Genomic DNA, 68,446 nt, shown 5'->3' on the forward strand with positions numbered 1-68,446 from the left:
ACTTGTGTCTTTAGAATACAAAATAAATAAATCTTTTTTTAAATAACCTAAATCTTAACTGAAGTAATTGAATTAAAGAATTTTTTAAGTCTTTAAGATAATATTAGAAAAATAAAAATATTATTTATAAATTAAAATTAGTTATTATTTATAATTTATAATATATATATAATTTAATTTATTTTTAATGTATATTTTATTTTTTAATATATATTTTATATTAATAACTAATTTTAGTATAGAGTTAATTCGATAGTAGTATCTAATGAGTAACTAATAACAAGCATTGTTCATCCCCCCTCCCCCTCTTCTTTCTGTTCATTCCCTCCTCCTTTCTCTTGTGTGGATATGAAGCATATATTCAACCTATTAGAAACAATCTAGTTCTTTATTCTTGTACCTTCGTTGCAAATAATTTTAGCAGATATTTACGTTAACTTACCATCCCCATCTATCTATAACTCCAATTTATTATTCCTATACGAAATCATTATTATTCATTTATTTGTATTAAAAAATATAGCAATTTCTTTAATTATCATAATTTACAACAGGGTGCATTAGCTATTAAAAGCTGAGGTAAACACTGTTGACATTTGACATTGTTGTTCCTCCTTTTAATCTTGGTCTTATTATAGTCTTTATCATCACCATCAATTATTTATAATAACTCTCTTAAGAAATAATAACCAAATTAAAAAAAAAAAACTCCCAAGAAAAATTATATCACTTACATAAGAATTGAAATGTGCATCATATATCATCTAGAAGGCTATGTTCCAAAATTTAAAAGATAAATTTCACAAATTAAAGTACTAATTGGCTGTGTATAAAAAAATTCACTATACCCTTAGAAGTTCACAGGAGGTTTTAGCCTTTTAGGTTTTGTAACCTTTTTTTTTCCCAATATTTAAACCCAAAATATTTAGTTTAGCTAATAAACAAACAAATTTTGCTAGAGAGACAATTAACTATTTGTACAATGTATATAATGAGCTATTGAGTTACAAAATAAATATCCTTCATACTAATGAAAAAATGTAACACTAATGATTATATCTCTAATACTTCCTAAACCTCCATTATATATATTGTACAACTATTCCATTGGCTCCTCGTACTTTTCCTAAACAAAAATATACCTACATAACTTGGTGTCTAGATCATAAGGTATTACTGCACGTCTGCACCCACTTGCTGGCAATGAATTGTTCCCTTCTTTTCTATAAAACATTTTCGAGAATTTATCAAGGATGAACAAGTGGACGGTGGCATTATCATTATTTATCTATCTATTTATTTAATTTATAGTTATTACCACAATAGAACCTGTGTTTGTGACAGGTGAGAAAGAAAAAATTAAAATCCACACTATATTTCACTATCCCAATTGCATATATATAAATATGTAGTACTAAAATTAACAGAAAGAAACAAACCAACCAACCAATCTCTTCCTCCTTCTTTCAATTTTCCTTTGCAATAAGAAAAATCCACCCTCCCTCCACCGTGCAACCCTCGCAAGGTTTGTCATTTTAATTTTTTTTTTCTCTTGCGATGGTGATGGTGACGGGTTGGAGATACAGGGCTGGGTTGTTCCTCATTGGCACTGTTGTTATTATATGGGTTACCTCCGCAGAAGTTACCCAGGTAACATGCATCTTCCTCTTGTTGCTTCTCTTTCACGCAATCAATGTGTTTGTTAAATCTCAATGGCTTTTTTCTTTCAATTGTTGTATGTGCCTTCCTTGTGTTTGTTAATTTGCTTAGTACTTGTTGCATGGGGTTCAATTTTTTTTGTTTTTACCATAGGAACTCATGTTATTAATCATGTGTAATCCAAAATAGGATGCTGTTAATGACAGAGGAAGCTAATAAAGCTATTATTTTTAATTTAAAAAAAAAAATATGAGTTGATTGATGCCAAAGCTTCCTATATCTCAGGAAGTAGGAAGTAACATTTTTTTTTTACTTTTCTGTTTACAAATGAAGTTGAGTGAAGGAGAACCTTGGAGCAATGGTTGAGTTGTCTTTGTGTGATTTTAAGGTTATGGTTCAAGCTGATGTATCATTCACTGATGCAATTATCATGTTAGGCGGCTTACATTACAATTTTGCATCCATTTGTTCATAATCTATTAGGTTCCCTTGAAATATGGCATTTCATTTTGATTTTGTAGTAATAAAACTACTGAATCCTTATCTGCATACTGGGAGCCAATATTTTCTTGAAAACCCTGATTATGTTTTTTAAATCTTGATTAAGGGAGAAATTTTTAATGTTATCGTCAGCATATTAGTCTCCATGCATTACACCTGGAGCTTTTCTGATTAAATTTTTTTAAACAGGATATTTTTGAAGATTATAAGCAACCGTTTGCAGTGACATATCTTGGAGCTTCTCTTATGGTAGTTTACCTCCCAGTATCATACTTTAAGGACTGGTTTTGTGAATATCTTAAACGACGGTCTTCTAAAAGTGGTAAAAATGCAGAAAGTGTAGATAAATTTTTTATCAGGATTGGCCCTCCAGTCAAAGGCAGTGGAATGGAGAAAAACTTTGAACTGGAATTCGGAAGTGTGATTCGGAAAGATAGCAAATTAGGCGTTTCGACTCTTGCCGAAGTCAAGCCATTGATGGCCAAGTATAATGATAATACTCATGTGATAAAATCAGAGAAGCAACTTACCGGCAAGCAAATTGCTACTTATGGATTTTACATTGCACCTATCTGGTTTCTGACTGAGGTAAGCAACTACAGAATGTGATCATCATTTGATTTTTATTGTTAAGGACAAAAGCATGCCTTACAAGAGATATATGTTGTTAAATCCATTTTATAAAATATGACATTTGTGTTCTAAAGTTTTACAAATATGTACCTTAAATTTCAGATCAATTTTTTTATATTCTTGTGAAGAATATACATCAGTTAAAATTGTTAATTGATAATTGCCATGAGAACTAGTTTCTTATTGAATGTTCTTAGCTGTAATGATTAATTGTGTTTCCTTAAGTGGTTAAACACTTAAACATGCCATTCATTGTGGCTGTAGTTTCATTTTATAAACATGGCATACTCATACCACTATGTTATGTTTCCAAGCTTCTCATACTTGAACTTGTGATTGATACTATAAGATCATTTCTGCATTCTTATATTCTCTGTTTCTTGAATTGTGGCGCTTAACGTTGACGCTTAGTGTGGTTCTTATGTAATTCTCTTGTGTTGGTTTCAGTACTTCTCAAATGCTGCTCTTGCACGAACAAGTGTCGCAAGTTCGACAGTATTATCATCCACATCCGGGCTTTTCACTCTTTTTATTGGTGCAATTTTGGGTCAAGACTCTCTAAATGTACCAAAAGTGGTTGCTGTTTTTGTCAGCATGGCTGGGGTTCTTATGACAACTCTGGGGAAAACTTGGGCTGCAGATGATGATTTAATATCAATGTAAGGCTTTTATCTTTTTTGGTCGAATCCGTGTATTCTGGTTTTGACTAACCAACACCGGATAGAATCATAGAATTTATGCTAAATGTAGTAGGAGGTATGTCTGATTTGAAGGTGAAAATGTGATGGAAATTTTCATGGATGAACTGCATGTGTAATTTTACACAACAAACTTGTCCATGAAAATTTTCACGCGACTTTTTCCCCATCCAAACATGCCATAGGTGGAGTTTGTTGGTTACATCATGCCATTATTATATTGTAGACTACATCCATATATATGCCATTTAAATTCAAGTCAATGTTGATGGATATTGACAATTGATGTCTGTGTCCAGCAATGAAGAGCGCTCTTTCGTTGGAGATCTTTTCAGCATTCTCTCGGCCGTGTCGTATGGCCTATTTACAGGTTAAGCAACACCTTAGCCGTTTGTTCTACTTTTAATCAGATAAAAAAAATGAATCTTAACCACAACTGTTGCTACTGCTGCAGTTCTTCTTAAAAAGTTTTGTGGCGAAGAGGGAGAAAGAGTTGATGTGCAGAAGCTGTTTGGGTATATCGGACTCTTTACATTAGTCGCGCTTTGGTGGCTTAGTAAGTTTTTACTCGCATCAAGCTTCTTATCTTTCTATTACATTTGAGAATATGTTCTTTTTGGGATATATTTCTAGAATGATAGTAAGTCAAGGATGAAAAATTTAAACATTTATGTAATAAAATCATTGCTAATTATGATTTATATTGGTCTCAGTCTGGCCATTGATGGCCATGGGACTTGAGCCCAAGTTTGCTGTTCCTCAATCTGCTAAAATGGATGAAATGGTTCTTGCCAATGGATTCATCGGAAGTGTGGTTTCAGATTACTTCTGGTATGTGACAGTAACCTTATTAGTATCATATACTATTAGTACATTGGTAAAGGAATTAGAAACAGGAAATTTTTATTGAATGGAGTGAAATTTAAAGAACTTCCTAATCCTGATTCCTTACCAGGGTACCAAATAGCTAAACTCTTAAGACTATTCACACTTGCACAATCACTCAATATCTGGTGTGAGTTGTTTTTGTTTCATGTATCCAGGGCACTTTGTGTTGTATGGACAACTCCCCTTGTGGCCACTTTAGGCATGTCGCTCACCATTCCGCTTGCTATGGTGGCTGACATGATGATCCATGGTCGGCAATATTCTGTAGTGTACATTCTTGGCTCAGTTCAGGTATTGTTTAATTGTTACCTCTGGTAACTGCTTCAGTTTAATTCTTGCTCAAATTTGGCTAAGCAGAAATTTTACATAAAAATTCCTTTTTGCAACTTGGTCTTAGGGAGTTCATAAATCTAGTGTGCATCGTTCTTGCTTTAGTAGAATAAATTCTAGATAAAATGAATTTTATCAGAGTTTGTAAAAATTGATTTTAGATTATGGTCATGTGTGTCTAGTAGTTCTTAAGAGTGATTTTGATGAAGTGTTTCACTTCCCCTTGTTGGGTTACTGGAATTGACGGGACAAAATATCACAATTTGTTTACATCAGGTGATTTGTTGCAATTTCTTCTTTGACTAACTCATAGATTGCAACTAGATAAGTTATCTAATTTTGACCAAGTCAAAAATTACAACCAGCTAGCTTATCCAAATCACCTCTACAACGCTTAAATTTTTTTTATTAGAAAATCTTCTTTGTGCTTATCAAATTGTGTGTTTGGCAATCTTATTTTCTTGCACTTGTTACTACCTATAGCCACAATTTTTTACTTCAAAAACCAAAAGAAGAATCTTGCTTCTTCTCTTCACACTCCTTTTGATAGAATGGAAACTAAACTACATAAAAATAGGCACAATAAATTATGATCCAACTTACTAAAATCCAAACACACACCATGGATACCACAAATCACAATTGCCAAATCATTTTTAAATTTTGTTGACATATACTAATTGTTGGAATTGGTGTTTGGTATTGGTATTGTTTTTGTGTTGCAGGTATTTGCTGGCTTTGTATTAGCTAACCTTTCAGATTGGTTGTCAAAGAAGTGGAAATCATTCAAATTTTAGGATATAGTTTTCTAGATTAATTTTTTTGGCAAAGTATTCTTTTCATGTTAGCCATTTTCTTGTGTATACCATGGCACAATAAAAAGTTCTATTTAGCCAAGGCAAGTATCCAAGTTTTGGGTGTTTTGTTAATGAAGGCACAAAGAACATAAAAATGTATTCTTTTGTATATAGGTTTTGTAATCTTTATATATATCAGGTTGAGCAATTAGCTAGCCATATTGCACCATGAGAATAATAAAGCCTCTTTACACATTCTTCAATTTGTTTTAATTTTCTTGCAATTGTAATTCTAGTTATTTTTTCCCAGTAAATTCGTTTTTGTAATGATTAGGTTCTCACTCCACTATTAACTATTATTTTTCTCCTCCTCCCTTTAAATAACTGTGTGTTTGATTTTTTTTTTTCCCTTTATTTTCTTACTAAACTATATTTTTTGTGTTCTTTCATTTAAACATCTAATTTTTTTCTTGTATTGGACCATTAATTTTTACTTCACCTAATACTATTTATCATTTATACCAACATTTGTTTATATAAAGGATATCGCTACATGTATATTAAAGGTACATTTTAAAAATATTATAAAAAAAATATTTTATTAAAAATTATTAACACATAAAAATATTAAATATTTAAAAAAATAAAAATATTTAAAATTTAAACTCAATAAAAACATATTTTTAATGAATTTTATACTTATTTAATTTAATAATTTATTATAATATTGACTGAAATTAATGGTAATAATATTACTGTTTTAGTATTAGTGTTATTTGTTACTTCACTTATATTTAAGATTTTTTTTAAAAATAAAATTAAAAAATTATTATTTTCTAAAACCCTATTTTTCAACCTTAATTTTTTAAATATGATTTTTTTTTATTCAAAGCAAGTTCGCCGCATCCTTGGCGAACTCTATAATTTTTTATAGAGTTGTATAAATTTTATAGGGTTCGCCTAATCCCGGCAAACTCCACTTCAAATTCTAAAAAAAATTACTAACTCAAATTCTTAACCTTCACCAGCAACTATTATCATCGTCTCCAGAGTACATGAAATAATGTTTTTTTTTATTTATAATGAAAAAATCCTTGTTAAATATGACTATGTATATGTATTTCTGGAGACGATGATAATAGTTGTCATTGCCATCAGTAATGTTGAAAAACTCATGCTTGTTGTCCGTGTATTTTGTGTACTCCTATATACTCTTGGATACAATGACAATGACTTAAAAATTTGAGTTTAATAGAATTTAAAAAAAAATTGAAGTGAATTTCATTGAGAATTAAAGGCTCAGTTATTTGTATATTAGAAACCAACGTGTGTTATTCAATGATATTTGGAGAGCATTGTGTATTACTCTACTATGGGCCTGCTTTAAATTTTTGAAAGAAACAAAACGTTGAAGACGTTTTGTGGCAGAGTGATTTTTCTTTTATAATAAACTAGGCAAAACGGCATCGACGAGTTGATTAAATTTCTTTTAAAATTTTGTAGGAAGAAAACGTCAGCGACGTAATGTGTAAACTTTTTTTTTTTAATTTTATTTTAAGCAAAACGTCAACGATGTGTTGTATATTAATTTTTTTTTTAAATGAAAACGTCAGTGACGTTTTATTAGAATATATATTTTTAAATTATTTTTTGGTGAAAACGTCGTTGACGTATTGCAAAAAAGTAAAAACGTTAGTAACGTTTTGTGAAAACGTCAGTGACGTTTTGTGCTGGAGGAAATAAAAAAATATAAAAATAACTATAAAAGAAGTTCTGGATTGTGTTAAAACGCAAAAATAGAGTATGAGAGTAAAGTTTAAGTGAAGTAATGAGAGCTTTGTTCTACAAAATGTGGTCAGTTTGAGAATGAAAAAAATTTGTGAGTGAGTGTGATGAGTGTATGAAATGGAGGGTTATATTAGTTTAAAAATATATTATAATAGTCAGATTTTATCTCATACACATGAAGGTGTGAGTTTTTTATGTGAGAATCCATGTGTTATTGTTGTTCCTCTGTCAATAACATATGAAGGACTTAAGAGTATACTTTCTCAAAGTGTAGATCATCAAGTGCAAAAAAGAGTCATAAATATTCTATATAGGCAGCCTGTGCTAGTATTTGGTGGTTTTGGCCAATTTCAAATAATGCATGTGACTGATGAAGATAGTATGCAAAGAATGTTTTTTACCCATCATCAAACTAGAGCACAGACCTCACTTATCGAGTTGTATGTTGAGTTCGAAGAAATCGATGATGTTGACTTTCCAGAACCCAACATAGACTGGGTGGGTTATAATACTGAAAGCGATGAAGAGTTTGAAGGTAATTATGAAGTTGTTGGTCCAACTGAAGATGTAGAGGAAGATGAGGTAATGGTTGAAAGAGATGTGGCTGATGTTGCAAATGCACTAACCGGACAACATCCATATGGAGAGCCATCTTTTATGCATGCTTTGAATCTGGATGCCATGCATGCACCAGAATTTCCTGAGTACGTCAATACAGGTAATTTTGTTGTTGTTGTTGTTATTTACTTTTTTAATATTAGTAATATTATTATTTGTTTTGCTTTTATGTTAGTATTATTTTTAATTTTTAGATTGTTATTACTATTTATTGTTCTCATTATTATTAATAATAATAGAATATTATTTAGATTTATTTTTGTTTTATTATTGGTACAGCTCCAGCTGTTGTAGCTACCGGTGAATTTGCTGTTGGAATGGAATTTAACTCTAGAGAGGCTGTTACTACATTAGTTAAAGAGTATACCATTCGAAGAGGAGTTGATTATAGGGTATATGAATCAGAACCAACAACATTCTATGCTAAATGTGTACAGTATGGAATAAGTTGTGATTGACTTATCAGAGTTAGTCTTATGAAAAGACAGTATTGTTGGGTGATAAGGAGGTACAATGGTAGTCACACGTGCACCAGAAGTACCATATCTCAGGATCATGCTAAACTGGACTCTGAAACAATTGCAGAAGCAATAAAGCCATTAGTTGAGGCTGACCCGTCCATAAAGGTAAAATCTGTCATTGCTGAAGTACAATCGAAGTTCAACTACACAATAAGTTATCGCAAAGCATGGTTGGCCAAGCAAAATGCAGTGGAAAAATTATTTGGTGGGTGGGAATCTTCATATGAAGCTTTGCCCACATGGTTTGAAGCAATGGTTGCAAAAGAACCATCAGCAGCTGTTGAGTATGAAACTGCATATGGCTATCGAGGGGATGAGTTAGTTGAAGATCTCCGGATTCTGACACAAGTCTTCTGGGCTTTCTACCCATGCATTAAAGCATTCAGAAGTTGCAAGCCAGTGGTTCAGATTGACGGCACACATTTGTATGGAAAGTATAAAGGAGCTCTTTTAGTTGCAGTATCACAAGATGGCAATGGAAATATCGTGCCGCTTGCATTTTCCATAGTCGAAGGTGAGATTGCTGATGCCTGGCACTTTTTTCTTAGCCATTTGCGAACACATGTAGTTAATCGGGATGGTGTTGCCCTTATCTCTGATCGACACGAGTCAATCATCTCAGCTGTGGGTCGTAGTAATGGAGCATGAGAATATCCGAGAGCTATTCATATGTTTTGCATCCGACATATAGCATCCAACTTTTTGAGGAGTTTCAAGGCACCACACCTGCAGAGGCTAATTGTCAACATTGGCTATTCTAGAACAATGCGTGAATTTGATACGCGTTACCAGAGATTATGTGAGCGGGGGGAGGCTTACAAGCAGTGGTTAGACCGGATCCCTCGACAGCAGTATGCCTTGGCGTATGATGGTGGACATCGTTGGGGCCATATGACAACTAACCTAGTGGAGTGCATTAATGGAGTATTGAAAGGGGCACGCAATCTTCCGGTCACAGCCCTTGTTAAGGCAACTTTTTACAGGCTAAATGCATTGTTCACAAGGAAGAGAGCTGAGGCTGAGGCTCGTATAAGTGTAGGACAACTATTCTCTGAATATGCAACTCAGAAAATTCTGTCAAATCAGCGCTCAGCGGGGAACATTCAAGTTAACCTATTTGATAGGCAGAACGAGGTATTTGAAGTGCGCGAGATGCCAAGTGGGTTGGAGTTTGCAGTAAACTTGCGCCTTCAACATTGTGATTGTGGTGAGTTTCAGGTGGATCGAATTCCATGTCGCCATGTATTTGCCTGCTGTGCAAACCAGCGCCTGGATTGGAAACAGTATGTGCACGAGGTTTATACGATGGGTGAGATCCGAAAGGTATACAAGACCCGATTCAGGCCACTAGGAAACCCAACAACATGGCCTGTGCATCAAGGACCAAGACTCGTACCCAATCCCCACCTCAAGCGAGTGGCCAAAGGTCGTCCTAAGAAAACTCGCTTCTTGAATGAGATGGATATTCGTGATCTACGTGGTCCTAGGCGTTGTAGGCTTTGTGGCGGTGAGGGTCATAGTCGAAGCAGATGCCCGCGCCGTGGTGAAACCAGTGCTAGTGGATCGGCTCCAAACTCGTAGTCTGTGACCTTAGTTGTTTCCAACATCTTAGTATGATATTCAGTTGTAGTTTGGGATCTTAGTGATTTCTGTCATTATTTGTAGTATTATGTTCAATTATAGTTTGTCATTTGGCGGTGCATCCAACACTTTATCTAGCCTTATGTTTGTATTGAGTCATGTGACACTTACTTTGCGTAAGTTAATTTACAAGTTTGCTTTGACTAGAGAATTAAATAAAACAACACAATGGGTACATAATTAAAAAAATAACATAAAATTACATTCCCTGACCCTAAACCATAAACAACCGAGCTAACTCATTTAAATATACTTTTCTTAACGGTTTTGGCCACCTTAGAGCATCCCTTTTTTACCCTCTTCTTGATCAATGACGGGCTCCATCTAGATCGACTCTTACGGGCCGGATCAATCCTAAGGTTGTAACCTTTACTTTGACCTTGGACATCTGTAGGATAACACAAATATAGTCATGCTCAACGTCAGCCACTGGCACCTGTATAGGGTCTTGGATAGAGTATAAATCATTAACCCACTGAGATGACTCAGGACCCTGTACCCAATCAATAATGTGTCTATATTGATCCTCATCCTGTGCCACTGCGCCTAGTAACTGTGTCAATGAACCTTGCGGTACCTGTGTCGGCATGTATGCCTCACAAATGGTAGATGGCTGACCATATGGTGGATGGGTGAAAGGTTGTGTATATTCTTGTGTGTATGGTGGGGGTGGATAATGTGGATATGGTTGTGAGTATGGTGGTTGTATGAAAGGTTGGGTGAAAGGGTTTGCATATTCCTGTAAATACTGTGGGTGTGGATGTTGTGGTGGGTATGGATATGGCTGTTGATATGGTAGGTATGGGTATGGTGGTCCTTATTGTTGAGGTGGTCCTTGTTGTTGAGGTGGTTGTTCTTGCTGAGTTTGTTGTTCTTGCTGATGTGGTTGCTCTTGTTGACCTTCTTCCTCATGCTCAGCAAGCTCGGATACCCGCAAGTGATCACCAAATTTACCAATATACCAGTCTATGTACTGGTCAGATGGTTGATAGTTGTCCACATGTTCACCTGTTAAGACACACATAGAACTATTTAACCATTGTGAGATCCATACTGCATGTTCTATGCCCCAGTTCTTATTCTTTGGACATGTTAGAACTATGTTATGGGACGCTCCAAGTTTCATAGCTTCGACTGGGGGGTCTTGATGAAAGCCAAACTGTCTTCTAATCCTGTCAGTCGGATGCCACTCCACAGCCTCAAAACATATCAAAGGTACAATTGCACTCCAAAAATTTGCACCGTTGTTAATGTCAAATGGAATAACTTGAAGCGCAACCCGATTAGGACTGTATGCGTCCCACACAAACTGAAAAAACAGATCAAATAGCAGAGGTATAAGTGCACCAATAATCAATTTAATTCAACATAATGAAAGGTCTTTGCAACAAAACACTTACCCCATCCAGAGGAAGATCATCCAACCTTCTCCTGACGTCAGAGGTTGTCCAATTTTTATAATGCTCAGTGGTGGGTTGATAATCATTCCACCTGCCATATCATGTTCATATTAGACCCTAATTAATACAGAAAAAAAAAAACCAAAATCGACAACTTAGTTAAATATTACCTGCGAGCGAGTGGAAAGCTGGTATCCACCGGCAGAGGCCCTATTGTCGGCATTCGTATCCAAGCCCACACAAGGAGTAACGCCAAAGGACCATCCATGTCCTTGCAATCATATCTCAATGCCCGACATAATGATCGATACATGTGCGCAAGGCAAGCAGAACCCCAACTAAACTTATGAATTTGAGAAAAGTCACGAAGCAACGGCAAATACTTCCAGTGCACAGAGATTCCAGACTTGTCACTAAATAACGTCGTACCAAATAGACACATTATGTGACATTTCACATAAATTTCCTTACTTACTTGATCAGTCAAATGTTGGCGCCGCTTTAGGGTGCGGAACCATGCCAGCTTGATTCCACTTCCTTTGTGGTCGTTCGGCCCAAGAGCAACACCAAATTAGGCCAAGCACTCGTTTTCTAATCCACTTGTACTATGATCAGTTGATCCAGTCACTGGCAAACCATCAGTTCGGAGTCCAAGAATCATTGCGACGTCCTCCAAAGTGATCGTGCACTCACCATACGGAAGATGAAACGTGTGCGTTTCCGGACGCCACCTTTCAACTAGTGCGTCTACAGTCGGCCTATGAGACACGATCCTCCCAATTTGAGAAACATAATAGAACCCGCTTGCCTTCAGTTGTTCTTCCACTCTATTATCATGAGTCTATTTGGTGTAAGTGTCTCATGTGCAAATTTCTTGAACCCTGAAAACAAAATTTAATCATTAATAGTAAATTACTATAACCAGTTCATGACTACTATTATATTCAACACTTACTAAATCACTACATATTCTAATAATTGATTATTACTAAATAAACTACTAATTATTAACTACTACAGTAAACATAAAAATTACTTACATATACAGGATGTCGAAGATATTTTACAATATGATCTTCAGCACGTATGATGTCACGTTTTCCCATTTTCCTCTTTTTTAAACTCTGGATTAGAAAGGACATATTTAAATAATTAAAATATTTTTTTAAAATATATTTGAAATATATGAAAATTTATTATTAATATATCTTTAATAATTCTATTTTTTTATTAAAAACACATTCCAAAATTAATAGTAATAAAAGTAACATAACTATATAATTAATTTTATTTTTTAATAATAATTCAAATTTAACTAAAGAATATTTCAACCAAAACTAAACTAAACTAACATCACTAAAAGCATGAATTAATAATAACTGAAACTAATGTTTTATGTAAATTAAAAAAATTAAAATAATTTTTAAATTATTCTACTTTAAATACTTTTTTATAATAATTCAGAATTAATTAAATATTTCAACCAAAACTAAAATATAAATTAATAATTACTGAAACTAATATTTTACGTAAGTTAAAAAAAATTCTGAAAATTATTAACTAATTCTTTTTTAATTCTGTTTTTTAAATTAACAAAGTTATAAATCAATTATAAAGTAAAAAAATTTCTTAGATAATTCTGTTTTTCAAAACAGCTATTTCAAATTTTAAATAACAATAACCTAAATTAAAGCTAACAGCCTAACAGTAACTAAGTCACTAACTAACAATAATTAATTTACTAAAACTAATCCTAACACTAACTAACACCTATAATGCTATACTAACGCCGATAATACTACTACTAAGTACTAATAATTAATTAACTTACTATTAATTAATAGTAAAATAATCTAAAAAAATTACAAAGTCTTAGTCTATAGTTCAAAAAAATTTTGTTCATAGTTTCAGTTCAAAAAAAAAAAAAAAGCAATCACTAAATCATTTACCTGAATGGAAGAATTTGGTTTAGTTGTGGTGAATGGTCCCCAGTATAAAAGCTGCCGTTTTACTCTGTGGGTTTCTTTATTTTTGGTGGGGTAAGATTGATAAGGATGGAAGGAGACGTTTTGTGGTAGAATTGAAGAGAAGATGAAGAAATGAAAAAGAGAAGGAGTTAAAAATCTTCACGCCGGTGTGAAGGAGATATTTTCTCCCACGTGTTAACCATGCGGCGACGTTTTGTACAAAACGTGTTGAAGAATGAAACTGACGTCGCTGAGAAAATGGCAACGACGTTTTCCTGTATTCCCACAACGGCGTTAAATACGTATTTTTGGCCATTTCAGTGAATAACACTAACATAGGCCCAAATTCTATAAAAACAATAGAGTTCGGGAGACTCAGCCCTAAATCCAAAAAGAAAAATCGTATTTAAAAAATTAAAGTTAAAAAATCAGAAATTATTTTTTTATTTTATTTCTGAAAAAATCTCCTTATATTTATCTTAAATTTTGTTTTCATTTTCTCCATCAAAACGGGGATGATTAGTTGCTGTGTCCTTCACCCGAAGATCAATACACCATCACCATCATCATGTTCATCCATGGCGGAACTCAAGCAGCACCACTCCCTTCTCATCCGCCTCGGCCTCTCCTCCGACAACCACGCCATCTCCCCACTTATCACCTTCTCCTCCCTCTCTCCATACGGCGATCTCCGCTACGCTGTCACCCTCTTTTCCACCCTCTCAAACCCTGACACCTTTCTCTTCAACACTCTTATCAGAGCCTTCTCCCTCTCCCAAACCCCTCCACTTCCCTCCTCTTCTACTCTGACATGCTCCATCGCTCTCTCTCACCCAACAACTTCACCTTCCCCTCTCTCATCAAATCATCATCACTCTCCGCTACAATTCACCATGGCAGACAGGTCCATGCCCATGTTCTCAAGTTTGGGTTTGGGTCGGATGTTTATGCTCTCAATGCCTTAGCTCACATGTATGTTGGTTTTGGTTTGTTGGGTGATGCAAGGAAGGTGTTTGATAGAATGACTGTGAGGAGTGTTGTGTCTTGGACTATTATGATTTCTGGGTATTCTCAATGGGGGCTTGTGGACGAGGCTCTCGCTGTATTCGAGCTCTTGCCACAGAAGAATTCTGTTGCTTGGAATGCTGTCATTGCGGCTTTCGTAGGCAGCAATCGGTTTCGAGAGGCTTTTGGTTTGTTTCATAGGATGAGGAAGGAGCAGGAGGTGGAGCTGGATATGTATGTAGCTGCTACCATGCTTTCTGCTTGTACTGGAGTTGGTGCTTTGGAGATGGGAGAGTGGATACATCGGTATGTTGTGAGGAGTGGGATTGATTTGGACTCGAAGCTCGCTACGACCATTATTGACATGTATTGCAAGTGTGGTTGTCTGGACAAGGCTTTTGAGGTGTTCAGTGGGTTGCAGCTGAAAGGCCTTTCTTCATGGAACTGCATGATTGGAGGGTTTGCAATGCATGGAAAAGGAAAAGATGCTATTAGGCTTTTTAGGGAGATGGAGAAAGAGATGGTTTCCCCTGACAGTGTTACCTTTGTCAATGTCCTGAGTGCTTGTGCTCATTCAGGGTTAGTTGAGGAAGGCCGCTATTACTTTCGTTACATGACAGAAGTTCATGGCATTGAGCCTGCAAAGGAGCATTATGGCTGCATGGTTGATTTGCTTGCCAGGGCTGGAAGGCTGGAGGAAGCAAGAAAGGTCATAGATGAGATGCCAATGAACCCTGATGCTGGTGCATTAGGTGCACTTCTCGGAGCTTGTAAAATCCATGGAAACCTCGAGTTAGGAGAGGAAATAGGCAAGAGGGTGATTGAGCTAGAGCCTGGAAATAGTGGCCGTTATGTACTACTAGCTAACATATATGCTGATTGTGGTAAATGGCAAGAAGTTGCTAATGTGAGGAAAGTGATGAATGATAGAGGAGTGAAGAAGGTGCCTGGCTTTTCGATGATCGAAATGGAGGGTACTGTTAACGAATTTGTTGCAGGAGAAAGGACTCATCCTCTGGCTCAAGAAGTGTATGCCAAAGTTGGTGAGATATTGGAATCAATCAAGATGGTTGGTTATGTTCCGAAAAATGAAGGTGTGTTGCATGATCTTGCTGAGGAAGAAGAGGAGAGTCCCCTGTTCTATCATAGCGAAAAGCTTGCAATTGCTTATGGGTTGTTGAAAACTAAACCAGGAGAAACCTTGAGAATCACCAAGAATCTGAGGGTTTGTAAAGACTGCCACCAAGCATGTAAATTGATCTCAAAAGTTTATGAGTGTGATATAATTCTAAGGGACAGGAATCGTTTCCACCATTTTAGCAATGGGAGTTGTTCTTGTAATGACTACTGGTGAAAATCAATTACCAGTACTCATTTTGTAATTACAAATGTTAGATGACCAATATTTTTTTTATTATATTTGAGCTAATAGTAACCAACCGTCCCTTTTTTTCACCAAAAATAATTACTCCTAGCATTTTCTATTTGTAATATGTTAAGATCCTTTTTCACATCACCTGTAACCAAAAACAGTATTCTTGTAATTATCTGATTATTATGTTCATATATATTTACCTCAGGTATAGTTAGTGTACACTGTACAGGCTAGTTAGTGCACTGGCTCCTTGCCTAATTAGTGATGTAGCCATCTATTTAATTATGATTTTGTAAATTATTTAAATAAAATTTACTATTGGTCAAATAACTTGCATTTGTTTTTTATTTAAATATGAAAAAGAAAAAAAAATTAAAGGAGAAGCAGTTAGAACTGCAAGAATATGAGATTTATTCACTTATTCAACATTAAGATTTGGAACATCACTCTTTAGATATCAACGAGTAAAAGATGAGTTTTAATCGTTTTTAAAAGATTGTTAATCATTCTATTTTAAAATTATGAATTTGTAAAAATATCTGAATTTTTATTTATTCATTTTTATTTTTTTAATATTTAATTTAAATTCAAATAGAGCTTTATTTTATTGACATATTTGTTTTAAAATTGAAAATAAAAAATTTAAATAACCTGTTGAAAGATGTAAGTTAATTTGTTCATATGAGAGTGAATTTTTTCAATTTGGTATGCTTCGAGTACGGAATTATATTTGAGTAATTTTGACCGACGAAATTATATTTTACCTTAATTTCGCATATATATGAAAATATGCTACTTCTGAAACTAAAATATAATACACAAAAATATAATTTTTTCTATTATTATCGGTAAATAAGAATTTGTTTTATTTAAATAAAAAAATCCACAACATTGCTCGTTAAGAAAATACTATGAGTGAAATAATTTAACTTTTAAGTTATATAATGTGTGTAATATTAAATTTAGGGTAATTTACATAAATAAATAATTTGGGATTAGAAATTCTACAGATGTTCTAAACCAATTTTAATTACACGTCTATTCTAAATATTTTTATATAAATTAAATCCGTTTAAATTTGATTTAGCATATTAAGTATTAAATCAATTTACTAACTAGTAATACATAGGGTTAAGTATTGTTTTCGTCCCTAACGTCTTGAGTCAAAATCAAAATCGTCTCCGACTTTTTTTCGTTATTAAAATCATCCTCAACGTTCAAAAACGCTTTAAAATCATTTTTTCTCGAATTTTTGGACCAAAATACCCTCATCATCATAAAAAAAAAAAAGAAAACACGGGAGGGGGCAGGGGAGAGGAGAGAAGGGAAAAGGGGAAGGGCGAGGGGGCAGGGGAGAAGGGAAAAGGGAGAGGGGAAGGGGGAAGGGGGAAGGGAAGGGGGAGAGGGGACGGCACCGGCGAAGGGGAAAAGGGGAAAGGACGCGGGGTGGGGTGGGGGGAAGGGGTGTGGAGGAGGAGGAGGGGGAAGGGGAAAGGGGGGAGGGGCCTCGCCGTTGGGGATCGCGAGGGAGAGAGGAGACGCGAGCCATTGCCGCCGCCTCGCCGCCTCGCCGCCTTGCCGCCTCATCGCCTTATCTGCATTGCTTTCTGCTTCTGCATCTTGCTTCTGCTTTTTTGCTTTCCTGCTTTTTTGTTTCAGCTTTCTAGCTTTCTGTTTCTTCTTCTTGGTTTGGTGTTGTTGCTATTGTTTGGTTTTTTGGTGTTGGTGGTGGTGTTTGTGTTGGTGTTGGTGTTGGTAGTGGTGCTGCTGGTGGTAGTTGTGGTGGTAATGTTGGTGACAGTGGAGGTGGTGGGGTGAGGAAGGTGAAGAGGAGAATGATGATGATGAGGGTATTTTGGTTAAAAAATTCGGAAAATGATGATTTTAAAGCGTTTTTGAACGTTGAAGATGATTTTAATAACGAAAAATGGTCGGAGACGATTTTGATTTTGACCCAAGATGTTAGGGACGAAAACAATACTTAATCCTAATACATACTAGTGTACATCATATACATAGAATAATAAATAGTTGGGAGCACCGAACACGGACAATAATCATCTAAGTACATATTATAATGTGATAAAAATAGTTGAACAATGTGATAAAAACTACAATGATAAAAATTGTAGCATGCTACATGATTTAGTAGGATATATAAGTAATAAATTGTTATATTTTGCAATGAAAGCAACTGAAATATTGAGTCAAATAAAGACAAAGAGTCCAACTAAAACAAAGAATAAAATTAAAATAACGAGTGCAATTAAAAAAACAAATTCAACTAAAATGAGTACAAAATTTGCATGACCAACGCTATAGCATTTGTATGAAGTTGAGGAGAGAATACGCATCTTATTTTACTCGTTTAGAGTTTAGGCTATTGTGCAGCCTGTGTCAAAATTTTATCGTGAATTATTTCATTGTAGTTGTCATTATTTTTTAAAAATATATTAATTTATTGTTAGATTTAAAGTGGGATAATATGATGTTAAATTTAGGGTGATTTTGGCCAATTGATTCACATTTACAGTAAAGAAAGTATGGAGAGTCAATAGAATACTTGTAATTTAGGGAATATTAGATATATAACTATTAGTGTTACTTTTTTTCATCAGCGTAAGCCTTTGGGATGAGTGGTATTATGACATGATATTAGAGTTCTAGATCCGAAAAGTTAAGAGTTTGATCCTTGGTGAACCCCAAAACCAGCTTAAGCTTTTGAGATAAGTGGTTTTATGACATGAGATGTTTATTATCCTTAATACCCGGATGGTTATTCTGAATATTATAGGTGATGTTTATTTTATAATGGGTGATGTTCATTTTGTAACTCATATAACTCATTGTACATATTGTACAAATAAATCATTGGCTCTCTAACAAAACTCAGTAAAAAAAAGTAAAGATACGAATAAAATTTCAAAACTTATTGGTGAATCATTTTATATTCATAAAAAATTGATTATTTTATTATAGCAAAGTTTGATTACTCAATTATAAAAAAATTAATTATTATGTTGTGAAAATTATTATTTTGGAGGTTAAATTACATGTGTAATGCATACAAGTATTTATAAATATATGATGATTAACTCTTAATATTTATAAAAATATTATAATAGAATAAAAACAAATCACTAAATCAGTGATAATATATTTGTGTGTATTTATACCTATGAATTTAAATATTTTTTCAGTTAAATAATAAACATCATCAATCTTGCATTGGACGAATAATTAAATTTGTCTATATTATTATAATAAAAAAATTATTCATAATGCAATAAATATAAATAAAGGATAAACTTTCTGGTTGAATATGCAAACAAGATATATATAAGTTGGCCATGATATATATATGACTATTGAGGAATGGATTACAAAAGATGAAAGTGACTAAGAGATTGAAAAACTTGTTTCTAAAGTCGTTTATATTGTTGCCAGATAACAGAAAACACTTTTAAAGAACTAGTAGTATCCAATCCATAGATGTAGAAGGAGATAATTTATCATTATTGTTAAGCTTAGCAGTAATATTTTTGGACTTACTTCTATATTGTTTCTTTGAATTTTTTATTCGAAACCAGTTGCGTATTCTATTCTTAATAGATTTGTCTTGATCACGGTTGAAATTTTTCATAGGATTGTATACTGCAAGATACTTTTGCTTATAAAAGTGGTAACCGCCATCCCCATAAGTGACCTTCGATATAGCTAGAGCCTCAAGTTCGCTCGGAAGAGCATAGAAAGGATCAACCCATCTTTTGTTCCGACCACCGCGCTCTTTCTTTGAATCCACGTTAATTAAGTTCTTTAAGAATGCTGCCATTAACTTCACCTCTTTACAAGACTTCTTGTAATCATCTTCTCTCTGCATGGCTTTTTTGTCTTTCTCTAAGTTCTTGTTGCAAATTTCGTTCATGGATGTTGGATCACACAGCATCTTTCTTCTTTCTAGTCAATTCAAAGTTTTACTTCTTTTTTTTTTTCACTACTAGTCAATTCAACCGTGGGTTCTTTTGATTTTCACTACTCTATATATAGAGTAATGGCTCAGAATTTTTAATAGAATAAAACACATTTAATAATCTTTTATCTTATTTTAAAATTAAATTTTAATTTATTAGATAGCACGACTTGTATTCTTTTATTTTATTTAAATCTAATTAAATATTATCTATATTTATATATAGATATAGATAAATCTCATTCAAATTTTATTTTAAAATACTTAAAGATAGATTTGTATTATAGAACAATAAAAATACTTATTGAATTAAGATTTAAAACAGTTTTGAATATGGATAGATTTTGGAAGGTACAAACTTTACTTGATTTGAGATATTAATGATATATATCTACCGTTTATTTATTAATAATATATCTTAAAAATTTGAACATTATAATGTTTTCTACTTTTCTTCTCTTAAGATAAATAACTGTGTCAAAGAACAATATAAAATAAGAGATAATTTACACGAATAAATAATTTAAAATTAAAAATTATATAAATATCTTAAATTAATTCTTGTTATACCTCTATCTTAAATATTTTTATGTAAATTAAATAAAATTGATTTAAGATATCTGTATAATTTTTAATCCCAAATTATTTATTTATATAAATGATCCTGACTTTAATTACAAAACTAATATCAATTAATTTTTTAAATTATAAATCACAAATTTTAACTATAAATCCTATATCTTAACTATAAAAAAATTAACTAATAATTTTTTAATAAAAAATTAACTAACATTAAAACTAATTAAAAATTAATAAGTTTCTATACTTATTCTGCAACACCAGATCCCACACACCCCAGTAGAGTGGCATCTTCTCCCTCTAACAGTTGAAATCAAAACCCTGTTTTTGGTTTCAGCTGACAAAAACAAAGCTTTCTAGATTCACGATGCAACCCAAATCGCCTTTGCTGCTGCTTCTTCTCTCTCTTCAATTATTCATCTGCTTCGCATTTGCTCAATCTACCACCGGGTATCAATTCTCATTTTTTCCCCTTAACCCTAATTTTCCGATTGTTCTCTCCGATTTAGAATTATGTTATGTGGATCGATTTTAATCCTAATTTTTTTTCCAGGTCCGCCGAAGGTTACACCATTTATGGTCGAGTGAAGATCCCCAGCAGTATGTTTTGTTTTTCCTTTTTGTCACTCTGATTTTTATTTTCTTACTTTTTAGTTAATTCAAAATCTAATTGTTGGATGGTAACTGATGCGAATAACAATTGCATTCGAATTGGCAGATTTTTTAATTTTGTTCAATAAACTTTAGATGAACTAAAGTTTTCAACTTTAATATGTAGATGCACTAAAGCACTTTAATATGTGAGATTGACTTTGAATTGTTGATGGGATTGGTAATGGTGCTTGGGGTCATATGTCAGTTCAAGCTGTTCATATTGTTTTGGAGTTCACACCAGAATCAAGTTTGATTTAGTCATTCAGAATTCATCTAATTTGAAGCTTCGGTTGGTTTATAGTATCAATTTTAATTTGAAATATTTAGGAAGATGGCTGTCAGAGCCTGTTAGCATCTCCGGTGTTATTTCATTTACTTAGATGTATCTGATAATGTTAATTGAGTGGAATTCAGCAAGGTTTTGCTAGAGTTAATGGCTTGCTGTTATTAGATTAGCATCGGTTTAATAGATTTTGAAAGCTGTTTCTTTGACGAGTGAGAGTTCATTGTAGTTACTAAGAGGTTGAAATGCCAAGACTTCATTGTGGCTTATTTATAATCCTTTGTGTGCATCCATTCCTTGCATCCATTTCTTGTTAATGGTGTGCATAAATTTGTTTGCAGATTTAGGAACAAAAGACTATATAATTCCCGGAAAAGTGTCGAATGTCAAAGTCATACTCAATGGTGGTCAGAGAGTTACTTTTTTGAGGCCTGATGGATATTTCTCATTGTATCCTTTAATTTACATCTTCATTTTAAACTCATTTCAATTTGCATGATAACTGCTATTGCAATACTTCATGTTATGTTTAATTTGATCTCTCTTTGCTGTCCTGATATTGCTTTCGCAAGGTTATAGTTAATGATAGTATTTCGTTGTTGAGCAACAAACTAGTTCCTTAACATGTTTGCTTTAAGCCACAACGTCCCTGCAGGGACTCATCTAATTGAAGTGGCTGCAATGGGCTATTTCTTCTCGCCGGTGGATACTCAATCTGAAAATTTCATGTTAAATTTTTTTCCCACATTTTATTCTAGATATGCTTAGTTATCAATAATTGTTGTTTATTTGTAAAGGTACGAGTTGATGTCAGCGCCAGAAACCCCGGCAAAATACAGGCAGCATTGACGGAAAGTAGGAGGGGGCTCACTGAGTTTGTATTAGAGCCATTGAAGGAGGAACAATATTATGAGGTTGTTTAAGTCTACAAACTATTTAGACATGTTCCCATCTTTCCTTCTTCATTCCTTTCAAATAGTCATATGAATGTCTTCGTATTGTTATCTTGTTTTGTTACAGATTAGGGAACCATTCTCTATTATGTCCATTGTGAAAAGTCCAATGGGTCTGATGGTGGGATTTATGCTCATTGTTGTCTTCCTCATGCCCAAATTAATGGAGAACATGGGTATGCCTCTTAAGTTTTTCTCTGAACTTTTTTCATTTCTGTGGTGGTTTATCTTTTTTGCATTTCCTTGGTTTATCTTTTTTTTCGAATTATCGTTGTTTATCTCTGCCAAATGGTAGTTGTTTCTCAGTGTATAGACTATAAAGCAGCATATTAGTATATTACGCCACACTTTGCATAATTTATGCTGATGGCTCCATTATGTTGTGATGGGAACAGATCCAGAAGAAATGAGACGTGCACAAGAAGAAATGAGAAATCAAGGAGTTCCATCTTTGGCAAGCATGTTACCTGGTGCTGCAAGAAGCAATTAGGTGTATCAGCAATAAGGAACAAGTGAGCAAGGTGATTGAACTGAACAGGAGCTCAAGATTTGTGGCATACTATGATTGCCAAAGTTTGTTATGGATGCTAAGAAAAATATCTTTGGTATTTATATTCTGGAATAGTTGAATTTGGAAAAATTCCTGATAAGATGTTAGAATGTTTGATTTAATTTAAACACTCAGTGTAGGACATCAATTATAATGCTCACCTTACAAACATGCACTCATATGGATAGGAACTTTTTGGTTTGAAAGTAGAAACTTGTATAATATTCTTCTAGTCATTCTTTTGCACGAGAAAAGAATTGAATTGTGATCTCTTTTTGCTGCATAGTGGATGAGTGGAGTTAGTTGTCTTGCTCTTCAAGCTTAGCACCTTATTGGCTTATTGATTACTATAGGTAGGAGAAACAAATTCTACTAAGTTCAGTTTTGTTAAAACTTTGGACCACATAACATGATGACACTCGAGCATTTTTGCTATGCAAAGCATGATGTTAAATTGTTAATGTTATACATACTCGCATGTTATCGAGTTCTAGATTGGTATGCTTTGCCCTTAAATTTCGGAATTTGGAGTGTTCTTAAACTTCTGGTGCTTCATACTTAGTATTTAGGCTAAATTATTAAAATGATACTGGAAAACTTGTTTATATAATTGAGAAAAATAATTTTAAAAAATTTAAATGGGATAAAAATAACAATATATATATATATATATATATATATATATATATATTTAATAAGTAGTAAATAATTTTGTATTTGGAAAACATCTTGGCATTTGATTCAAATTTTTGTGGAAATGTTTAATAACTATTTAAAAGGTCTATGTAAAAAATCAAAACAAAAATTGAAACAAATTTTTAGATCTATTTTACTATTTTTTAAAAAAGGTTTTTCATTCACAACAAAGAGGGAAAAAACTGAAAAAGTTATTTGATGTAAAATCGTCAAATTTTAGAGTTGAGTTATGTATTTCTATTTTTAAAAAATGATTCAACAATTCTATTTTTTGATAGAATTTTAAAGTTAGGAATTGATATTTTCCCAAAAAGCTTTTTATTTAAATTTTTTGAAAAAAATTGAGAACTAACTTTTAAAAAATTTAATTATTTTATCAAATCTATTTAAATATCTTTAAATAAAAACCTAAAATATTTTTTTGCTGTAAAAAAGAAAAACTGAAACAAAGGATAATGTGTTAATCCGAAAAGGAGTATGCCATTCACTGATTTAACCATTACTCTTAAGTGGACTCAGAACTAGAATTTCAGTTTATCACTTATCAGTTTTCAGTTCACACTTTCTCTGATGAATAAACCGAGTGAACTCGCTGACTCAGTGTTTCTCAATCCTCATTAATCATTGCGTGAAGTGAACTTGTGAGGGCCAAAAAAATGGGAACACTATCTCTTCTCAAATTCTACAAACCCTTCTTCTTCTTCTCTTCGATTCCACACTCCACTCGACCCATTCTCTTCCGCAGCATTAACAACAAGAAGCAGCTTCCTTCCTCTTCTTCTTTCTCCTGCTTCAGCAGCTCTGTGGGACAATCTCAGCCGTTGACGGCGAACAGCACTTTCGCATCCAAATCGGAGGGCCAGAATCTGAAGGGTCCATCTCCCGAGGTGTGGCTGCACAACACGATGAGCAAGAAGAGAGAGCTTTTGAGACCGAAAGTGGAATCCAAGGTTGGAATGTACGTATGCGGTGTAACCGCTTATGATCTCAGCCATATTGGCCATGCTCGCGTCTACGTCAACTTCGACCTTCTTTTCAGGTTCTTCTCTCTTTCTTTCTCTCAATCACTAAATCCCTAACATGATAATCCTTGTTTTGATAGTAATTGGTTTGAATTTGTGTGGTTGGTTTTGCAATTAGGCAGGTACCTTAAGCATTTGGGATACGAAGTGTCTTATGTTCGCAATTTCACTGACGTAGATGACAAGGTGAGAGAAACTAGTTCCTTTTTCTCTTTTATTTGAATTGCCATAGTTGGTTGTATAAAATTTGGTATATATAATAGTTTTCTTTGATTCTGTTTAGATACTGAGAAAGGAACACAGACAGCAGATAAGAAAAACTCGTTTGGTTGTGTTTGCTATTCTACACAATTTTATCCAATTCTTTTGATTTCTTTTCTTACTTGTGTTTGCTTCTAAAAATGCTGTCTTTTATTCCCCAAACAAACAGATGCTTAGTAAATATTAAATATTAAATTTCAGATTATGACTCTACTCCTGTTTTTAATTTTAACTACCTCACTATGACTGTGCTTTGAGTACTTAGATTTATCACTTGTTGGAAACAACATTAATAATAGCAAAATCATTTAAGTAAGAAAATTATTTTCAAGATTCTGTTTTTTGAACTAGGCATTTGGTGTCACTTTGCGATAAGTAGAGGAGAGAAATGAGGTTCTGATGGAATATGTGATGTAAGTTCTGTCTGTGTGAACAGCTTTATTCTTTCTGCAATCATTTTATGTTTAAGATTCTAATTTATGATTAGGTTCGATGACCTTGCTTGTCTGTAATGTTGGCCATTCAAGTAGTATTCTGTTTTTATCATTTAGACCTTAAGAAATAGTAGTGATTGGATTTTGATTATATTCTTTTGTTATGCAAAGTACCCACTGCTTTTAATTGGTATGACAGGATCTGAGTCTGGAATTTTCAAATTCTGTAGATCATTGCTAGAGCAAATGAATTAGGCGAAGATCCAATCAGTTTAAGTCAACGCTACTGTGAAGAGTTCTGCCAAGACATGATAACGCTTAATTGTCTGACTCCTTCTGTGGAACCAAAAGTCTCAGAGCACATGCCCCAAATCATTGATATGATTGAGAAGGTATCGTTGCTTTCCATTTTTCTCTGTCATTCAAATGAAACATGGGAAGATTGTCAAATTCTGGGCTATTGTTTCATGTTGTGTTTATGAAAAGGCTTATATTGATAGGCTATTTGTATATGAAATGCTTCTAAGGCTATTTGTATATGAAATGCTTCTCTTTGTAGTATATTAATACCAGTTTCTTGTTTCTTAGTCTGTTTAAGAAATATGAAATATGATGCTGTCAGTTGTTCGAAAATTGTTGATCAGTTAATATGCTTGTGGACAGATACTTAATAATGGTTATGCCTACATTGTTGATGGGGATGTTTACTATAGTGTAGAAAAGTTTCCTGAATATGGAAAATTATCTGGTCGAGATCTAGAAGACAATCGAGCTGGTGAGAGGGTAGCCGTTGATTCAAGGAAGAAACATCCTGCTGATTTTGCTCTCTGGAAGGTATATATTGGTGACAAATAATAATAATAATGCTGATTGATTAAATAGTTTTCATCATTATTTATCGAAATCTGATGGATCTATACCTTGAAACTTTTTTATTGTGGATATTCAATACCATTCTGCAGTCTGCAAAGTCAGGAGAGCCATTTTGGGAGAGTCCCTGGGGTCCTGGAAGACCTGGTTGGCACATTGAATGTAGTGCTATGAGTGCAACTTATCTTGGTTACTCTTTTGACATCCATGGTGGAGGGGTTGACCTTGTGTTTCCCCACCATGAAAATGAAATAGCTCAGAGTTGTGCTGCATGTAATAAAAGCGATATAAGCCTATGGGTACACAATGGATTTGTCACTGTTGACTCTGAGAAGATGTCTAAATCTCTGGGAAACTTTTTCACAATACGGCAGGTGACACCTTACTATGGTTCATACTGAACCTGCTTAAGTATGATGTAATCTTTAAACAGACTAACGTCTAATATCTTTTACCAAGGACTTACCATTTTCTAGTACCAAATTACCAGTCTAATGTTTAAACCCTTATATACCATAAACATTCTTGGTTATCAGGTTGTAGACATTTATCATCCTCTGGCTTTGAGATATTTTTTGATGGGTGCGCATTATCGATCTCCAATTAACTACTCTATCATACAGCTTGAAAGTGCTTCAGACCGTATTTTTTATATATACGAGGTACCACTTTCTTAGGCTAAAAATTACCTCTTCTCTCCACTCAGTGTCTAAATTTGTGAATCCGCGTATCTTGCATGGTTCATCTTCTATGCATTTGCCTCTGAAGGATCTTAATTGGGCTTGCTTCTTTTATTGTTTCATTGTATTTGTTGTGTTGCTATCTTGAAACGTCGATGTATTTGCAGACATTGCATGAATGTGAAAGCTTTCTGAATCAACATGATCAGACAGTTAGGAAGGATTCCATCCCACCAGATACTGCAAACATTATTGATAACTTCCATAATGTTTTTGTAACCTCAATGTCTGATGATCTACACACCCCGGTTGTATTGTCTGGACTGGCTGATCCATTAAAATCAATCAATGATTTGCTGCATACTCGTCAGGTATGGTATTTTCTTGCGTGTGTCTTAGAAATTATGATTATTTATTTATTTATTTATTTTTTGCTGCAATAGATGTCTTTTTTAAATGTTTGATGTATTGAACTTCATCTTTGGTTATTATATAATAATGCATCTGGATTCAATCTGATTTATATTTTAATTTTGGAACTCGTTATATAATCACAATGACCTAATCCTAGAAAAAGGTTGAAAAGGGCTTTATGTTGACCTCTTACTGGTTTTGATGCAAATATTCTGAAGTGGTTGTCTCAGGTCTTTTGTTAGAGAAAATCAGTGCTAAAGAATGCCACTTTATTAAAGCTTGTGGATGATTTCATATGAATGCTTATGAAAATAAATACTACAAGATATCACATAAATGCTGCTTATGATTATCCATTTTCATAATCCTTGGTGCAGGGTAAAAAACGACAGTTCCGAATAGAATCACTTGCAGCTTTGGAGAAGAGCATCAGGAATGTCCTGACTATTTTAGGACTTTTGCCTACAAGTTATTCTAAGGTATGAATGCACTTGAAGTGGTTGGTTTCTGTCATTGTCGTCTAATAATGTTTTACATTTGAGATATCATGCCTGACCATGTTTTGTTGGGGGTACGAATCCTTAGTTTATGTGTATTTAAATTTTCTCCACATCTTAGTTCGCTCAGTCATTTTTCACCCTCCCAATTTCCATAAATTCCCATATCTGCATCAGAATCTAATGGTGAACAAGAACTAGCAATTCAAATAACATTTCCCTCTCCATATCAAATGGTGAACGTACTGGTGCTGAAGGGTGGAGTTTGTGTTTCTGAGTTACAACTTGTATCAATATCTACAGGTTCTGCAGCAGCTTAGAGAAAAAGCTTTGAAACGTGCGAACTTGACAGAAGATGAAATCTTGCAGAAAATCGAAGAACGGGCCGCTGCCAGAATACAAAAGGAGTACGCCAAATCGGACGCAATAAGAAAGGATTTGGCTGTTGTTGGGATTACTCTCATGGACAGTCCTAATGGCACAACTTGGAGGCCTACCATTCCTCTTCATCTACAAGAGCAACAAAACAATGCACCATAAGGAACTGGTGTGGTGTCAAAAAAGGATATGCTTACATCTCCAAAGACAAGAAAATGGAGAGCAAGATTTTGGTGTATTGAATTATTTAGGACCAGTGTTTTACTGTTAATACTGTTCATTATGGGTACAAGCGACCTTTCATTCTTTGCTTGAATTTTTTGTAAGGCATTACAAATGTGAATTACAAATTGGTTACTTTTATGTCACCATATTGATGAAGTTTTGTTTTGGACCAAATTGGTGATGACGAACTTTTTAAGGATAAACTTCTTTCAACTTAAAAACAATTTAATTAATTTTGGTTTGTTCCAATTTATTTTGTCCATAATTTCAAACAACTTAATACGTTTGACTTCCAACAATCATAATCTATCGTATGGATTTCTAAATCTAATACAATCCAATATTCCAACAATAAAAAATTATAAAATATTTAGTTAATATTATAAATGTTGAAAGGAGGTAGATGAAGTGTAAATCATAAATCCCAAAATATGTATAATTACAACGTTTAAGTTCTTTACAAGTATGTATAATTACAGCATTAATCACTTTTGATCTTTCTAAAGACATTTAGAATCGCTTAAAAACATATAGTCGATTAACAATTCAAATACACATTAATTGGTGACTCCACTGTTATTGACTACATTCAAATGGATTTGAGATTGAACATGTCATTCTTATTTTACCTGATTTTTCAGTCCAAGGCTTGAAATAAAAAAAAAATATTCTCTATTCAACAAAAAAAAAATTGCCATGTTTTTTCCTCCAAAAGACCTCTTTTCTTTGGTTTTTATTATGTGATCGAATATTTATAGTGGGAAAAGGATCGACATAACACGAAACATGGTAGACACATAAATTTTAAATTCTTATAAGACACGGGAACACATTATATATAAAATATAAAATACTTTTAAATAAATTGTGATGATATTTTAATATTTTATTGATATTAAAATATAAATAAATTTTTAACTATTTTAACGTTTTTTAATTATATAAAGCATTTAAAATATGCCAATGAGTTATACCTCAAATGACATAGTCTCTTTATACTTATTTAAGAAATTGCAGGACATCATTAAATTGATAAAAAAATATCTTTTTTAATAACTTTTATTTTATTTTTTAATGTATTTGGTAAATTTTTAATAATAAAAATAAAAATACTAAAAAAATAAAAAATAATTTTTTTGAAAAATTATAATTTATATTTTTTTTATTTTTTTAAAAAAATATTTTTATGTAATAAATAAATAAATAATATTTTTATTTAATTATATCCAAACATAATTAATAAATAAAAATTCTCTTTGTATGAAAAATTTAAATATAAAATTATTTTTATTTTTTTATAAAATCTTTTAAAAAAATAAGATAACTAAAAAACAATCTTTTCTTAATAATTTATCCAAACAAGCGCATATATACTTCAGCTCAGCTTCTTGAAAGACGTAAACCATAATTGTGTTATGACTACGAGAAAGAAACGCCTTGAATATGAAGATAGTCTTCCAGTAGATCTGATCAGCGAAATCTTGCTGAGGGTTCCAGTGAGGCTTCTCCTACAACTGAGGATCATATGCCGTTCATGGAACTCTCTAATCTCCAGCCCTGAATTCGCCATGCTCCACCTTCAACGCTCAACCCTAACTCAGCTGCCGCCGCCATTGCTATGTTGGAAGGAATGGATACTGACGGACGACATCATGCATTGCTCTTCATCACAATCTCTTATTCTTTATCGCCGGCATCAGCCAACGACATTCGTGTCGTATCCAGCTGACGGGAAATTCATCAGGGGATCTTGCAACGGATTGCTCTGCCTGACTGAAGGTTTTTTTCCCTTTGAAACTCTGACTTTGTTAAATCCCATTACCCGTTCGGTATCCCCATCCATTCCATTCGAGTGCTCCGAGGAGTGCGGAGAACGTGTTTTTTGTGGCTTTGGCTATGATACCCTACATGACCAGTACAAGTTCGTTATGGGTTGTTGTTACTCATCTCTTATAACTGATTCCCAAGTGAGATCTGGAGCTATAGTTTTCACTTTTGGTGCAAATCCTTGTTGGAAAACTGTTGATCATCCCGTATTTCCGTACGGTCTAGTTAGCTCAGCAGATGGAATATTTGTGAGCGGCACTCTGAATTGGATTGTGTATGATCCTACTATTACTAGTGCTATAGATAATGATGAATTTGAGTGGTTCGTTCTTACCTTCGATCTGGAAACGGAGTCGTTTGGTCGAATGTGTCTGCCTATTATTGGAAGGCGCTCTCACTGCACCCAAGCGCCTCAATTGCAAGTCCACAATAACTGTCTTTCTTATTGTTTTCACACTCCGGATACGCCAATTATTTACAGTGTCTGGATAATGAAGGAGTATGGAGCTGAAGAGTCTTGGACTAAATTGTTCGCAATCCCAATCCCAGCATTCGATGTTGGAATCTTCCCAGATGTTTTGATAGCACCCTTGTATATGTATATCCCAGAAGATCATAATCTTTTAGCGCTAAATGGATCGGATGGCAGATTGTTTGTGGACAATTTACGTCAAAACCAACTAGTTTATCATGTGCCTGACGGGTATTATTGGACATCTTCATTCCTTTGCCATGAGAGCTTGGTCTCGCCGTCACATTATTGTAGTCTTAGAACTATTGATCAGAGCAATATTACATGATGAATAAAATAAAACAATTCCGCTATGTTACCAACAATGTCAACAAGATTCTACCAATTTCTGCCAACTTTTATTTATAAGTTATGTTTAATGAAAATATCTTTATAAATGTGTCTAATAAAAGTGTCTTTTTTATGACTGTATTTAATGAAAGTATCTTTATAGATATATCTCCTGGATGTATCTTTTTATATATGTGTTTAAAATATAATAATTAATTATTATTGGTAACAAATTGACAAATAGTATATTAATACTCTATACTTTTGCTAAAATTTATTATTTTTAGGGTATGTTTAAATGAATTTTTAAGGGCTTTTTTTATTTTTTTATAAAATAAAATTAATTTTATGTTTGAATATTTTTTATTTATTAAGTGAAAAATATATTTTAAAATTTTTTTTAAAAAAATATAAATTATAGTTTTCAAATAATATTTTTTATTTTACTAGTATATCTATTTTTATTATTAAAAATTTGTTAAATATATTAAAAAATAAAAAAATTCTATCAACTTAATAGTACTTAAATGAACACTTAGTCAATATTTAGTTATAATCATATTAGATGTATACTAAAATTAAGTACTAATATAAAATGTATATTGTAATATAAGATACATATTAAAAGAGTTAAATAATACATATATTTATATATGAATACATAATAACTAATTGTAGTAGTTGATTTTAGTATACAAATAATATTTTTGATTTAATTAATATTTAAAATACTAAATATACCTTCTAAATCAATAGGTAGATCATAAGGGTGTCTTATAGACCGTTGCAGTTGACAGAGCACATTTAGGAGTGTAATAGTGATGAGAAAGTCTAAGAAGGGCCCGAATTCTTTTTCGTGTGTGAGAGAAGAGTGTATCTCAAAATGGTGTGAGAAGAGAGGTGCTTTACCTTACTATGATTAAGATAAATTGGTGTCTCTGATTTGTTTTATTTTTCAAACAAACAATCACAAATCAGACGGTCTGATTTGTGTTTTCGAAAATAAAAAATTTTTAAAGTTGAAATCTGATAGTTCGATTTTTATTTTTAAAAATAAAAAAAAATAAAAAATATAACTCGAACTCTCTGATTTGTAGTTTATTTTTTTCTTCAAAGTTTATTTTTTTTTAAACAAATCGGACCCTCCGATTTAAACAAATACCAATAAAAAAAACACTATATAAAAAAAAATACCTAATCTTCCAATAATAATATATTATATATATATTTAATCAATATAAAAAAAATTAGCCCCAATAAGAAACACCCTTGTACTGAAAGGAAAAATAAGCATACATATTTAAGATTAAGAATGGGATTTTTACAGTAACTACTAATTGAAATAGAAGGGCAGAAAGCCAAGGTTAACAAACTCTAAAGGTGACTCATAACTCATGATTAGTTTAAGTCTCATAACAACTCTAGATATTTTAAGTCTCCAAATCATGTTTATAAAAAACGCGAACAAACGAGGATGAAGACGAAACACCGCAAAAAAATAGGTATTTATATTAAAGCGTATTAGTGGAGACTGGAGAGTTAAAGTATATCTAATATGCTCTCTCTCATTAATGAAATTAATTTTAAGTATGTCTAAGTCGTTTTCTTTAATAAAACAAATTTTTGTTAAGTTTAGACTAATTTAATAAAATTTTAAGCAGACATAGTTTTATTAATAGAATTAATTTTTGTTGAATTTAAACTAATTTAATAGAATTTTATTGTTAAAAAAATTTGAATATGTAGGAATGCTGAATCTAAATATAAGAGAGAAATTATTAGTTTAGCTGCTCATAAGTTTGGCTTTAGGGAAGGGATGCACCCTCTCCAACACCGGAATGTATCCCAATACATACAATTCTTTGAGTTAACTATGCCATGGCGGAACCTAAAACCATTAATCCATATTAGAATTTGAAGGAAATAGCAGCAATTCATGCAAATTGCCTCTACCTAACCTTCTCAGTCAAATTATTATTTTTTTCTATAATTCATTCCCTTTTTAGTTGAGACTTTCTTAGTTCGCTTCACTAACGGGCCATCAAAGAGCCCAGAGCCCAGAGAACCATATATATATATGCACGCAAAATTAGTTTCTCGAAGAAACAGAAACCCTATGTCCACTGATGAGAATGGGAAACAGACACCCTAATTCTCCAATGATGAGAATGAAACGTCATGAGTACGAAGATGAACTTCCAGAAGAGGTGATCAGGGAAATCTTGTTGAGGCTTTCAGTGAGGGTCCTCCTACGACTGAGGAGCGTGTGCCGTTCATGGAACTCCCTAATCTGCAGCCATGAATTCGCCATGATCCACGTTCAACACTCAACCCTAACTCAGCGGCCGCCATTGCTGTGTTGGGAGGAGGGATCAGGACGGAAAGATGACATCATGCATTGCTCTTCACAATCTCTTATTCTTTATCGCCAGCAGACAACATTCGTGTCGTATCCAGCTCCCGGAAAATTCATCAGGGGATCTTGCAACGGATTGCTCTGTCTGTCTCAAGGTTTTCCCTATAAAACTCTTACTCTTTTCAATCCCAGTATCCGTTCGGTATCCCCATCCGTTCCATTCGGGTGCTCCCACGAGTGCGGAAATTTTGTTTATGGTGGCTTTGGCTATGATATTCTACATGACCAGTACAAGTTTGTTATGGGTTGTGGTGCCTCGTCTCTTATAACTGATTCCAAAGTGAGATCTGGAGCTGTAGTTTTCACTTTTGGTGCAAATCCTTGTTGGAAAACTGTTGATCATCCCGTGTTTCCGTATCACGTAGCTGACAACGGATATGGAATATTTGTGAGCGGCACTCTGAATTGGCTTGTGTATGATTCTACTAGTACTAGAAATTATAAAACTGAGTGGTTCGTTCTTACTTTCGACTTGAAAACAGAGTCGTTTGGTCGAATGTGTCTGCCTATTGTTTCAAGGTGCTCTGACTACACCCAAGTGCCTCAGTTGTCACTCCACAATAACTGTCTTTGTTATTCTGTTTACACAACGTGTACACTGTTTTGCACATTCTGGATAATGAAGGAGCATGGAGTTAAAGAGTCTTGGATTAAATGGTTGGCAATCCCATTTACTACTTTAATCTCACCATATGTTTCGGTAGCACCCCTGTATGTCTCAGAAGATCATAATCTTTTGGCACTGGATAAATCTAATGACAGTTTATTTGTGTATAATTTACGTCAAAACACACTACTTTATCTTTACGGCTATTTTCCTTATCGGATGTCTTTCTTCCTTTGCCATGAGAGCTTGGTCTCACCTTCACATTATTGTGGTCTTAAAACTATTGATTAGAATAATATTAGATGATGAACAAAATATATTATTTTTAATTAATATTTAATCTTTTAATATTTTTTTATAAATTAATGCAAAAGTCTATTCTAATATTCTCTTATATTAGTTATGGTTGAATTGTAATTTACTATTTTTGGAAATTTCTTTGATATTCTAATAATCTTGCTGGAATAACTAAACAAATAAATTGCAATATTCATTTTATGGTATATATATTTATACATAAAAAAGGTGAAAATTCAGGTACAGTTTCACCTGAAGTTATACTGAAAGCCGTTAAATGATTTGACTAATTTAATTAACGGCTCTCAGGTTAAATGATTTGACTAATTTAATTAACGGCTCTCAGGTATCAACTTCACGTGAAGTCGACTTCACCTAAGTTTTTATCCATAAAAAAAATGAATTAATCAACGGTCATATATTTAAATGATTTGGGTGAGCAACATTGATTAGTTTTTTTAGCAAGTATTAGTTATTTATTTTAAATTATTTTATTTATTTTAAATTTTAGATTTTAAATCATAAATTCTAAACTCTACTTTCTAAATTATATAATCTAAATTTTTTAAGTTGACTAATATTGACCAACTAAAAATTACTTTTTATATTTTTTTCTATATACATACACTCTTGAAATGAAGTATCATGAGAATTATATATATATCAAAAATGTTATTAGTACATTAAAATCAACCGCTAAAATCAGCCATTAATATATTTATGTATAAATACATGTGTAGTTTAATTTATTTTCAATGTATATTTATATTTTAACATATATTTAATGCTAGGTAGCCAAAAAATAATTACAATATAGAAATATCATGTAAAAATTTCCATTCTCTTGATAAGCAAGTGAGATACACTTCCTTATCACTTATCCTCCTTATCACCTATCATTTTGCTGCATATTTGGAGTCATTAATGAACTCCAAAATCAATTTCAGTTTTTCTCAAATCAAATCTCTAACATCTCTCAATCACATTATTATCCGTTAAATGCAATAATTCTCTGCAAAAATTATGAAAGTTAAATAATTAAAAAATTTTAACAACTTCTACTATACAACTTATATTTTACATATAGACTATTAAAAAATAAAAAATAAAATATAAAATATAAACAAAAATTTAAAAATATTTTTTTAAAAATAATTATTAACTCGTCATATTAAAATCAATAAATAATAAGCATACATATGAATATTAAAAAAATATTAAAATAATTAAAATCACGACCTACTAGTACACATATGAGATAATTTGAAGAATATAATAAGACGTATAGTTTAAAATTTGATAATATTAATTATAAAAATTTATTAATTATAGACATCATAAGTATGAGATTATGAATATTATGAGTATAAATTATGGATGTTATTAATATGAAATTATAGATGTTATGTGGATAAATTTATGGATGTTATGAGTAAATTTATCAATTGAATAAATTAATTTAAGAATTTGACATTTTTTTAAATTCAATTATGATAAAATTTAAAAATATTTGTGTTAACTTAATAGTTACTTATGCAATAACTAAAAAATGATGCGTGTATGGTTGTAATATCTAATAAACATGAATTTAATTTTTAGATGTTAGTTGTATGTAATTATGGATGTTATGTATACAAACGTATGAATGTTATGTGTATGAATATAGCAGTACAATATAATTATAAATACACATAAAAAAAAAAAATCGGTTTATTACCATACCTCATCAAAACTAGTTAAAAATAATTTCTTGTAAAATTTCTTGGCTTATACACTATTGTACTTACAATGGTGTTATTCTTGTAATTTTTGAATGAATATGATTGAATTATCATAAAGTATATATTAGGATAGGTTTCATGTTTCATATCTCCAATAATTGATGATAAATACCATAACGGACAAAGAATTAATTGCAATTATTTAATGTAATTGATATTATAATTACCGTTCTTAAATATAATTATTATTAATTTTTATTGTATTTTTATATATAAAAATCAAATTATGAAAAGGAATATTAAGTATTGATTATAATAATGCCTAATAACAAGGGATATGATTTTATAATTAATATCATTAATAAGTAGATTTGATAAGAACGGTGATAGGTAGAATGATAAGAGAGTGGAATAAAAAATAAAACTGATATTAAATGATATAAATGAAGTGAATTATGGAAAGTTTTGACTAATTATGGCTGAAAAATTTTTGTTACTAAACTTTTTCCATATTTAATATATGAGAAGTGCTAGGGGCAGCAGATTTTGTGAGTTATAGCCATCACTTAGCCATCAATAGTATATTTAATGGTGTGAGATTTCATCTAATGGTGGAGAATCACTCATTTTCCTTTTGTTGGCTAAATGCTGGCCAAATTTTAATAAATCTGCTGGTCCCGTAAACTTTCCCTTAATATATTAGTGGCTGATTTTGGTGTATATATGCAGGCCAAATTAGGTTCTCGAAGAAACAGAAACCCCTATGCAAATCATGAGAATGGAAAACAGAAACCCTAATTCTCCAATGACGAGAATGAAACGTCATGAGTACGAAGATGAACCTCCAGAAGAGGTGATTAGAGAAATCTTGTAGAGGCTTTCAGTGAGGGTGGTCCTCCTACAACTGAGGAGCATGTGCTGTTCATGGAACTCCCTCATCTATCTTTAGCCATGAATTCGCCATGCACCACCTTCGAAGCTCAACCCTAACTCAGCCACCGCACTGGTGTGCTGGAATCGGGGAAGGGACGCCATCATGCGTTCACAACCTTCTGTTCTTTATCACCAGCTTCAGCCAATTACACTATTCACGCCCTTTTCGATTGACCGAAGTCGCATCATCAAACTGAAGGTTTTCCCTTTGAAACTCTGACATTGTTCAATCCCAGTACCCGTTCGGTATCGCCATCCGTTCCATTCAAATGGCCTTTTCAACGATTTCATAGTAAAACGTGGAGTATATTATGGCTTTGGCTATGATACCGTACATGAAAAGTATAAGTTTGTTATGGGTTGTTTTACGCTGAGACCTCCTGGAGCTATAGTTTTCACTTTTGATGCAAATCCTAGTTGGAAAACGGTTCATCATCCCGTGTTTTCGTTTCATCTAGCTCACAAAAAAGATGGAATAATATTATTGCGGCCACAACTAAAAATATATATATTAAATAAAGTGAAAACTCAGGTACGGACTTATGGTCGACTTCACGTGAAATTAAAGTTGATAACTGAGAGCGATTGGATGATATGGCTTATTTGATTAGAAAGAGTAGCCTAATGTTAATGGTTAGAAAGCTGGAAATTGGCAACATATGAGGGGGCGGAGGAAACAATAGCAAAAGCTAAGTATCAGTCTCAAACTCATCGTCATCAGGAATCTTTGAACAACGCTTCAAGTTTTATTGCCGTCAAATAAAAAAATCTGGAATAAGAATAATTTTTAAAATATAAATAGCATAAGAGAATATGGAGAATGCAGAGGAAGAAATGTCAACAGTTATGGAGAAAGAGAATGGAAAGGAGGAAGAAGGAGGAGAAGAGGTGTCACCAATTGAGCAAGTGAGACTGACAGTTAGCAACAGTGATGACCCAAGCCAACCAGTTTGGACATTCCGAATGTGGTTCCTTGGCCTCTTTTCTTGCTGCCTCCTATCATTCCTCAACCAGTTCTTTTCTTACCGGACGGAGCCACTCATCATATCGCAGATCACCATCCAGGTAGCCACCCTCCCCATCGGTCAATTCATGGCCGCGGTTCTCCCCACCACCGAGTTCGGCATTGGCTCCTGGAAGTTCTCCTTCAACCCTGGACCGTTCAACATGAAGGAGCATGTCCTCATTACCATCTTTGCCAACGCTGGTAGCGCCTTCGGCTCCGGCTCACCCTATGCCGTCGCAATTGTCACCATCATCAAAGTATTTTATGAAAGGAAGATCTCCTTCTTTGCTTCATGGCTTCTCATCATCTCCACTCAGGCACCACCACCACCATCTTACTACTCTATATTATTCTATTACACTTTTCATTTGCTTTTTGGTTTCTGACAAGTTACAACAATCTTTCATTTATTTTTTATTTATGTTAATGACATAGTTGTTAGAACTCGAAATGTAATGTTTGCAGCTTTCTTTTTGCATGCATGGCCTTTTTAATTTCGAGTATTCCAAACTAATTTAGGTTGTTTAATAGTTAATTATTTAAGCGTTGAGATTTAAATTCTGCGCATGCAATAATTTATTAACCAATAACAATAAATCTATAAATGAAGTTCACATTTACAGTAGATTAGTTATTGTCATTATCTCACAGAAACAAAACAAAAAAAATAAAAAATAATTGATTTGAGATACCAAAGCATGGGTTTTTGCAATTTGGCGTTCAAGCTAAGGTAAATATAATAGTGGAGACTCAAAGTGCTATATATCATTTAACAGGTTTCACCTATTAATTTTAGGTGCATACTGTTATAAAGATTTTATAATTCTCTTCATATAAAAATATATCTTTTTTACTATTAGATAATGAATTGTAGAATTGAATGTGATATACTATAAAAAATTAAAAATATTATTTTTTTAAGTGTAACTAAACAAATAAAATATATTTTTAATACAAAACTCTTTATAAAAAAATATTTTTAATATCTTCATTTAAGTAGGTGTCTTAATTTTATATAAAATAATTGCATTTGAGTTTTTATTAAATAAATGGATAGATAATTTGGTGTCCACGATATAATATTTATATATTTTTGTACATATTTTATATGGTATAAAAATAAATTTTTAATTTATTCTTACTTCTTATAAGCACTTTAAATACTAAAAAAAATACACAAAATAATATATGTAATCATTTCTATTATTTTATATATTTTTAGTATAAACTTAACAATGCACTAGACAAGGAAGACGCTTACTGGCATGCTTCGCGATCAGCACATAAATACAAATTTGTTTCCTAGTTCAATCCGGATATATTTATATGTTTTCTTATAGAAAAATTAGTTTTTTGTGAATTGTGATAATAAATTTAAGAGAGATAACAAATTAAAATAAGTCTCCAATGGTGCAGGTGTTAGGATATGGCTGGGCAGGGTTGCTAAGGAAATACGTGGTAGAGCCCGCTCAAATGTGGTGGCCTAGTACCCTCGTCCAGGTTTCTCTTTTCCGGTATTGTTATCTAAATTATTTTTTTATTAATTTAATATTAATAATAATTAATTAAAATAAAAATACATAAATTTTTTTATTTTTTATTTATTAAAAATTTTTAAAATGAAAAAAACTAATTTTTCTATATCTATAGCTTCTCTAATTGATTGCTATGCATACATAATGTAATTGATGTAACGCATGCATGTGCAGAGCTTTGCATGAGAAAGACGATCGCAGAGTTTCACGGGCAAAGTTCTTCTTTATAGCAATGGTGTGCAGCTTTGCATGGTACATTGTCCCCGGCTACCTGTTCTCCACACTCTCAAGCATTTCATGGATGTGCTGGGCATTTCCCAAGTCGATCACCGCCCAGCAGATTGGCTCAGGGATGAATGGCTTAGGACTTGGAGTCTTTACTCTTGACTGGACTGTCATCGCCTCCTTCTTGTACAGTCCTCTCATCTCTCCCTTCTTCGCCATTGTCAACGTCTTCATCGGCTATTCGCTCATTGTCTACGGTGTCATCCCTATTGCTTACTGGGCCTTCAATGTCTACAATGCACACAACTTCCCCATCTTCTCCTCTGACTTGTTCACCACTCAAGGCCAAGAATATGACATACGTGCCATTGTCAATGACAAGTTTCAGATCGATTATGAAAAGTATTACAAGCAAGGTCCTATTCAATTAAGTGTCTTTTTTTCTCTTACTTATGGATTTGGATTTGCTACTATAGCCGCCACCCTTACTCATGTCGTTTGCTTCTATGGAAGGTACATACATACACATATGTGTCTTAGTTGCTAATTATCTATCATGTGTTATAAATTTCACATCATATATATTATATATGTTGCACTGCTCTTTCCGTTAGTGAGATTATGGAGCAATATCGTGCTTCTTCCAAGGGTAAAGAAGATATCCACACAAGACTGATGAAAAGATACAAAGACATACCTTCATGGTGGTTCTATGTGTTGCTGGCTGTGACGCTTCTGGCTTCTCTCTTACTATGCATCTTAGGGAAAGAACAGGTTCAGATGCCCTGGTGGGGACTTGTATTTGCTTCTGCCTTGGCCTTTATTTTTACTCTCCCAATCAGCATCATAACTGCCACCACAAACCAGGTAATCTATTTTCATGCTTTTTATGCAAGGACAAACTTGTTAAAGATCTTTGATGGCATCCACATGCAAAGCTTTTTTATCCATTCAATTTCATGAATCTGAAGCACTTGCATGCCTTATGAATTTAGAAAAAGTCTGTGAATGTTGCTTTTTTGATGTAATAATTGAGAGTGAGAATGTTAAAGTCGTTTCTAAGCCTTAAAAAAAAAGTTCATAAAATTTATTTTGGTTCATTTATTAGTAATTGTTTAAGTTTAGCTAATAGTCTTAGATTAGTAAAGTACTCTCATATAAAAAGAAATGATAATAGAATAGCTCATGAATTAGTTCAAATAGCTCTTACTAATCCAAATACAATGTGGATAGAAAAGAAGATGCACCTCCCTTTATATTCCTTTATATGTAATTTGGCCTATTTAGATATCATAAATAAATTCTACTTCTTTACTTTATCCAAAACTTGTTAAAGATCTTAATTAAAGAAGTGTTAAGAATCAGTAGATTTTGTGATTTATAACTATCATTAATATTTTAAATAGTATAAAATTATATTTAATGATGTAAAATTACTCACTTTTCTTTTACTAGTTAAGCACACTGAATATTAATAAAAATGCTGATGTCCTAAATTTTTTCTCTTAAATTATTCTTACATGCTCTTTCTCTCTCTACACAGACACCAGGGTTGAATATTATTACTGAGTATATATTTGGACTTATTTACACTGGAAGACCAATAGCAAATGTGTGTTTCAAAACCTACGGTTATATTAGCATGGCTCAGGCTGTCTCTTTCCTTGCTGATTTCAAGCTTGGCCACTACATGAAAATCCCTCCAAGATCAATGTTCTTAGTTCAGGTATTCCTTCACCTTCAATTCGGTTAGTTCCTCAGCATTTTGTTCTATAGTAACTAATGCAATTCACTTGTCAAAACATGTGTATGTACATAGTTCATTGGTACAATTCTTGCTGGAACCATCAACATTGGTGTAGCATGGTGGTTACTGACTTCAGTGGACGGTATATGTCATCCTGAAAAGCTTCCCCTCGGCAGTCCATGGACATGTCCTGGTGACCGTGTTTTCTTCGATGCATCGGTTATCTGGGGTTTAGTTGGACCTAAGAAGATCTTTGGTTCCAAATCAGACTACCATGCACTGAATTGGTTTTTCTTTGGAGGTGCAATGGGCCCTATAATTCTTTGGCTATTGTATAAGGTGTTCCCCAAGTATTCATGGATTCCCTTGATTAACCTTCCAGTCCTCTTGGGATCAACTGCGGTGATGCCACCCGCAACAGCAGTGAACTTCAATTCCTGGATTGTTATTGGAACAATCTTCAACTACTTCATCTTCCGCTATAGAAAGAAATGGTGGCAGAGATACAACTATGTCCTGTCAGCAGCACTTGATGCTGGAGTTGCCTTCATGGCTGTGCTTCTTTACTTTGCATTAGGCCTGGAGAACAAGAGTATTTCATGGTGGGGAACACAGGGTGAGCATTGTCCACTGGCAACTTGCCCAACAGCTAAGGGCATAGTGGTGGAGGGTTGCCCTGTACACTGATTAGCATTGTAAGTATAGCATTTAATTTTCTACAAAAGAGAAAAGGTGATGCTCAATTCAAATTCCAAGTAAATTCTGTACTGCTATGTGGGCTGGTTCAATCCTGTCAGATACTGGAAATGTTAAATTTTTGTGTGGTCGGCAACTTCATTTTCATGTAAACTTTCAAATAAAAATATAAGTTTCAATAAAAATTAAGTGATGATTTGCATATGGTAAAACTTTTACTGCAAGGTTTACCAATAAGTGTTTCTTTATATTTTACAAAATATGAATTTATAAAATTAAAAGAATATGATATTGGTAATCAAACATAACACAAGAGACAGAAACCACAGAAAGTAATGCCAGGGAAGTTTAATTTGGCCAGAAAACAACCATATACTAATAACTAATAAGTGGAGGAATTGAGCAAAGAATCCAATATTCTTGAAACAAAAATTAGTACACATGGAAGGGAGAAAAGATTGGCAGAACTTAAAGGAGAAAAGATAAGATTACATACTTCTCTAAATACTTTTAATCACAGACTTGGCTGCAGTAAAGCCAAAAACTTAAAATAAAAGTTGTAGAGGTAGCAACAACTGGTGATGGAAGAAACAATAGTAGATGCACTATAAATATCAAGGCCATTTTTACGGTGTCTTTTGTTTGGTACTTAACTTTTGCCTAAATTACTTTTTATAATAACTTTAAAATATTTAAAAATTTTTAATTTTTATACTTTTAAATTTAGAATTGATTATTTTACCTATTTTAGTAATTAGGCAATATTTTTTAGGCAACATAGCAAACACCAAATATCAAACTCAATAGATATGGTTATCTTTTCAAAACCTGAATCTTAAACTTCTTTAACACCTTCTGTCCTTCAATCAGCAGCAACACTTTTCTTGATGAATGACCTCACCTCAAACCATCAGCAGCACATTTCAAACTAAGGAGACCGCCAATTTCATCACTTATGTTTGAGTTCTCACCTACCCAAACACCATAAAACAAAAACAATAAGAATTTTAACATAAAAACTCAGTGGCAACAAGAAATTCTTTACAGTGAACATTGAAATAAACTGCAGTAAGATATCAAATTTCATATGCTTCTAATTTAAATTTCTTGAACCGAAAGAAAAAGCAAAAAGAAAAGAAGAATAAATACTTTGTCATTATTTTTTTTTAACCAAAGATAGAAAAACTCGAACCCACGTCCTCTTAGATGAGTGTAGGAAGATTATGTCATTTGAGCTATAACTTATTGGCAAATACTTCACCATTACGAATGAAGCAAGGATTGTTGTTAATATTACTCTTCATTTTAAAAAAAAAATTGAAAATTAATAAAAATCATTGTAAAATAGTTTAATTTTTTATTTTGTATTTATTAATTATTACTAAAATAAATAAATAATTTCAAATATAATAGACATATAATTATAGATGTAACATATATAAAATTATAAATATTAAATTAAATAAACTAATTTTATATTATTATCTTTCTAGCATTTTTTTATGTTTAGAGAAAATGACACTTTTTTTTAAGAGATATTTAAATAAATTTTTTTATTCTATTTAAAAAATATTAAACCACTCTTCCACCTTACAGTTAGAAGATTGAATCAAATCAGGGAGATATTTTAGGATCACAAAAAATATTAAGAAATCAGTGTTATCAATTTAGAATATTTTCATAAATAGATCCCTAGCTATCTATAAATTAGAAGAATTGTTGTAAATCAAAAATGAATTAGAAAGAAAATAACATTTTTCAATCTCCTCTTATTCTTCCTACCTCTTAATTATTCTTTCTTTTTCCCTTAAACCCTCGATACCATCGTAAGATGGTATCAGAGCGATGTTAGGTGCTGGAAACTCAGAATTGGATTATCGTTTCTATACTCTCTCAGTCAAATTAGTCAAAAAAAAATGTCAACATCTGACGAAGGTACCAGTGTTAATACGGGTAATAATTCAAACAAACCCGATGAGCTGACGCTGCAGATCGCAAAGCTGCTGTGGAGCAATCTTGGAATGCAATCTTCACAAACCAACTCTGACAGTCTATCAATTGGTTTCCAATTGAATGGGGATAATTATTTTCTGTGGGTAACCCTAATGAGAAAAGCAATCGGTGGGAGAGGAAAGAAGGCTCACCTGACAGGGATACCCCCAGCACCAGCAGAAACAGAACCGACATATGAACAATCGGAGCAAGGAGACCAAACCATTTTTACTTGGATCATCCTGAACATCGAAGCAAGCCTAATGAATAATGTCTCTCAATTTCCAACGGCAAAAGCTTTGTGGGATGGCTTGGCAACCACATACGGAAGCGGGACGGATCCAATACAAATATACGACCTGCATCGACAAGCAAACACGCGAAAACAAGGACAAGGTACCCTAGAGGATTTCTGGAACAAACTACAAGCCATTTAGATGGCAATAGAAAGAAAACAACCAAATCCCATGAAATGTCCAGAAGATATTACGACTTTCAATCGGTTAAAACAGGAACAGAGACTATACCAATTTCTAACTGGTGTAGATGACAAATTTGACACTGTTAGAAGAGATCTATTAAAACAAGAACCTACTCCTTCAGTAAAATCTGCCTACGCCACTATCCGGAGGGAGGCGGCCTGACTTCAAATTCTGAAGCTTACCACCGATGACGTAGGAGAAGCATCACAAGGAGAGATCGGGACAGGCCTCGCTGCGAAAAATAGAACCAATCAAGGCAGTCAAGGGCGTGGTCGCTCAGACACTATTGGACGGTGGTCATCATCGCGGGGGAAAGAGAGAGAAGACAAAAGCCATCTTTACTGTACTCACTGCGGAATGAACAAACACACCAAGGAAACATGCTTCAGAATCATAGGATATCTAGAATGGTGGGAGGATAATCACAAGAAATCAAAGAACAAGTCCGGTCAAGAGAGAGGCGCCACCGCCGTAGGCATCCTGGAGGTTACCAGCAGCAGTGGCACCGGAGAAGAAGAAGGAGAAAACCGTAGGACACAACACGGTAAGGCTTCGGTGGCCGCAACGCAACAAGGTAAGAGAGAAAAAGAGGGCGGTAACAGGCTCTACCAAGATGGGTCATATAATGGCCTTGGTTTAATTGCTGGGAATGGGCCCATAACCAAGGTCCTATAAAAAAATCAAAAGAGTAGATCTTCGATTGTGGGGTCACTGACACCATGACCTATGAACTCGAGGATTTTGATAGCTTGACCAAGCCCTCAAAGGCCCACATTGAGACTGCTAGTGGTGATTTAATTGAAGTTAAAGGGGGAGGCTCTATTGTTTTTTCAAAAAATTTAAAATTGGAAAAATGTCTCTATGTTCCTGATTTGTCTTCTAAACTGTTATCTGTTAGCCAAGTAACCAAGGAGTTAAATTGTGTGGTACTCATGTATTTCAATTTTTGCCTTTTGCATGACATTCTTATGAAGGTGATAATTGGGCATGGTACTGAGCGAGATGGGCTTTACTACGTTGATGAGGTAGCACACCAGGGACATGCCATACTTGCTCATGGAACAGTTATCAGGCAACTTTGGTTATAGCACAGACGTTTGGGACACCCCTCATTTGGGTACCTTAAGATTTTATTTCCTAGTCTTTTTTTGAAAAACACTGAAATCATTAAATGTGAGACTTGTATTCGTGCAAAAAATCATAGAGTTACTTTTTCTCCAAGCAATACAAGAGTCAATTTTTTTTTTCTTATCTATTCTGATGTGTGGAGTCCCGCACCGAAGTCCCAAAATAATTCCTTTCAATATTTTGTGTTATTTGTGAATGATTTTTCTCGCATGACTTAGATATATTGTGTGAAACATAAATCTAAAGTTCCTGATCGGTTCTTTGATTTTTACCAAATAATTCATACCCAATTCAATGAAAAAATTCAAATACTCCGGTCAGATAATGATGGGGAATTCATATATCAATCAATGAAAGACTTCTTCCAAAAGAATGGGCTTATCCACCAAACATTCTGTCTAAACACCCCCTAACAAAATGGTATCGCTGAGAGAAAAAATCGTAAAATTCTTGAGATGACTCGAGCCATGCTTTTTGATGCACATATGTCAAGTTCTTTTTGGCCTGAAGCTGTTGCAACCTCAGCCTACCTTCTCAATCGCCTACCCACTCAAGCCCTCGGCAACAAAACACCCCTCCAAATCTTGGCCACTCAGACTAAGATTCTCCCCATTCTTACCTTGCCACCTTGAGTTTTTGGGTGCTCTGTGTTTGTCCATATCCCGAAAACAAATAGAAATAAACTCGAACCTTGTGCAAAAAAGTGTGTCTTTGTTGGGTATGCTACACACCAAAAGGGGTATCGATGCTATAATCCTGTCACTCGTCGCATTCATGTAATAATAGATTGTGATTTCTTAGAGTCTGAATTTTACTACCATCGCCAACATGGTGTTCAGGGGGAAGAATTTAGTGGATCGCCAAGTTGGCCAGATAACCTTTGTTGCCTTGAAACTGTTCAAACAGAGCGAGTAGATGGAGCCACCGAGCATACCTTACTCAATGAAGAAAACCACTCAATACACACAACCAGTGAAACTCCTTCTGAGAATGTTATACAAGAGGTAAGTGAATCCCACTCTGATAATTTACTCCATACTTTTAATGAAGCTGCTAACAATGACAGTATAGCTCTGGAACTTGAAGAATCAGAACGAGAACCCTTTACACTTCCTCCAAGAAGAAACATAGGTGTTCCACCCAACCGATACTCTCCAGAACATGTCTCCCGCAACTCAAAGTACTCGATAAAGACAACCAGAGAAGGAGTGACAGAGGTTGCAAAGGCCTTTTCTAGCACCCTCCTAACTGAAGACATCCCCAGAACGGTCCAAGAAGCAAGTAAAAGGACTGAATGGCAAGAAGCTATGAAGACAGAAATGGAAGTCCTGGAGAAGAACAAAACCTGGGAAAAATGTATTCTACCGGCCGGGAAGAAACCAATTTGGTGTCGATGGGTATTCATCATTAAATACAAGATAGATGGCACTGTAGAACGTTACAAGACAAGGCTGGTCGCCAAAAGGTACACACAAACTTATGGCATTGATTATTCAGAAACCTTCTCACCAGTAGCAAAAATTGATACCATCAGAGTCCTCTTCTCAGTAGCCGCAAATGAAAATTTGGCCTCTCCACCAATTTGATGTAAAAAATGCTTTCCTTCATGGAGAGTTGAAAGAAGAGGTATATATGAAAGCTCCACCAGGATTCTCTGAAGGATTTGAGAAGAATGAAGTGTGTAGATTGAAGAAGGCTCTCTATAGCTTGAAACAATCACCGCGGGCTTGGTTTGGAAGGTTCACGGTTGCCATGAAAGAATACGGGTACAAGCAGAGTAACTCAGATCACACCTTATTCCTGAAAAGGAGAGGGAATTTAATAACATGCCTAATAATTTATGTGGATGATATGATCATAACAGGGAGTGACAATGAAGAAATTGCAAGGCTAAGGAGGAATTTCTTCACAGAATTTGAAATGAAGGACTTGGGTGGATTAAAGTACTTCTTGGGAATAGAGGTTCTACGCTCCAATAAAAAAATATTTATCTCTCAGAGGAAATACATCCTAGACCTCCTTGCAGAGACAGAAATGGTTGACTGTAAACCTGCAGACACTCCTATGCAAGTTAATCATAGCTTGAGACTAGAGGAAGACTCTAAACTGACAGATAAGGAGCGATACCAACGCTTGGTTGACAAACTAATCTACTTGTCACACACCCGACCAGATATATAGCCTATGCAGTAGGGTAGTTAGCCAATTTATGCACCAACCACAGGAGAATAGTATGGAAGCTGTCATGAGAATAGTCAGGTACTTGAAAGGAACTCCAGGAAGTGGGATCTGGTTCAAAAGAAATGGGCACCTTAACATTGAAGCACACATAGGAGTGAGAGTTCATTGTGTGCCAAGACTTCATTGTGGCTTATTTATAATCCTTTGTGTGCATCCATTCCTTGCATCCATTTCTTGTTAATGGTGTGCATAAATTTGTTTGCAGATTTAGGAACAAAAGACTATATAATTCCCGGAAAAGTGTCGAATGTCAAAGTCATACTCAATGGTGGTCAGAGAGTTACTTTTTTGAGGCCTGATGGATATTTCTCATTGTATCCTTTAATTTACATCTTCATTTTAAACTCATTTCAATTTGCATGATAACTGCTATTGCAATACTTCATGTTATGTTTAATTTGATCTCTCTTTGCTGTCCTGATATTGCTTTCGCAAGGTTATAGTTAATGATAGTATTTCGTTGTTGAGCAACAAACTAGTTCCTTAACATGTTTGCTTTAAGCCACAACGTCCCTGCAGGGACTCATCTAATTGAAGTGGCTGCAATGGGCTATTTCTTCTCGCCGGTGGATACTCAATCTGAAAATTTCATGTTAAATTTTTTTCCCACATTTTATTCTAGATATGCTTAGTTATCAATAATTGTTGTTTATTTGTAAAGGTACGAGTTGATGTCAGCGCCAGAAACCCCGGCAAAATACAGGCAGCATTGACGGAAAGTAGGAGGGGGCTCACTGAGTTTGTATTAGAGCCATTGAAGGAGGAACAATATTATGAGGTTGTTTAAGTCTACAAACTATTTAGACATGTTCCCATCTTTCCTTCTTCATTCCTTTCAAATAGTCATATGAATGTCTTCGTATTGTTATCTTGTTTTGTTACAGATTAGGGAACCATTCTCTATTATGTCCATTGTGAAAAGTCCAATGGGTCTGATGGTGGGATTTATGCTCATTGTTGTCTTCCTCATGCCCAAATTAATGGAGAACATGGGTATGCCTCTTAAGTTTTTCTCTGAACTTTTTTCATTTCTGTGGTGGTTTATCTTTTTTGCATTTCCTTGGTTTATCTTTTTTTTCGAATTATCGTTGTTTATCTCTGCCAAATGGTAGTTGTTTCTCAGTGTATAGACTATAAAGCAGCATATTAGTATATTACGCCACACTTTGCATAATTTATGCTGATGGCTCCATTATGTTGTGATGGGAACAGATCCAGAAGAAATGAGACGTGCACAAGAAGAAATGAGAAATCAAGGAGTTCCATCTTTGGCAAGCATGTTACCTGGTGCTGCAAGAAGCAATTAGGTGTATCAGCAATAAGGAACAAGTGAGCAAGGTGATTGAACTGAACAGGAGCTCAAGATTTGTGGCATACTATGATTGCCAAAGTTTGTTATGGATGCTAAGAAAAATATCTTTGGTATTTATATTCTGGAATAGTTGAATTTGGAAAAATTCCTGATAAGATGTTAGAATGTTTGATTTAATTTAAACACTCAGTGTAGGACATCAATTATAATGCTCACCTTACAAACATGCACTCATATGGATAGGAACTTTTTGGTTTGAAAGTAGAAACTTGTATAATATTCTTCTAGTCATTCTTTTGCACGAGAAAAGAATTGAATTGTGATCTCTTTTTGCTGCATAGTGGATGAGTGGAGTTAGTTGTCTTGCTCTTCAAGCTTAGCACCTTATTGGCTTATTGATTACTATAGGTAGGAGAAACAAATTCTACTAAGTTCAGTTTTGTTAAAACTTTGGACCACATAACATGATGACACTCGAGCATTTTTGCTATGCAAAGCATGATGTTAAATTGTTAATGTTATACATACTCGCATGTTATCGAGTTCTAGATTGGTATGCTTTGCCCTTAAATTTCGGAATTTGGAGTGTTCTTAAACTTCTGGTGCTTCATACTTAGTATTTAGGCTAAATTATTAAAATGATACTGGAAAACTTGTTTATATAATTGAGAAAAATAATTTTAAAAAATTTAAATGGGATAAAAATAACAATATATATATATATATATATATATATATATATATATTTAATAAGTAGTAAATAATTTTGTATTTGGAAAACATCTTGGCATTTGATTCAAATTTTTGTGGAAATGTTTAATAACTATTTAAAAGGTCTATGTAAAAAATCAAAACAAAAATTGAAACAAATTTTTAGATCTATTTTACTATTTTTTAAAAAAGGTTTTTCATTCACAACAAAGAGGGAAAAAACTGAAAAAGTTATTTGATGTAAAATCGTCAAATTTTAGAGTTGAGTTATGTATTTCTATTTTTAAAAAATGATTCAACAATTCTATTTTTTGATAGAATTTTAAAGTTAGGAATTGATATTTTCCCAAAAAGCTTTTTATTTAAATTTTTTGAAAAAAATTGAGAACTAACTTTTAAAAAATTTAATTATTTTATCAAATCTATTTAAATATCTTTAAATAAAAACCTAAAATATTTTTTTGCTGTAAAAAAGAAAAACTGAAACAAAGGATAATGTGTTAATCCGAAAAGGAGTATGCCATTCACTGATTTAACCATTACTCTTAAGTGGACTCAGAACTAGAATTTCAGTTTATCACTTATCAGTTTTCAGTTCACACTTTCTCTGATGAATAAACCGAGTGAACTCGCTGACTCAGTGTTTCTCAATCCTCATTAATCATTGCGTGAAGTGAACTTGTGAGGGCCAAAAAAATGGGAACACTATCTCTTCTCAAATTCTACAAACCCTTCTTCTTCTTCTCTTCGATTCCACACTCCACTCGACCCATTCTCTTCCGCAGCATTAACAACAAGAAGCAGCTTCCTTCCTCTTCTTCTTTCTCCTGCTTCAGCAGCTCTGTGGGACAATCTCAGCCGTTGACGGCGAACAGCACTTTCGCATCCAAATCGGAGGGCCAGAATCTGAAGGGTCCATCTCCCGAGGTGTGGCTGCACAACACGATGAGCAAGAAGAGAGAGCTTTTGAGACCGAAAGTGGAATCCAAGGTTGGAATGTACGTATGCGGTGTAACCGCTTATGATCTCAGCCATATTGGCCATGCTCGCGTCTACGTCAACTTCGACCTTCTTTTCAGGTTCTTCTCTCTTTCTTTCTCTCAATCACTAAATCCCTAACATGATAATCCTTGTTTTGATAGTAATTGGTTTGAATTTGTGTGGTTGGTTTTGCAATTAGGCAGGTACCTTAAGCATTTGGGATACGAAGTGTCTTATGTTCGCAATTTCACTGACGTAGATGACAAGGTGAGAGAAACTAGTTCCTTTTTCTCTTTTATTTGAATTGCCATAGTTGGTTGTATAAAATTTGGTATATATAATAGTTTTCTTTGATTCTGTTTAGATACTGAGAAAGGAACACAGACAGCAGATAAGAAAAACTCGTTTGGTTGTGTTTGCTATTCTACACAATTTTATCCAATTCTTTTGATTTCTTTTCTTACTTGTGTTTGCTTCTAAAAATGCTGTCTTTTATTCCCCAAACAAACAGATGCTTAGTAAATATTAAATATTAAATTTCAGATTATGACTCTACTCCTGTTTTTAATTTTAACTACCTCACTATGACTGTGCTTTGAGTACTTAGATTTATCACTTGTTGGAAACAACATTAATAATAGCAAAATCATTTAAGTAAGAAAATTATTTTCAAGATTCTGTTTTTTGAACTAGGCATTTGGTGTCACTTTGCGATAAGTAGAGGAGAGAAATGAGGTTCTGATGGAATATGTGATGTAAGTTCTGTCTGTGTGAACAGCTTTATTCTTTCTGCAATCATTTTATGTTTAAGATTCTAATTTATGATTAGGTTCGATGACCTTGCTTGTCTGTAATGTTGGCCATTCAAGTAGTATTCTGTTTTTATCATTTAGACCTTAAGAAATAGTAGTGATTGGATTTTGATTATATTCTTTTGTTATGCAAAGTACCCACTGCTTTTAATTGGTATGACAGGATCTGAGTCTGGAATTTTCAAATTCTGTAGATCATTGCTAGAGCAAATGAATTAGGCGAAGATCCAATCAGTTTAAGTCAACGCTACTGTGAAGAGTTCTGCCAAGACATGATAACGCTTAATTGTCTGACTCCTTCTGTGGAACCAAAAGTCTCAGAGCACATGCCCCAAATCATTGATATGATTGAGAAGGTATCGTTGCTTTCCATTTTTCTCTGTCATTCAAATGAAACATGGGAAGATTGTCAAATTCTGGGCTATTGTTTCATGTTGTGTTTATGAAAAGGCTTATATTGATAGGCTATTTGTATATGAAATGCTTCTAAGGCTATTTGTATATGAAATGCTTCTCTTTGTAGTATATTAATACCAGTTTCTTGTTTCTTAGTCTGTTTAAGAAATATGAAATATGATGCTGTCAGTTGTTCGAAAATTGTTGATCAGTTAATATGCTTGTGGACAGATACTTAATAATGGTTATGCCTACATTGTTGATGGGGATGTTTACTATAGTGTAGAAAAGTTTCCTGAATATGGAAAATTATCTGGTCGAGATCTAGAAGACAATCGAGCTGGTGAGAGGGTAGCCGTTGATTCAAGGAAGAAACATCCTGCTGATTTTGCTCTCTGGAAGGTATATATTGGTGACAAATAATAATAATAATGCTGATTGATTAAATAGTTTTCATCATTATTTATCGAAATCTGATGGATCTATACCTTGAAACTTTTTTATTGTGGATATTCAATACCATTCTGCAGTCTGCAAAGTCAGGAGAGCCATTTTGGGAGAGTCCCTGGGGTCCTGGAAGACCTGGTTGGCACATTGAATGTAGTGCTATGAGTGCAACTTATCTTGGTTACTCTTTTGACATCCATGGTGGAGGGGTTGACCTTGTGTTTCCCCACCATGAAAATGAAATAGCTCAGAGTTGTGCTGCATGTAATAAAAGCGATATAAGCCTATGGGTACACAATGGATTTGTCACTGTTGACTCTGAGAAGATGTCTAAATCTCTGGGAAACTTTTTCACAATACGGCAGGTGACACCTTACTATGGTTCATACTGAACCTGCTTAAGTATGATGTAATCTTTAAACAGACTAACGTCTAATATCTTTTACCAAGGACTTACCATTTTCTAGTACCAAATTACCAGTCTAATGTTTAAACCCTTATATACCATAAACATTCTTGGTTATCAGGTTGTAGACATTTATCATCCTCTGGCTTTGAGATATTTTTTGATGGGTGCGCATTATCGATCTCCAATTAACTACTCTATCATACAGCTTGAAAGTGCTTCAGACCGTATTTTTTATATATACGAGGTACCACTTTCTTAGGCTAAAAATTACCTCTTCTCTCCACTCAGTGTCTAAATTTGTGAATCCGCGTATCTTGCATGGTTCATCTTCTATGCATTTGCCTCTGAAGGATCTTAATTGGGCTTGCTTCTTTTATTGTTTCATTGTATTTGTTGTGTTGCTATCTTGAAACGTCGATGTATTTGCAGACATTGCATGAATGTGAAAGCTTTCTGAATCAACATGATCAGACAGTTAGGAAGGATTCCATCCCACCAGATACTGCAAACATTATTGATAACTTCCATAATGTTTTTGTAACCTCAATGTCTGATGATCTACACACCCCGGTTGTATTGTCTGGACTGGCTGATCCATTAAAATCAATCAATGATTTGCTGCATACTCGTCAGGTATGGTATTTTCTTGCGTGTGTCTTAGAAATTATGATTATTTATTTATTTATTTATTTTTTGCTGCAATAGATGTCTTTTTTAAATGTTTGATGTATTGAACTTCATCTTTGGTTATTATATAATAATGCATCTGGATTCAATCTGATTTATATTTTAATTTTGGAACTCGTTATATAATCACAATGACCTAATCCTAGAAAAAGGTTGAAAAGGGCTTTATGTTGACCTCTTACTGGTTTTGATGCAAATATTCTGAAGTGGTTGTCTCAGGTCTTTTGTTAGAGAAAATCAGTGCTAAAGAATGCCACTTTATTAAAGCTTGTGGATGATTTCATATGAATGCTTATGAAAATAAATACTACAAGATATCACATAAATGCTGCTTATGATTATCCATTTTCATAATCCTTGGTGCAGGGTAAAAAACGACAGTTCCGAATAGAATCACTTGCAGCTTTGGAGAAGAGCATCAGGAATGTCCTGACTATTTTAGGACTTTTGCCTACAAGTTATTCTAAGGTATGAATGCACTTGAAGTGGTTGGTTTCTGTCATTGTCGTCTAATAATGTTTTACATTTGAGATATCATGCCTGACCATGTTTTGTTGGGGGTACGAATCCTTAGTTTATGTGTATTTAAATTTTCTCCACATCTTAGTTCGCTCAGTCATTTTTCACCCTCCCAATTTCCATAAATTCCCATATCTGCATCAGAATCTAATGGTGAACAAGAACTAGCAATTCAAATAACATTTCCCTCTCCATATCAAATGGTGAACGTACTGGTGCTGAAGGGTGGAGTTTGTGTTTCTGAGTTACAACTTGTATCAATATCTACAGGTTCTGCAGCAGCTTAGAGAAAAAGCTTTGAAACGTGCGAACTTGACAGAAGATGAAATCTTGCAGAAAATCGAAGAACGGGCCGCTGCCAGAATACAAAAGGAGTACGCCAAATCGGACGCAATAAGAAAGGATTTGGCTGTTGTTGGGATTACTCTCATGGACAGTCCTAATGGCACAACTTGGAGGCCTACCATTCCTCTTCATCTACAAGAGCAACAAAACAATGCACCATAAGGAACTGGTGTGGTGTCAAAAAAGGATATGCTTACATCTCCAAAGACAAGAAAATGGAGAGCAAGATTTTGGTGTATTGAATTATTTAGGACCAGTGTTTTACTGTTAATACTGTTCATTATGGGTACAAGCGACCTTTCATTCTTTGCTTGAATTTTTTGTAAGGCATTACAAATGTGAATTACAAATTGGTTACTTTTATGTCACCATATTGATGAAGTTTTGTTTTGGACCAAATTGGTGATGACGAACTTTTTAAGGATAAACTTCTTTCAACTTAAAAACAATTTAATTAATTTTGGTTTGTTCCAATTTATTTTGTCCATAATTTCAAACAACTTAATACGTTTGACTTCCAACAATCATAATCTATCGTATGGATTTCTAAATCTAATACAATCCAATATTCCAACAATAAAAAATTATAAAATATTTAGTTAATATTATAAATGTTGAAAGGAGGTAGATGAAGTGTAAATCATAAATCCCAAAATATGTATAATTACAACGTTTAAGTTCTTTACAAGTATGTATAATTACAGCATTAATCACTTTTGATCTTTCTAAAGACATTTAGAATCGCTTAAAAACATATAGTCGATTAACAATTCAAATACACATTAATTGGTGACTCCACTGTTATTGACTACATTCAAATGGATTTGAGATTGAACATGTCATTCTTATTTTACCTGATTTTTCAGTCCAAGGCTTGAAATAAAAAAAAAATATTCTCTATTCAACAAAAAAAAAATTGCCATGTTTTTTCCTCCAAAAGACCTCTTTTCTTTGGTTTTTATTATGTGATCGAATATTTATAGTGGGAAAAGGATCGACATAACACGAAACATGGTAGACACATAAATTTTAAATTCTTATAAGACACGGGAACACATTATATATAAAATATAAAATACTTTTAAATAAATTGTGATGATATTTTAATATTTTATTGATATTAAAATATAAATAAATTTTTAACTATTTTAACGTTTTTTAATTATATAAAGCATTTAAAATATGCCAATGAGTTATACCTCAAATGACATAGTCTCTTTATACTTATTTAAGAAATTGCAGGACATCATTAAATTGATAAAAAAATATCTTTTTTAATAACTTTTATTTTATTTTTTAATGTATTTGGTAAATTTTTAATAATAAAAATAAAAATACTAAAAAAATAAAAAAATAATTTTTTTGAAAAATTATAATTTATATTTTTTTTATTTTTTTAAAAAAAATATTTTTATGTAATAAATAAATAAATAATATTTTTATTTAATTATATCCAAACATAATTAATAAATAAAAAATTCTCTTTGTATGAAAAATTTAAATATAAAATTATTTTTATTTTTTTATAAAATCTTTTAAAAAAATAAGATAACTAAAAAACAATCTTTCTTAATAATTTATCCAAACAAGCGCATATATACTTCAGCTCAGCTTCTTGAAAGACGTAAACCATAATTGTGTTATGACTACGAGAAAGAAACGCCTTGAATATGAAGATAGTCTTCCAGTAGATCTGATCAGCGAAATCTTGCTGAGGGTTCCAGTGAGGCTTCTCCTACAACTGAGGATCATATGCCGTTCATGGAACTCTCTAATCTCCAGCCCTGAATTCGCCATGCTCCACCTTCAACGCTCAACCCTAACTCAGCTGCCGCCGCCATTGCTATGTTGGAAGGAATGGATACTGACGGACGACATCATGCATTGCTCTTCATCACAATCTCTTATTCTTTATCGCCGGCATCAGCCAACGACATTCGTGTCGTATCCAGCTGACGGGAAATTCATCAGGGGATCTTGCAACGGATTGCTCTGCCTGACTGAAGGTTTTTTTCCCTTTGAAACTCTGACTTTGTTAAATCCCATTACCCGTTCGGTATCCCCATCCATTCCATTCGAGTGCTCCGAGGAGTGCGGAGAACGTGTTTTTTGTGGCTTTGGCTATGATACCCTACATGACCAGTACAAGTTCGTTATGGGTTGTTGTTACTCATCTCTTATAACTGATTCCCAAGTGAGATCTGGAGCTATAGTTTTCACTTTTGGTGCAAATCCTTGTTGGAAAACTGTTGATCATCCCGTATTTCCGTACGGTCTAGTTAGCTCAGCAGATGGAATATTTGTGAGCGGCACTCTGAATTGGATTGTGTATGATCCTACTATTACTAGTGCTATAGATAATGATGAATTTGAGTGGTTCGTTCTTACCTTCGATCTGGAAACGGAGTCGTTTGGTCGAATGTGTCTGCCTATTATTGGAAGGCGCTCTCACTGCACCCAAGCGCCTCAATTGCAAGTCCACAATAACTGTCTTTCTTATTGTTTTCACACTCCGGATACGCCAATTATTTACAGTGTCTGGATAATGAAGGAGTATGGAGCTGAAGAGTCTTGGACTAAATTGTTCGCAATCCCAATCCCAGCATTCGATGTTGGAATCTTCCCAGATGTTTTGATAGCACCCTTGTATATGTATATCCCAGAAGATCATAATCTTTTAGCGCTAAATGGATCGGATGGCAGATTGTTTGTGGACAATTTACGTCAAAACCAACTAGTTTATCATGTGCCTGACGGGTATTATTGGACATCTTCATTCCTTTGCCATGAGAGCTTGGTCTCGCCGTCACATTATTGTAGTCTTAGAACTATTGATCAGAGCAATATTACATGATGAATAAAATAAAACAATTCCGCTATGTTACCAACAATGTCAACAAGATTCTACCAATTTCTGCCAACTTTTATTTATAAGTTATGTTTAATGAAAATATCTTTATAAATGTGTCTAATAAAAGTGTCTTTTTTATGACTGTATTTAATGAAAGTATCTTTATAGATATATCTCCTGGATGTATCTTTTTATATATGTGTTTAAAATATAATAATTAATTATTATTGGTAACAAATTGACAAATAGTATATTAATACTCTATACTTTTGCTAAAATTTATTATTTTTAGGGTATGTTTAAATGAATTTTTAAGGGCTTTTTTTATTTTTTTATAAAATAAAATTAATTTTATGTTTGAATATTTTTTATTTATTAAGTGAAAAATATATTTTAAAATTTTTTTTAAAAAAATATAAATTATAGTTTTCAAATAATATTTTTTATTTTACTAGTATATCTATTTTTATTATTAAAAATTTGTTAAATATATTAAAAAATAAAAAAATTCTATCAACTTAATAGTACTTAAATGAACACTTAGTCAATATTTAGTTATAATCATATTAGATGTATACTAAAATTAAGTACTAATATAAAATGTATATTGTAATATAAGATACATATTAAAAGAGTTAAATAATACATATATTTATATATGAATACATAATAACTAATTGTAGTAGTTGATTTTAGTATACAAATAATATTTTTGATTTAATTAATATTTAAAATACTAAATATACCTTCTAAATCAATAGGTAGATCATAAGGGTGTCTTATAGACCGTTGCAGTTGACAGAGCACATTTAGGAGTGTAATAGTGATGAGAAAGTCTAAGAAGGGCCCGAATTCTTTTTCGTGTGTGAGAGAAGAGTGTATCTCAAAATGGTGTGAGAAGAGAGGTGCTTTACCTTACTATGATTAAGATAAATTGGTGTCTCTGATTTGTTTTATTTTTCAAACAAACAATCACAAATCAGACGGTCTGATTTGTGTTTTCGAAAATAAAAAATTTTTAAAGTTGAAATCTGATAGTTCGATTTTTATTTTTAAAAATAAAAAAAAATAAAAAATATAACTCGAACTCTCTGATTTGTAGTTTATTTTTTTCTTCAAAGTTTATTTTTTTTTTAAACAAATCGGACCCTCCGATTTAAACAAATACCAATAAAAAAAACACTATATAAAAAAAAATACCTAATCTTCCAATAATAATATATTATATATATATTTAATCAATATAAAAAAAATTAGCCCCAATAAGAAACACCCTTGTACTGAAAGGAAAAATAAGCATACATATTTAAGATTAAGAATGGGATTTTTACAGTAACTACTAATTGAAATAGAAGGGCAGAAAGCCAAGGTTAACAAACTCTAAAGGTGACTCATAACTCATGATTAGTTTAAGTCTCATAACAACTCTAGATATTTTAAGTCTCCAAATCATGTTTATAAAAAACGCGAACAAACGAGGATGAAGACGAAACACCGCAAAAAAATAGGTATTTATATTAAAGCGTATTAGTGGAGACTGGAGAGTTAAAGTATATCTAATATGCTCTCTCTCATTAATGAAATTAATTTTAAGTATGTCTAAGTCGTTTTCTTTAATAAAACAAATTTTTGTTAAGTTTAGACTAATTTAATAAAATTTTAAGCAGACATAGTTTTATTAATAGAATTAATTTTTGTTGAATTTAAACTAATTTAATAGAATTTTATTGTTAAAAAAATTTGAATATGTAGGAATGCTGAATCTAAATATAAGAGAGAAATTATTAGTTTAGCTGCTCATAAGTTTGGCTTTAGGGAAGGGATGCACCCTCTCCAACACCGGAATGTATCCCAATACATACAATTCTTTGAGTTAACTATGCCATGGCGGAACCTAAAACCATTAATCCATATTAGAATTTGAAGGAAATAGCAGCAATTCATGCAAATTGCCTCTACCTAACCTTCTCAGTCAAATTATTATTTTTTTCTATAATTCATTCCCTTTTTAGTTGAGACTTTCTTAGTTCGCTTCACTAACGGGCCATCAAAGAGCCCAGAGCCCAGAGAACCATATATATATATGCACGCAAAATTAGTTTCTCGAAGAAACAGAAACCCTATGTCCACTGATGAGAATGGGAAACAGACACCCTAATTCTCCAATGATGAGAATGAAACGTCATGAGTACGAAGATGAACTTCCAGAAGAGGTGATCAGGGAAATCTTGTTGAGGCTTTCAGTGAGGGTCCTCCTACGACTGAGGAGCGTGTGCCGTTCATGGAACTCCCTAATCTGCAGCCATGAATTCGCCATGATCCACGTTCAACACTCAACCCTAACTCAGCGGCCGCCATTGCTGTGTTGGGAGGAGGGATCAGGACGGAAAGATGACATCATGCATTGCTCTTCACAATCTCTTATTCTTTATCGCCAGCAGACAACATTCGTGTCGTATCCAGCTCCCGGAAAATTCATCAGGGGATCTTGCAACGGATTGCTCTGTCTGTCTCAAGGTTTTCCCTATAAAACTCTTACTCTTTTCAATCCCAGTATCCGTTCGGTATCCCCATCCGTTCCATTCGGGTGCTCCCACGAGTGCGGAAATTTTGTTTATGGTGGCTTTGGCTATGATATTCTACATGACCAGTACAAGTTTGTTATGGGTTGTGGTGCCTCGTCTCTTATAACTGATTCCAAAGTGAGATCTGGAGCTGTAGTTTTCACTTTTGGTGCAAATCCTTGTTGGAAAACTGTTGATCATCCCGTGTTTCCGTATCACGTAGCTGACAACGGATATGGAATATTTGTGAGCGGCACTCTGAATTGGCTTGTGTATGATTCTACTAGTACTAGAAATTATAAAACTGAGTGGTTCGTTCTTACTTTCGACTTGAAAACAGAGTCGTTTGGTCGAATGTGTCTGCCTATTGTTTCAAGGTGCTCTGACTACACCCAAGTGCCTCAGTTGTCACTCCACAATAACTGTCTTTGTTATTCTGTTTACACAACGTGTACACTGTTTTGCACATTCTGGATAATGAAGGAGCATGGAGTTAAAGAGTCTTGGATTAAATGGTTGGCAATCCCATTTACTACTTTAATCTCACCATATGTTTCGGTAGCACCCCTGTATGTCTCAGAAGATCATAATCTTTTGGCACTGGATAAATCTAATGACAGTTTATTTGTGTATAATTTACGTCAAAACACACTACTTTATCTTTACGGCTATTTTCCTTATCGGATGTCTTTCTTCCTTTGCCATGAGAGCTTGGTCTCACCTTCACATTATTGTGGTCTTAAAACTATTGATTAGAATAATATTAGATGATGAACAAAATATATTATTTTTAATTAATATTTAATCTTTTAATATTTTTTTATAAATTAATGCAAAAGTCTATTCTAATATTCTCTTATATTAGTTATGGTTGAATTGTAATTTACTATTTTTGGAAATTTCTTTGATATTCTAATAATCTTGCTGGAATAACTAAACAAATAAATTGCAATATTCATTTTATGGTATATATATTTATACATAAAAAAGGTGAAAATTCAGGTACAGTTTCACCTGAAGTTATACTGAAAGCCGTTAAATGATTTGACTAATTTAATTAACGGCTCTCAGGTTAAATGATTTGACTAATTTAATTAACGGCTCTCAGGTATCAACTTCACGTGAAGTCGACTTCACCTAAGTTTTTATCCATAAAAAAAATGAATTAATCAACGGTCATATATTTAAATGATTTGGGTGAGCAACATTGATTAGTTTTTTTAGCAAGTATTAGTTATTTATTTTAAATTATTTTATTTATTTTAAATTTTAGATTTTAAATCATAAATTCTAAACTCTACTTTCTAAATTATATAATCTAAATTTTTTAAGTTGACTAATATTGACCAACTAAAAATTACTTTTTATATTTTTTTCTATATACATACACTCTTGAAATGAAGTATCATGAGAATTATATATATATCAAAAATGTTATTAGTACATTAAAATCAACCGCTAAAATCAGCCATTAATATATTTATGTATAAATACATGTGTAGTTTAATTTATTTTCAATGTATATTTATATTTTAACATATATTTAATGCTAGGTAGCCAAAAAATAATTACAATATAGAAATATCATGTAAAAATTTCCATTCTCTTGATAAGCAAGTGAGATACACTTCCTTATCACTTATCCTCCTTATCACCTATCATTTTGCTGCATATTTGGAGTCATTAATGAACTCCAAAATCAATTTCAGTTTTTCTCAAATCAAATCTCTAACATCTCTCAATCACATTATTATCCGTTAAATGCAATAATTCTCTGCAAAAATTATGAAAGTTAAATAATTAAAAAATTTTAACAACTTCTACTATACAACTTATATTTTACATATAGACTATTAAAAAATAAAAATAAAATATAAAATATAAACAAAAATTTAAAAATATTTTTTTAAAAATAATTATTAACTCGTCATATTAAAATCAATAAATAATAAGCATACATATGAATATTAAAAAAATATTAAAATAATTAAAATCACGACCTACTAGTACACATATGAGATAATTTGAAGAATATAATAAGACGTATAGTTTAAAATTTGATAATATTAATTATAAAAATTTATTAATTATAGACATCATAAGTATGAGATTATGAATATTATGAGTATAAATTATGGATGTTATTAATATGAAATTATAGATGTTATGTGGATAAATTTATGGATGTTATGAGTAAATTTATCAATTGAATAAATTAATTTAAGAATTTGACATTTTTTTAAATTCAATTATGATAAAATTTAAAAATATTTGTGTTAACTTAATAGTTACTTATGCAATAACTAAAAAATGATGCGTGTATGGTTGTAATATCTAATAAACATGAATTTAATTTTTAGATGTTAGTTGTATGTAATTATGGATGTTATGTATACAAACGTATGAATGTTATGTGTATGAATATAGCAGTACAATATAATTATAAATACACATAAAAAAAAAAAATCGGTTTATTACCATACCTCATCAAAACTAGTTAAAAATAATTTCTTGTAAAATTTCTTGGCTTATACACTATTGTACTTACAATGGTGTTATTCTTGTAATTTTTGAATGAATATGATTGAATTATCATAAAGTATATATTAGGATAGGTTTCATGTTTCATATCTCCAATAATTGATGATAAATACCATAACGGACAAAGAATTAATTGCAATTATTTAATGTAATTGATATTATAATTACCGTTCTTAAATATAATTATTATTAATTTTTATTGTATTTTTATATATAAAAATCAAATTATGAAAAGGAATATTAAGTATTGATTATAATAATGCCTAATAACAAGGGATATGATTTTATAATTAATATCATTAATAAGTAGATTTGATAAGAACGGTGATAGGTAGAATGATAAGAGAGTGGAATAAAAAATAAAACTGATATTAAATGATATAAATGAAGTGAATTATGGAAAGTTTTGACTAATTATGGCTGAAAAATTTTTGTTACTAAACTTTTTCCATATTTAATATATGAGAAGTGCTAGGGGCAGCAGATTTTGTGAGTTATAGCCATCACTTAGCCATCAATAGTATATTTAATGGTGTGAGATTTCATCTAATGGTGGAGAATCACTCATTTTCCTTTTGTTGGCTAAATGCTGGCCAAATTTTAATAAATCTGCTGGTCCCGTAAACTTTCCCTTAATATATTAGTGGCTGATTTTGGTGTATATATGCAGGCCAAATTAGGTTCTCGAAGAAACAGAAACCCCTATGCAAATCATGAGAATGGAAAACAGAAACCCTAATTCTCCAATGACGAGAATGAAACGTCATGAGTACGAAGATGAACCTCCAGAAGAGGTGATTAGAGAAATCTTGTAGAGGCTTTCAGTGAGGGTGGTCCTCCTACAACTGAGGAGCATGTGCTGTTCATGGAACTCCCTCATCTATCTTTAGCCATGAATTCGCCATGCACCACCTTCGAAGCTCAACCCTAACTCAGCCACCGCACTGGTGTGCTGGAATCGGGGAAGGGACGCCATCATGCGTTCACAACCTTCTGTTCTTTATCACCAGCTTCAGCCAATTACACTATTCACGCCCTTTTCGATTGACCGAAGTCGCATCATCAAACTGAAGGTTTTCCCTTTGAAACTCTGACATTGTTCAATCCCAGTACCCGTTCGGTATCGCCATCCGTTCCATTCAAATGGCCTTTTCAACGATTTCATAGTAAAACGTGGAGTATATTATGGCTTTGGCTATGATACCGTACATGAAAAGTATAAGTTTGTTATGGGTTGTTTTACGCTGAGACCTCCTGGAGCTATAGTTTTCACTTTTGATGCAAATCCTAGTTGGAAAACGGTTCATCATCCCGTGTTTTCGTTTCATCTAGCTCACAAAAAAGATGGAATAATATTATTGCGGCCACAACTAAAAATATATATATTAAATAAAGTGAAAACTCAGGTACGGACTTATGGTCGACTTCACGTGAAATTAAAGTTGATAACTGAGAGCGATTGGATGATATGGCTTATTTGATTAGAAAGAGTAGCCTAATGTTAATGGTTAGAAAGCTGGAAATTGGCAACATATGAGGGGGCGGAGGAAACAATAGCAAAAGCTAAGTATCAGTCTCAAACTCATCGTCATCAGGAATCTTTGAACAACGCTTCAAGTTTTATTGCCGTCAAATAAAAAAATCTGGAATAAGAATAATTTTTAAAATATAAATAGCATAAGAGAATATGGAGAATGCAGAGGAAGAAATGTCAACAGTTATGGAGAAAGAGAATGGAAAGGAGGAAGAAGGAGGAGAAGAGGTGTCACCAATTGAGCAAGTGAGACTGACAGTTAGCAACAGTGATGACCCAAGCCAACCAGTTTGGACATTCCGAATGTGGTTCCTTGGCCTCTTTTCTTGCTGCCTCCTATCATTCCTCAACCAGTTCTTTTCTTACCGGACGGAGCCACTCATCATATCGCAGATCACCATCCAGGTAGCCACCCTCCCCATCGGTCAATTCATGGCCGCGGTTCTCCCCACCACCGAGTTCGGCATTGGCTCCTGGAAGTTCTCCTTCAACCCTGGACCGTTCAACATGAAGGAGCATGTCCTCATTACCATCTTTGCCAACGCTGGTAGCGCCTTCGGCTCCGGCTCACCCTATGCCGTCGCAATTGTCACCATCATCAAAGTATTTTATGAAAGGAAGATCTCCTTCTTTGCTTCATGGCTTCTCATCATCTCCACTCAGGCACCACCACCACCATCTTACTACTCTATATTATTCTATTACACTTTTCATTTGCTTTTTGGTTTCTGACAAGTTACAACAATCTTTCATTTATTTTTTATTTATGTTAATGACATAGTTGTTAGAACTCGAAATGTAATGTTTGCAGCTTTCTTTTTGCATGCATGGCCTTTTTAATTTCGAGTATTCCAAACTAATTTAGGTTGTTTAATAGTTAATTATTTAAGCGTTGAGATTTAAATTCTGCGCATGCAATAATTTATTAACCAATAACAATAAATCTATAAATGAAGTTCACATTTACAGTAGATTAGTTATTGTCATTATCTCACAGAAACAAAACAAAAAAAATAAAAAATAATTGATTTGAGATACCAAAGCATGGGTTTTTGCAATTTGGCGTTCAAGCTAAGGTAAATATAATAGTGGAGACTCAAAGTGCTATATATCATTTAACAGGTTTCACCTATTAATTTTAGGTGCATACTGTTATAAAGATTTTATAATTCTCTTCATATAAAAATATATCTTTTTTACTATTAGATAATGAATTGTAGAATTGAATGTGATATACTATAAAAAATTAAAAATATTATTTTTTTAAGTGTAACTAAACAAATAAAATATATTTTTAATACAAAACTCTTTATAAAAAAATATTTTTAATATCTTCATTTAAGTAGGTGTCTTAATTTTATATAAAATAATTGCATTTGAGTTTTTATTAAATAAATGGATAGATAATTTGGTGTCCACGATATAATATTTATATATTTTTGTACATATTTTATATGGTATAAAAATAAATTTTTAATTTATTCTTACTTCTTATAAGCACTTTAAATACTAAAAAAAATACACAAAATAATATATGTAATCATTTCTATTATTTTATATATTTTTAGTATAAACTTAACAATGCACTAGACAAGGAAGACGCTTACTGGCATGCTTCGCGATCAGCACATAAATACAAATTTGTTTCCTAGTTCAATCCGGATATATTTATATGTTTTCTTATAGAAAAATTAGTTTTTTGTGAATTGTGATAATAAATTTAAGAGAGATAACAAATTAAAATAAGTCTCCAATGGTGCAGGTGTTAGGATATGGCTGGGCAGGGTTGCTAAGGAAATACGTGGTAGAGCCCGCTCAAATGTGGTGGCCTAGTACCCTCGTCCAGGTTTCTCTTTTCCGGTATTGTTATCTAAATTATTTTTTTATTAATTTAATATTAATAATAATTAATTAAAATAAAAATACATAAATTTTTTATTTTTTATTTATTAAAAATTTTTAAAATGAAAAAAACTAATTTTTCTATATCTATAGCTTCTCTAATTGATTGCTATGCATACATAATGTAATTGATGTAACGCATGCATGTGCAGAGCTTTGCATGAGAAAGACGATCGCAGAGTTTCACGGGCAAAGTTCTTCTTTATAGCAATGGTGTGCAGCTTTGCATGGTACATTGTCCCCGGCTACCTGTTCTCCACACTCTCAAGCATTTCATGGATGTGCTGGGCATTTCCCAAGTCGATCACCGCCCAGCAGATTGGCTCAGGGATGAATGGCTTAGGACTTGGAGTCTTTACTCTTGACTGGACTGTCATCGCCTCCTTCTTGTACAGTCCTCTCATCTCTCCCTTCTTCGCCATTGTCAACGTCTTCATCGGCTATTCGCTCATTGTCTACGGTGTCATCCCTATTGCTTACTGGGCCTTCAATGTCTACAATGCACACAACTTCCCCATCTTCTCCTCTGACTTGTTCACCACTCAAGGCCAAGAATATGACATACGTGCCATTGTCAATGACAAGTTTCAGATCGATTATGAAAAGTATTACAAGCAAGGTCCTATTCAATTAAGTGTCTTTTTTTCTCTTACTTATGGATTTGGATTTGCTACTATAGCCGCCACCCTTACTCATGTCGTTTGCTTCTATGGAAGGTACATACATACACATATGTGTCTTAGTTGCTAATTATCTATCATGTGTTATAAATTTCACATCATATATATTATATATGTTGCACTGCTCTTTCCGTTAGTGAGATTATGGAGCAATATCGTGCTTCTTCCAAGGGTAAAGAAGATATCCACACAAGACTGATGAAAAGATACAAAGACATACCTTCATGGTGGTTCTATGTGTTGCTGGCTGTGACGCTTCTGGCTTCTCTCTTACTATGCATCTTAGGGAAAGAACAGGTTCAGATGCCCTGGTGGGGACTTGTATTTGCTTCTGCCTTGGCCTTTATTTTTACTCTCCCAATCAGCATCATAACTGCCACCACAAACCAGGTAATCTATTTTCATGCTTTTTATGCAAGGACAAACTTGTTAAAGATCTTTGATGGCATCCACATGCAAAGCTTTTTTATCCATTCAATTTCATGAATCTGAAGCACTTGCATGCCTTATGAATTTAGAAAAAGTCTGTGAATGTTGCTTTTTTGATGTAATAATTGAGAGTGAGAATGTTAAAGTCGTTTCTAAGCCTTAAAAAAAAAGTTCATAAAATTTATTTTGGTTCATTTATTAGTAATTGTTTAAGTTTAGCTAATAGTCTTAGATTAGTAAAGTACTCTCATATAAAAAGAAATGATAATAGAATAGCTCATGAATTAGTTCAAATAGCTCTTACTAATCCAAATACAATGTGGATAGAAAAGAAGATGCACCTCCCTTTATATTCCTTTATATGTAATTTGGCCTATTTAGATATCATAAATAAATTCTACTTCTTTACTTTATCCAAAACTTGTTAAAGATCTTAATTAAAGAAGTGTTAAGAATCAGTAGATTTTGTGATTTATAACTATCATTAATATTTTAAATAGTATAAAATTATATTTAATGATGTAAAATTACTCACTTTTCTTTTACTAGTTAAGCACACTGAATATTAATAAAAATGCTGATGTCCTAAATTTTTTCTCTTAAATTATTCTTACATGCTCTTTCTCTCTCTACACAGACACCAGGGTTGAATATTATTACTGAGTATATATTTGGACTTATTTACACTGGAAGACCAATAGCAAATGTGTGTTTCAAAACCTACGGTTATATTAGCATGGCTCAGGCTGTCTCTTTCCTTGCTGATTTCAAGCTTGGCCACTACATGAAAATCCCTCCAAGATCAATGTTCTTAGTTCAGGTATTCCTTCACCTTCAATTCGGTTAGTTCCTCAGCATTTTGTTCTATAGTAACTAATGCAATTCACTTGTCAAAACATGTGTATGTACATAGTTCATTGGTACAATTCTTGCTGGAACCATCAACATTGGTGTAGCATGGTGGTTACTGACTTCAGTGGACGGTATATGTCATCCTGAAAAGCTTCCCCTCGGCAGTCCATGGACATGTCCTGGTGACCGTGTTTTCTTCGATGCATCGGTTATCTGGGGTTTAGTTGGACCTAAGAAGATCTTTGGTTCCAAATCAGACTACCATGCACTGAATTGGTTTTTCTTTGGAGGTGCAATGGGCCCTATAATTCTTTGGCTATTGTATAAGGTGTTCCCCAAGTATTCATGGATTCCCTTGATTAACCTTCCAGTCCTCTTGGGATCAACTGCGGTGATGCCACCCGCAACAGCAGTGAACTTCAATTCCTGGATTGTTATTGGAACAATCTTCAACTACTTCATCTTCCGCTATAGAAAGAAATGGTGGCAGAGATACAACTATGTCCTGTCAGCAGCACTTGATGCTGGAGTT

The 68,446-nt window shown here is 33.2% G+C and overlaps 13 protein-coding genes and 1 pseudogene across 22 annotated transcripts in view; 13 read left to right on the forward strand and 1 right to left on the reverse strand.

Moving 5' to 3' along the window:
* The first annotated feature begins 1,180 nt into the window (after positions 1 to 1,180).
* Positions 1,181 to 5,769, forward strand: LOC112773091 (uncharacterized transporter C405.03c). Of its 2 annotated transcripts, none has more exons than XM_025818132.3 (8): positions 1,181 to 1,650; positions 2,350 to 2,748; positions 3,241 to 3,452; positions 3,791 to 3,861; positions 3,946 to 4,047; positions 4,205 to 4,322; positions 4,535 to 4,670; positions 5,435 to 5,769. In XM_025818132.3, the coding sequence occupies exons 1-8, from the start codon at positions 1,558 to 1,560 to the stop codon at positions 5,504 to 5,506; spliced, it is 1,203 nt and encodes a 400-aa protein (XP_025673917.1). In that variant the 5' UTR covers positions 1,181 to 1,557; the 3' UTR covers positions 5,507 to 5,769. The 2 variants fall into 2 exon arrangements, with proteins under 2 accessions (XP_025673917.1, XP_072080635.1); XM_072224534.1 differs by lacking the exon at positions 1,181 to 1,650 and adding an exon at positions 1,868 to 2,047.
* A 3,429-nt stretch (positions 5,770 to 9,198) lies between these two features.
* LOC114925814 (uncharacterized) lies at positions 9,199 to 10,014 on the forward strand. Its single transcript, XM_029294965.1, has one exon. It carries the CDS (start codon positions 9,199 to 9,201, stop codon positions 10,012 to 10,014), a length of 816 nt encoding a protein of 271 aa, XP_029150798.1.
* An 877-nt stretch (positions 10,015 to 10,891) lies between these two features.
* On the reverse strand, positions 10,892 to 11,916 carry LOC140181496 (serine/threonine-protein phosphatase 7 long form homolog). Its single transcript, XM_072225120.1, has 3 exons — positions 11,645 to 11,916; positions 11,475 to 11,565; positions 10,892 to 11,383 (listed from the first exon to the last, which is right to left on the reverse strand). The coding sequence occupies exons 1-3, from the start codon at positions 11,914 to 11,916 to the stop codon at positions 10,892 to 10,894; spliced, it is 855 nt and encodes a 284-aa protein (XP_072081221.1).
* Positions 11,917 to 13,950: 2,034 nt separating this feature from the next.
* On the forward strand, positions 13,951 to 16,148 carry LOC112772487 (pentatricopeptide repeat-containing protein At5g66520-like; annotated as a pseudogene).
* Positions 16,149 to 20,560: 4,412 nt separating this feature from the next.
* Positions 20,561 to 23,093, forward strand: LOC112772137 (ER membrane protein complex subunit 7 homolog). Its single transcript, XM_025817017.2, has 7 exons — positions 20,561 to 20,820; positions 20,924 to 20,970; positions 21,649 to 21,757; positions 21,946 to 22,009; positions 22,105 to 22,221; positions 22,328 to 22,436; positions 22,656 to 23,093. Exons 1-7 carry the CDS (start codon positions 20,738 to 20,740, stop codon positions 22,748 to 22,750), a joined length of 624 nt encoding a protein of 207 aa, XP_025672802.1. The 5' UTR covers positions 20,561 to 20,737; the 3' UTR covers positions 22,751 to 23,093.
* Positions 23,094 to 23,985: 892 nt separating this feature from the next.
* LOC112771563 (cysteine--tRNA ligase, chloroplastic/mitochondrial-like) lies at positions 23,986 to 28,461 on the forward strand. 5 transcript variants are annotated; one of them, XM_072225719.1, is made up of 10 exons: positions 24,031 to 24,545; positions 24,651 to 24,714; positions 25,141 to 25,202; positions 25,423 to 25,615; positions 25,887 to 26,057; positions 26,186 to 26,467; positions 26,630 to 26,755; positions 26,941 to 27,144; positions 27,565 to 27,666; positions 27,988 to 28,461. In XM_072225719.1, exons 4-10 carry the CDS (start codon positions 25,532 to 25,534, stop codon positions 28,222 to 28,224), a joined length of 1,206 nt encoding a protein of 401 aa, XP_072081820.1. In that variant the 5' UTR covers positions 24,031 to 24,545; positions 24,651 to 24,714; positions 25,141 to 25,202; positions 25,423 to 25,531; the 3' UTR covers positions 28,225 to 28,461. The 5 variants fall into 5 exon arrangements, with proteins under 5 accessions (XP_025672129.1, XP_025672131.1, XP_025672130.1 ...); XM_025816344.3 differs by lacking the exon at positions 25,141 to 25,202 and having other exon boundaries at positions 23,986 to 24,545; positions 25,454 to 25,615; XM_025816346.3 differs by lacking the exon at positions 25,141 to 25,202 and having other exon boundaries at positions 23,994 to 24,545.
* Positions 28,462 to 29,702: 1,241 nt separating this feature from the next.
* LOC112770568 (F-box/kelch-repeat protein At3g23880-like) lies at positions 29,703 to 30,914 on the forward strand. Its single transcript, XM_025814907.1, has one exon. The coding sequence runs from the start codon at positions 29,703 to 29,705 to the stop codon at positions 30,912 to 30,914; it is 1,212 nt and encodes a 403-aa protein (XP_025670692.1).
* Positions 30,915 to 33,048: 2,134 nt separating this feature from the next.
* On the forward strand, positions 33,049 to 34,230 carry LOC112770569 (F-box/kelch-repeat protein At3g23880-like). The gene has a single exon (XM_025814908.1). It carries the CDS (start codon positions 33,049 to 33,051, stop codon positions 34,228 to 34,230), a length of 1,182 nt encoding a protein of 393 aa, XP_025670693.1.
* Positions 34,231 to 37,727: 3,497 nt separating this feature from the next.
* On the forward strand, positions 37,728 to 42,090 carry LOC112772046 (oligopeptide transporter 4-like). The gene is made up of 6 exons (XM_025816933.3): positions 37,728 to 38,213; positions 39,313 to 39,410; positions 39,606 to 40,169; positions 40,271 to 40,523; positions 41,200 to 41,382; positions 41,476 to 42,090. The coding sequence occupies exons 1-6, from the start codon at positions 37,737 to 37,739 to the stop codon at positions 42,088 to 42,090; spliced, it is 2,190 nt and encodes a 729-aa protein (XP_025672718.3). The 5' UTR covers positions 37,728 to 37,736.
* Positions 42,091 to 48,101: 6,011 nt separating this feature from the next.
* LOC112772465 (ER membrane protein complex subunit 7 homolog) lies at positions 48,102 to 49,628 on the forward strand. The gene is made up of 5 exons (XM_025817416.3): positions 48,102 to 48,256; positions 48,445 to 48,508; positions 48,604 to 48,720; positions 48,827 to 48,935; positions 49,155 to 49,628. The coding sequence occupies exons 1-5, from the start codon at positions 48,123 to 48,125 to the stop codon at positions 49,247 to 49,249; spliced, it is 519 nt and encodes a 172-aa protein (XP_025673201.1). The 5' UTR covers positions 48,102 to 48,122; the 3' UTR covers positions 49,250 to 49,628.
* An 856-nt stretch (positions 49,629 to 50,484) lies between these two features.
* LOC112771562 (cysteine--tRNA ligase, chloroplastic/mitochondrial-like) lies at positions 50,485 to 54,960 on the forward strand. 5 transcript variants are annotated; one of them, XM_072224537.1, is made up of 10 exons: positions 50,651 to 51,044; positions 51,150 to 51,213; positions 51,640 to 51,701; positions 51,922 to 52,114; positions 52,386 to 52,556; positions 52,685 to 52,966; positions 53,129 to 53,254; positions 53,440 to 53,643; positions 54,064 to 54,165; positions 54,487 to 54,960. In XM_072224537.1, the coding sequence occupies exons 4-10, from the start codon at positions 52,031 to 52,033 to the stop codon at positions 54,721 to 54,723; spliced, it is 1,206 nt and encodes a 401-aa protein (XP_072080638.1). In that variant the 5' UTR covers positions 50,651 to 51,044; positions 51,150 to 51,213; positions 51,640 to 51,701; positions 51,922 to 52,030; the 3' UTR covers positions 54,724 to 54,960. The 5 variants fall into 5 exon arrangements, with proteins under 5 accessions (XP_025672122.1, XP_025672124.1, XP_025672123.1 ...); XM_025816337.3 differs by lacking the exon at positions 51,640 to 51,701 and having other exon boundaries at positions 50,485 to 51,044; positions 51,953 to 52,114; XM_025816339.3 differs by lacking the exon at positions 51,640 to 51,701 and having other exon boundaries at positions 50,493 to 51,044.
* A 1,243-nt stretch (positions 54,961 to 56,203) lies between these two features.
* On the forward strand, positions 56,204 to 57,415 carry LOC112770570 (F-box/kelch-repeat protein At3g23880-like). The gene has a single exon (XM_025814909.1). It carries the CDS (start codon positions 56,204 to 56,206, stop codon positions 57,413 to 57,415), a length of 1,212 nt encoding a protein of 403 aa, XP_025670694.1.
* A 2,135-nt stretch (positions 57,416 to 59,550) lies between these two features.
* Positions 59,551 to 60,732, forward strand: LOC112770571 (F-box/kelch-repeat protein At3g23880-like). The gene has a single exon (XM_025814910.1). It carries the CDS (start codon positions 59,551 to 59,553, stop codon positions 60,730 to 60,732), a length of 1,182 nt encoding a protein of 393 aa, XP_025670695.1.
* Positions 60,733 to 64,228: 3,496 nt separating this feature from the next.
* The window catches only part of LOC112772042 (oligopeptide transporter 4-like), a 4,362-nt gene continuing 144 nt past the window's right edge, over positions 64,229 to 68,446 (forward strand). The window contains exons 1-6 of the mRNA XM_025816929.3: positions 64,229 to 64,714; positions 65,814 to 65,911; positions 66,106 to 66,669; positions 66,771 to 67,023; positions 67,700 to 67,882; positions 67,976 to 68,446. The exon at positions 67,976 to 68,446 is cut by the window's right edge and continues 144 nt beyond it. Coding sequence (XP_025672714.3) covers positions 64,238 to 64,714; positions 65,814 to 65,911; positions 66,106 to 66,669; positions 66,771 to 67,023; positions 67,700 to 67,882; positions 67,976 to 68,446 — 2,046 coding nt within the window. The 5' untranslated portion in view covers positions 64,229 to 64,237. The remainder of the gene's footprint in view (positions 64,715 to 65,813; positions 65,912 to 66,105; positions 66,670 to 66,770; positions 67,024 to 67,699; positions 67,883 to 67,975) is intronic.

Source organism: Arachis hypogaea, chromosome 18, assembly GCF_003086295.3.
Source record: "Arachis hypogaea cultivar Tifrunner chromosome 18, arahy.Tifrunner.gnm2.J5K5, whole genome shotgun sequence".
NCBI lineage: Eukaryota > Viridiplantae > Streptophyta > Magnoliopsida > Fabales > Fabaceae > Arachis > Arachis hypogaea.

Bases quoted from the DNA above. Each gene is read 5' to 3' on its own strand.
- LOC112772046 (XM_025816933.3), top strand. From the start codon at position 37,737: ATGGAGAAAGAGAATGGAAAGGAGGAAGAAGGAGGAGAAGAGGTGTCA. The intron at 38,214-39,312 runs GCACCACCACCA...CCAATGGTGCAG, and splicing joins TTCTCATCATCTCCACTCAG to GTGTTAGGATATGGCTGGGC. The intron at 39,411-39,605 runs GTATTGTTATCT...ATGCATGTGCAG, and splicing joins GTCCAGGTTTCTCTTTTCCG to AGCTTTGCATGAGAAAGACG.
- LOC140181496 (XM_072225120.1), bottom strand. From the start codon at position 11,916: ATGTGTCTATTTGGTACGACGTTATTTAGTGACAAGTCTGGAATCTCT. The intron at 11,566-11,644 runs GTAATATTTAAC...ATGATATGGCAG, and splicing joins AGCTTTCCACTCGCTCGCAG to GTGGAATGATTATCAACCCA. The intron at 11,384-11,474 runs GTAAGTGTTTTG...CTGTTTTTTCAG, and splicing joins ATGATCTTCCTCTGGATGGG to TTTGTGTGGGACGCATACAG.
- LOC112773091 (XM_025818132.3), top strand. From the start codon at position 1,558: ATGGTGATGGTGACGGGTTGGAGATACAGGGCTGGGTTGTTCCTCATT. The intron at 1,651-2,349 runs GTAACATGCATC...TTTTTTAAACAG, and splicing joins CCTCCGCAGAAGTTACCCAG to GATATTTTTGAAGATTATAA. The intron at 4,323-4,534 runs GTATGTGACAGT...TCATGTATCCAG, and splicing joins GTGGTTTCAGATTACTTCTG to GGCACTTTGTGTTGTATGGA.
- LOC114925814 (XM_029294965.1), top strand. From the start codon at position 9,199: ATGCGTGAATTTGATACGCGTTACCAGAGATTATGTGAGCGGGGGGAG.
- LOC112770570 (XM_025814909.1), top strand. From the start codon at position 56,204: ATGACTACGAGAAAGAAACGCCTTGAATATGAAGATAGTCTTCCAGTA.
- LOC112771563 (XM_025816344.3), top strand. From the start codon at position 24,163: ATGGGAACACTATCTCTTCTCAAATTCTACAAACCCTTCTTCTTCTTC. The intron at 25,616-25,886 runs GTATCGTTGCTT...GCTTGTGGACAG, and splicing joins TCATTGATATGATTGAGAAG to ATACTTAATAATGGTTATGC. The intron at 27,145-27,564 runs GTATGGTATTTT...TCCTTGGTGCAG, and splicing joins ATTTGCTGCATACTCGTCAG to GGTAAAAAACGACAGTTCCG.
- LOC112770571 (XM_025814910.1), top strand. From the start codon at position 59,551: ATGGGAAACAGACACCCTAATTCTCCAATGATGAGAATGAAACGTCAT.
- LOC112772137 (XM_025817017.2), top strand. From the start codon at position 20,738: ATGCAACCCAAATCGCCTTTGCTGCTGCTTCTTCTCTCTCTTCAATTA. The intron at 20,821-20,923 runs GTATCAATTCTC...TTTTTTTTCCAG, and splicing joins TTTGCTCAATCTACCACCGG to GTCCGCCGAAGGTTACACCA. The intron at 22,222-22,327 runs GTTGTTTAAGTC...GTTTTGTTACAG, and splicing joins AGGAGGAACAATATTATGAG to ATTAGGGAACCATTCTCTAT.
- LOC112771562 (XM_025816337.3), top strand. From the start codon at position 50,662: ATGGGAACACTATCTCTTCTCAAATTCTACAAACCCTTCTTCTTCTTC. The intron at 51,045-51,149 runs GTTCTTCTCTCT...GCAATTAGGCAG, and splicing joins AACTTCGACCTTCTTTTCAG to GTACCTTAAGCATTTGGGAT. The intron at 52,967-53,128 runs GTGACACCTTAC...CTTGGTTATCAG, and splicing joins ACTTTTTCACAATACGGCAG to GTTGTAGACATTTATCATCC.
- LOC112770568 (XM_025814907.1), top strand. From the start codon at position 29,703: ATGACTACGAGAAAGAAACGCCTTGAATATGAAGATAGTCTTCCAGTA.
- LOC112772465 (XM_025817416.3), top strand. From the start codon at position 48,123: ATGGTGTGCATAAATTTGTTTGCAGATTTAGGAACAAAAGACTATATA. The intron at 48,257-48,444 runs GTATCCTTTAAT...GTTTGCTTTAAG, and splicing joins CCTGATGGATATTTCTCATT to CCACAACGTCCCTGCAGGGA. The intron at 48,509-48,603 runs GTGGATACTCAA...TTATTTGTAAAG, and splicing joins TGGGCTATTTCTTCTCGCCG to GTACGAGTTGATGTCAGCGC.
- LOC112770569 (XM_025814908.1), top strand. From the start codon at position 33,049: ATGGGAAACAGACACCCTAATTCTCCAATGATGAGAATGAAACGTCAT.